The 71,523-nt window shown below is 43.0% G+C and overlaps 4 protein-coding genes across 5 annotated transcripts; 2 read left to right on the top strand and 2 right to left on the bottom strand.

Moving 5' to 3' along the window:
• Positions 1 to 2,260: 2,260 nt before the first annotated feature.
• Positions 2,261 to 5,744, bottom strand: LOC106589653 (TATA-box-binding protein). Of its 2 annotated transcripts, none has more exons than XM_014179892.2 (8): positions 5,455 to 5,744; positions 4,730 to 4,835; positions 4,296 to 4,621; positions 4,050 to 4,137; positions 3,768 to 3,859; positions 3,515 to 3,682; positions 3,240 to 3,334; positions 2,261 to 3,149 (listed from the first exon to the last, which is right to left on the bottom strand). In XM_014179892.2, exons 2-8 carry the CDS (start codon positions 4,778 to 4,780, stop codon positions 3,070 to 3,072), a joined length of 900 nt encoding a protein of 299 aa, XP_014035367.1. In that variant the 5' UTR covers positions 4,781 to 4,835; positions 5,455 to 5,744; the 3' UTR covers positions 2,261 to 3,069. The 2 variants fall into 2 exon arrangements, with proteins under 2 accessions (XP_014035367.1, XP_014035368.1); XM_014179893.2 differs by having other exon boundaries at positions 4,730 to 4,854; positions 5,455 to 5,687.
• Positions 5,745 to 8,135: 2,391 nt separating this feature from the next.
• Positions 8,136 to 10,588, bottom strand: LOC106589654 (proteasome subunit beta type-1-B). The gene is made up of 6 exons (XM_014179894.2): positions 10,328 to 10,588; positions 9,835 to 9,942; positions 9,306 to 9,387; positions 9,029 to 9,158; positions 8,769 to 8,875; positions 8,136 to 8,480 (listed from the first exon to the last, which is right to left on the bottom strand). The coding sequence occupies exons 1-6, from the start codon at positions 10,426 to 10,428 to the stop codon at positions 8,295 to 8,297; spliced, it is 714 nt and encodes a 237-aa protein (XP_014035369.1). The 5' UTR covers positions 10,429 to 10,588; the 3' UTR covers positions 8,136 to 8,294.
• Positions 10,589 to 17,849: 7,261 nt separating this feature from the next.
• LOC106589651 (uncharacterized) lies at positions 17,850 to 24,548 on the top strand. The gene is made up of 6 exons (XM_014179890.2): positions 17,850 to 17,978; positions 18,298 to 18,466; positions 18,625 to 19,191; positions 22,765 to 22,958; positions 23,300 to 23,459; positions 23,596 to 24,548. The coding sequence occupies exons 1-6, from the start codon at positions 17,976 to 17,978 to the stop codon at positions 23,736 to 23,738; spliced, it is 1,236 nt and encodes a 411-aa protein (XP_014035365.1). The 5' UTR covers positions 17,850 to 17,975; the 3' UTR covers positions 23,739 to 24,548.
• A 9,013-nt stretch (positions 24,549 to 33,561) lies between these two features.
• phf10 (PHD finger protein 10) lies at positions 33,562 to 51,048 on the top strand. Its single transcript, XM_014179889.2, has 12 exons — positions 33,562 to 33,760; positions 43,993 to 44,099; positions 44,435 to 44,565; positions 44,946 to 45,029; positions 45,192 to 45,316; positions 45,530 to 45,679; positions 45,867 to 45,976; positions 46,077 to 46,221; positions 46,395 to 46,538; positions 49,702 to 49,810; positions 50,020 to 50,208; positions 50,764 to 51,048. Exons 1-12 carry the CDS (start codon positions 33,692 to 33,694, stop codon positions 50,859 to 50,861), a joined length of 1,461 nt encoding a protein of 486 aa, XP_014035364.1. The 5' UTR covers positions 33,562 to 33,691; the 3' UTR covers positions 50,862 to 51,048.
• Positions 51,049 to 71,523: the final 20,475 nt, after the last annotated feature.

Here is a 71,523-nt window from a genome sequence, read left to right as displayed (position 1 = left end):
TCATAAGGTGAATCCACCAATTTGTAAATCGCTCTGGATAAGAGCGTCTGCTAAATGACGTAAATGTAAATGTAGTTAACCCTTGTGTGGTGTTCGGGTCTGTGGGACCCATTTTCAATGTTTACTCAAATAAAATTATGCAATTAATTGGCCATGTAAAATAACACATTTTCATTGAGTCCACACTGTACCCCTCTACACATTTATATTACATATGAGGTGTTCAGGTCCACCATGTGTGTGGGTGAAAATAAGTCAAATTTAAACAAAAAGGGTTGCTGTGTACCTTCACTCTGTCTTCCTCCTCCCTGGGCCTGCTGTTTCAACATAGCACCAAGAACCTGCCTGGCTCCCCCTTTTCTCGCACTCTTAGTCTTTGTAGTGTGTGAAACTACACAATGTCTTGCAGGAACCGCACAATGTTATTACAATACATTATTTTGATATATTTTAAAAAATTAAATAAAAACTAGGAAAAATAATATTTTAAATCATTCTGGACTGCACTAATTTGGTGGGAAGGAGATGGATCAAACTAATTTACATGCATACTTTGGGGTTCTTCTCCTTGCTGGTGTTTTCAGATCCAATGGGGAATCCACAGAATCCATGTGGGATGCAGAAACTGACAGAGAACTTTTCCGTTCCACATTATTTCCAGGAATAGCCGCTTCAATAACCGAGACACCAGACCAGCTCCGCGGCAGAGACAAGCTAGCTACAATCAGGTCATTGTGGGACAAGTGGCTGGACTGCCTTCCCCTGTTTTACAACCCTGGGCCCAACGTTACTGTTGTAGAGCAGCTTATGCCATTTAGGGGCCGCTGCCCCTTCAGGCAGTACATAGTCTAAACCAGCAAAATATGGAATCAAGATCTGGGCTGCCTGTGATGCTGCTTGTGAACTTGCAAGTGTATACGGAGAAGGCAAGTGTATGAACCCCGCCCTGTGCAACTGGGTCCTGGACTTCCTGACGGGCCACCCCAAGGTGGTGAAGATAGGAAACAACACCTCCACTTCGCTGGTCCTCAACACTGGAGCTCCACAAGGATGTGTGCTCAGCCCCCTCCTGTACTCCCTGTTCATGCACGCCTCCAACTCAATCAACAAGTTTGCAGACGGCACAACAGTAGTAGACCTGATTACCAACAATGACGAGACAGCATCACAGGGAGGTGAGGGCCCTGGGTATGTGGTGCAATAAAAATAACCTCTCAACGTCAACAAAACAAAGGAGCCTATCGTGGACTTCCGGAAACAGCAGAGGGAACACGCCCCTATCCACTGACAGGATTGCAGTGGAAAACTTCCAGTTCCTCGGTGTACACGTCACTGACAAACTGAAATGGTCCACCCACACAGTGTGGTGACGAAGGCGCAACAGCGCCTCTTCAACCTCAGGAGGCTGAAGAAATTCGGCTTGGCACCTAAAACCCTCAAACTTTTACAGATCCAAGTCAGTTATGAACAAATTCTTATTTACAATGACAGCCTACCAAGGCCAAACCCTAACCCGGATGACGCTAGGCCAATTGTGTGCCGCCCGATGGGACTCCCAATCACGATACAGCCTGGAATCTAACCCGGGTCTGTAGTGACACCTCTAGCACTGAGATGCAGTGCCTTAGACTGCTGCGCTACTCGTATCACCGCCCGCAACCACAAGGCTCTCCAGAGGGTGGTGCAGTCTGCCCAGCGCATCCCCGGGGGCACACTACCTGTCCTCCAGGACACCTACAACACTCGATGTCACAGGAAGGCCAAAAAGAGCAAGGACAACAACCACCCGAGCCACTGCCTGTTCACCCAGAAGGCAAGGTCAGTACAGGTTCATCAAAACTGGGACAGAGAAACTGAAAAACAGCATCTATCTCAAGGCCATCAGCCTGTTAAATAGCTATCACATTTAAGGCTGCTGCCCTTTATGCATAGACTTGAAATCACTGGCCACTTTAATAATGGAACACTAGTTACTAATAATGTTTACATACCCATCTCATGTATATACTGTATTCTATTGTACTGCATCTTAGTCTAGGCCACGCTGACATTGCTTGTCCAAATATTTATATATTCTTAATTCCATTCCTCCACTTAGATGTGTGTATTGTTAGATATTACTGCACTGTTGGAGCTAGAAACAAGCATTTCGCTAAACACGCATGTCCAATAACATTTGATTAATCCAGTGAAATTATGACTAGTTCAAAATCTTGCCATACCCTGAAAAAAGCTTTTTAACTAACGAGGGAGATCACAATTGGTAAGTGAATATTTAATTGTGCACAATGGAGCAAAATAACATTTAAAACAAGGACATAATGACTGACTGCTTTCGTGTGCTTAGTTCGTAGACCAAATATACAGTACGTATCAACTATTGAAACAAAAATCCATGGTGAATTAGTTTGTCTATTTTAGCATTAAAACATGACTGTTCTTAAAATAGCACTTAAAATGACCAAAAACAGAATGAGAAAAATAACACATCTGAGGTACATAGTTACTAATAACACTCAGATGCACAAGGTTGCATGATGAATGTTCCACCATTTTCTTGACTTCAGCAGCAAAGAGTTATCAAATGGAATATGTACAAAAAATATTGTTGCAATAAAGACAAATTGGTAAGCCTTGCAACACAATCCTAAGTAACATTCAATCTGGAGATTAGTCATATAACAGTTAAATTGACTGTAAAAAACATTTAAAGAATAAGGTTAGGAATCTTGAATGTCTGCTTGTAGGGTGTGTGGACAAACATGCACTGAGAAACGGAAGGATAACATCTTAAAACCTACTTTTGAAAAATTAAATGCTTCAATGAAAAGAAATTGTCAGCCAGACTGCCTCATTTAATATCAAGCAAGAGTCATTTAAAAACAAATAAAACTGCTAAAATACAGCATTTCCCCTAGTATCCAATCACCATTAAGGTGATTAGGAGGGGTCCACGACTTGCTGATTAAAATGTACAGGTCCAATCAGAGTCCCAATGTAACTGGTCACAACAGAGCAAGTTCCCCTGTGACTATTAAATTTTTTAAAAAAGATTGCAGGCATAAATATTTACGTCGTCTTCCTGAATCCTTTCAAGATGGGGTAGATGTTTTCAAATGCTTCATAAATTTCTCCTCTCACCTTTGCACCTTGAAATAAGCAGCAAAAAGGATAGTAAAGTTACATTTGACAACAAATGCCCTTACTCTATGTTATTAGGAAAAGGAGAAAAACCTCACCTGTTAATACAACTTTGCCTGAAACGAATATCAGTAGGACAATTCTGGGTTTGATCATTCTGTAGATTAGCCCAGGGAACAACTCAGGTTCATAACTGGAAAAATAAGAAAAAAATGTAGGCCTACTTCTAATCTTTGCTCCCAGTACTAAATCACTTTAGAATACCAATCTTAGTATTATAAACAATGTACAAAATATGTCAGAATTACACGTATAAGAATGCATCCCATCAGATATTACAGGCTTTAATTTTGCAGTAGTGAATATGACAAACCTGCTGAACTGTTGGTGAGTTAGTACAAGTCCCTCTAACCGAATGGGGAATTTGACGTCACAGCTGCCCACCATGTTCTGAATCTTGAAATCAAGAAATTTGGCTGGGAAGCCCAACTTCTGCACGACTCTGGCGTATTTCCTGGCTGCCAGGCGGGACTGCTCTTCACTAAAGGGGTAGGAGGGAGCATGATGAGGTCTTTAAACAGATGTTGTTTTGACATGCTTTGTGTCTTTAAAAAAAAGATATTAACCTTTTGGCTCCCGTGCAAACCATTTTTCCAGAACTGAAGATAAGTGCAGTTGTTCTTGGCTCTCGTATTCTCATGATTACAGCAGCAAATCGCTGTAAGACAAGAACAGTTGAGAAAGTTGTACATTTTGTCAATAGAACAGTGTCTTGGTGGGACATTCTCAGACCCGAAGCAACATGCCTTGTGGGCCCATTCTAGTTACATTTTAGCCTGGTACTATTTCACCTTTCCCTGGGCCCTGACAATGATTTGTGCAAATGAAGAATAACAATTTATGCTTACCTTGGGGTTGTACTCAGCATTTCTAGCTCGCAGTGCTATTGTTTTCAAGTCAAGTTTGCAGCCCAAGTTCACAGTGGATACGATGTTCCTAAAAAAGGGAAGGAAATAAACCATGCCATCAGGATGGGAGATTCTCGCTGTTGATATGGTCACATCACTATTCACCTTCATCTATTAGCGTCTTGTGTTTCAGCTTTATAGGAGTATATAGGGGTTGAGACTAATGAACTGTTCAGGAACACTTACTGTAACTGAGGGACAATCCCAGAACTCTCAGAGGCAGGAGTGGCAGGTGTGATGGGTGTCATGGGGGTTAGCGGTGTAGCGGTGTAGAGGGGGGTGTTTCCTGGCAGTGTGGTGGTGGTGACCGTTTGGGAGTGATAAAGCTGTGGTGTCTGTCCCAAACCCCCTGGCACCCCAGCCTGCTGGGCCGAAGCCTGCTGCTGTTGTTGTTGCCGCTGCTGCTCTTCCAGGAGAGACAGGCTGTTGGTGTTCGTGACAGGTTGGGGAGTCAGACCACTGCCATAGGGCATCATGGGGCTGAAAATGGGCATACCAGGAGTCATTGCCCCCTTTGACAGATGGAAGAACAATCCCCCAATTAGGCTAGTTGAAACTAAAACATTTGAGCAATGTTGTTCCTGTGTTGACAACAATAACGTCTCACTCAAATTAGTTACCTGAGGGGAGGCAAGACCCTGGAAAGGAGGCAAACTGTTGTTCTGCTCCATGTCCTCAAATTATGAAGCGTTCACTTGACTGGCCGTCTCAAAGGCCTGAAATTCTCTGAGGAGTAGGAGCAATTCTGGGTTTGATAATTTCGACAACAGTCATAAATCGTAATAGCAGAGCGTGGCAGCGAACCCCTTAGATCGCTTCTTTTGACCAGAAAGAATAGACAAATCACATACAGAAAGTTGGCTAAGCATTGAGACTGGGGAAATCGGTGCCAAACACTGTTGTCAATGGAAACTTGACCTATCACTCAACTAGACCACACAATGCAGCAGTACCTAACTTACAACTATAGACAGCTAATTATCTAATGTGTTAACCTTGCAGCCAGTCAGCTAACAAACGTTAACTAAGTTAGCTACCGCTACAGTGGCGCGCGAACTTTTAACATAGCTACCTAGCACTTTAACACCACGCACTGAAATTCAATCCAACTTTGCAATGTATGCTTTTGTTTATAGAAACCATGCAACTTCGTGTGAGCTTAAAAAAAAACAGTTTGGCGCAAATTTCGCATCTGACTTGCAGTTGGCCAGGTTAGCGTAGTAGTTACGTTAGCCAACGCAAGCTAGCTACTACAATTGCAACACTCGTGTGGTCGTTAGTGTTTTGCTCACTAAGTGATGCTGGTGTGTTGAGAAGGGACTCCGTAAATATGTCAAATACTCACCCCCGTCTCTATAACATTCAAAGGAGCTTTGGCTAGCTGATGGTTCCACTGATTCATGCACTTGCTCTAAACAGCGACATCAGTGACCACTTCCGGTGTCAAAGTTCCTAAGCCTTTTCCGATGAGGTTTAACCGCGGTTGGCATCCATCAAAGTTCCTATTACATTCTTGATTATTTTCTCTGACAATGTACAGGGGCAACAGTTCCCCCAAATCAAAAACAGAAAGTGCTGTTCAAGAAAAAAATAAAAGGGGTTGGCATTATATATTTTCTTGACCTGAGCGTGTGTAGTCTTCTTCGATTAACTTTATCTGCGGTTGGCATCCAATACCGTTTGCATTAGCGCCACCAACTAGACTGGCGTATAACTCCACTCTAGAAGGAGTTACGTTCCATCCCTGCAGTACAGTTGATAACCATTGCTATAAATTCGCTTAAAAAATAACTAAAAATAAATACCCTACCGTCTAACACTACACTCACATTTGTTTTATTTTTTATAAAAATACTTCACTATTTCTATCTATTTAGCCCTACTTGAGGCCAACAGCATGAAAGAATGGGACACCACCACTTAAAACATCATGTAAATCTTCTGATGTCAAGTCTCGCACACCCACATACCTCTTTGCAGCTGCCACCACAACCTATTTTCTGCGACTTACGTTCCATCCCTGCAGGTCAGTTGATAACCATTGCTATAAATGCAAAAAATCCAATCTTACTGAAACATATCACTTGTTGGTTTATCCCTCTGTACTGGTACAGATCTAATACTCACACCACTCCTCCCCCTCGACCCTTGATCTTCCTCTACTTTCTTCACTGCCTCAGCATACGACAACTTCTGCACTATTCTAACCCGGGAAACCTCAACCTGCCTCTCGCACGGGACATTTCTGATCCCCAGCCCCGTGGGCACCCCTACAATTAACCATCACCACTACTTTCCCCAATGCTATACATTCCTTTGTCTCATGCCCTTCTGCACACCTAGGTACCTCCCTCCTTAACACTGCTGCCACATGCCCATAAGCTTGACACCTGTAACAGCATAATGTATTTGGTACAAACGCTCGTACAGGATAACTTATATTTCTCATAACAAAACTTTTGTCAGGCAAAGACTCAACATCAAAACTCAAAAGAACAGACAATGACTCTTTCTCCACTCACATCACCCGGTCTGCGTCACACCAAACGACAAGCATCACAAACACCGGGAATCTTCCCATTCGGTTGGTCAGCTTTCACATTTACCGCTACCCCAGTAATCACTCCTTTTAATGGCACCCTTTTCTTGAGAGCAAAACTATTCACGTCTCTTGCCCCCATTCGTTTAACACAGAGCACCTGCTCCCTCTGACCAGCAGAAACACAATCATCACAAGACCACTTCTGGTTCCCCTCACCGATTCCACAGCAGCCAACTGTTTTCACCCACCCTGAAACCACAAATGGGTCAGCCAAACAGCAAGGTTACACTTTTTCAAAAAACTTCACTCCTGTCAGACTCATCTTTATCCTGACCCATGTGTAGTCTTCCTGGCCTGAGCATGCTTAGATAGGATTTCTGCTTTTATGGCATAGGTTGTGGTGCACATGCCTTGATCCACAGGGTCACTGGTTCAACCCCTACTTCTGCAGTTGCCCCTCAATAATTACATTGGTGGCAGCAGAAGGATAATCCCTGGTTTCTGTTCTTTGTCAGAAGCATTCCCCTGGCTGCATAGGGGTTTTAGTGTGAAGTACACCTCTTTGAGAGGACTTACATATGAAAGAATACTGCCTTATTACCACAAATAGGTCTGGACAGTTATGGCACAGTGGGGTTGTGGATCCAGTTCTGAATGGCCAAACTCCATCTCTACAGTTGTAAACACCCCTATTTGGCAAAAAGTATTATTGTGAGCCTTAACCAACTCTCTAAGGAGACACTTCCAATCATTGGACCGATGGCATATACACTGTGTACAAAACATTAGGAACACCTGCTCTTTCCATGACAGACTGACCAAGTGAAAGCTATGATGTCAACTGTTATATCCACTTCAGTGTAGATCAGGGCTGCCCAACCCTCTTCCTGGAAATCTACTGTCCTGTAGGTTCAGTCCAACCCTAATTTAGCATATCTGATTCAGCCAGTTAAGGTCTTGTTGAGCAGCTAATTAGTAGAATCAGGTGTGTTAAATTAGGGTTGGGTTGAAAACCCACAGGACAGCAGATCTCCATGAAGAGTGTTGGGCAGCCCTGGTGTAGATGAGGGGAGACAGGTTAATGAAGGATTTTTAAGCTTTGAGACATGGATTGTGCCCCATTCAAAATATTAAGTGCCTTTGAACTGGGGTATTGTAGTAGGTGCCATGTGCACTGGTTTGAGTGTTTCAAGAACTACAGCGCTGCAGGGTTTCCACACAACAGTTTCCTATCCATATCAAGAATGGTCCCCCACCCAAAGGACTTTCCAGCCAACTTGACACAACTCTGGGAAGCATTGAGTCAACATGGGCCAGCATCCCTGTGGAACGCTTTCAACACCTTGTAGAGTGCATGCCTCAACAAATTGAGCCTGTTCTGAGGGCAAAACAGGGTGCAACTCAATATTAGGAAGGTGACCCTAATGTTTTATACACTGTGTTTGTTGGTTTTTCTTAACAGTTCATACTCCATTGTAATCAAATACATTTTCAACATTTAATGTTTAATAAAAATGGACACTGACAAAATGAACTACAGGGAACATCGTTCTTCAGCAAGAATGTAAAAAGCAGGAGATAGGTCCAAAATATGAAAAATACAGACAAAAGTGGGAGGTTGACAGCGGCAGGGAAAAGGTTGTTCAGTCCTTCCTGAGAGGGAATGTCTCTTCTTTGATGCCATCCTTGGTGACTATGCAGATCCTGAGGGCGTCCCCGGTGTACACATCTCTCTCAGCAGCAGAGATGAAGACATCTTTGACCAGCTGCACAGCCTTCTCCTGGCTCAGGGGCAGGTGCTGCACACCCTCCATGTTCTTGAATCCAATCTGATTGTAAATTAAGAATAAAGACAAAGACGATAAGGGGCTATACAGAAACCAAGAACTGGTTTGTTCCGAACCAATACACTATCGATTAGGCCACTAGAATGTCTAGAGTTGCCTTGAAACCGCCAAATAATACATTATTTTTTTTTTTTAAATTTAAAACATAGAAACATTCAAGTCATATTGTGCTGTCGGATTGCAGTACAATCCATTGGACAGAGGCGCTTCAGGGGGAACAAAGCCCTTAAAAGGTAGTGATGCTGAACTTATGCCCCTTTGTTTCTTTACCTGGTTGTCAAGCAGAGGTTGCAGCATAGCACTCGCTGAGCCTCCAGCTTTGTATGTGTCTCTCTGATAGGATCCCACTGGGTCAAAACTATAAACAGCTCCTTTACCTGAAAAGCAAAAACAATCCAAATCAGTTAGGAGAGTAATACATATTGGACTAGAAGTGGATAAAATAAAAATAAACATGCAGTGAATAACTTACACAAAAAGAACCAAGCATTATGATTATAGTAATAACAGAAATAGAGTAGGAGACATACCCTCCTCATCCAAGCCACCGATGATGTTGTAAACGTAGTAGGGGAAGAATCTTCTACCGTACAGGATTGTTGACAGCATGGCCGCGATTGCTCCACTTGTCATGCATTTGTTGTTGGAGTGCTTGTACATCTACAAATATTTGTTTGAAGATGAAACATTTACAAATGCTAACTTAGTGTACAGAAGTATTCCATAACTTTCAACTTAGAAAAATATTTTTAAAGTAACATTTATGAATGTAAGTGAAACTGAGTCTCAAGCCCAAGATGATCTCACCTTTAATCTTGCATCAATGATTTTAGTAAGGGTCAAGCAATCTCCATGGAATCCACTGCATCCTATGACAGTTGTATCTGTCCTGTGATAAATGAAACAAACTGTATTAGTAACAGCATTTAGTGATTGAATATTGATTTACATCCAATGTATTATGATGCTCACAAGCAGAATCCATTTCCACCATTTCAAATTATTTAGTTTTACCAAGACTGCATTTAGATATTCTCATCTGTGTCAATACATAACACATTGATGAGTCACTTAGGCTGTGTTTAGACAGGCAGCCCAATTAATTATATTTTCCCCTCTAATTGCTATTTTGACCAATCACATCCGATATTTTCACAGCAAGCTCTTTCAGAACTGATCTGATAGGTCAAAAGACCAATTTGTGAAAAGATTTGAGGCGAATTTGACTGCCTGTTTAAACGTAGAAATAGTGAGCCAGTTAGTGGAGTTAAACCACACCATCTGACAATGTGCCTTCGCTCATCCTTGGAAATACAGTAGTGTGTACTTGACTTACAACTTGTAGCATTTTGGAGAGTCACGGCTGTGGATTGAATAGCCTTCACTCAGACGGGTGTCTGAGGCCACAACGGCAAAGTCTTCACCGGCAACAGCAAGCACAGTCCTGGAAGCACAATAAAAACTGTTAAGACTTTGAGGCTCCCTTACAAACAAGTTCGTCTTGGCAAAACATTAATCAGCTCCGTGGCATAAGTAGCTAGCTATAAAGAAACTAGTCTAACTACTGTTAGCGTCAGATAATAGTTAACGTATGCTAATTAGCTAACTGAAATCGAAACCAAACATGTAGCTAGCGAAGTCTGTTGTTCACGTAACTAGCTAAAAGTGATCTCGATTAGTTAAGTGTTAGTTTTTTGCTTCATGGACACATTTAGTCAGACACTTAACTTATATTCAGTCACTGTCCGTTCTAACTGCACAACAGCATTAGCTAGGTAACGTTAACTTGCTAACATTTGCTAGCTAGCTAGTTGGATATTGATGCTTACCCTCCGTTAAATGAATATGGAGAGAATCGGTGCTCTACTGGTCCAGTATAGTGATATTCCTTCATTTTCCCATTATCTCCATAAACTTGTGTCGCAAACATTGTGTTAACAAGGAAACGCAAAGTCTTCAGCTTCCCAAAGACAAGTGGGAAATATCGCTGTATCACTGCAATATGGCGAACGGATATGCTTCTTCTTCAACAACCTGCAAAACAAAAATGTGTCTTTCCTACCACCTTCTGGCTGGAGTCATGGGTAAATGCAACTCAACTAGCTACCAGAACATGGGTGTCAACTCAACATTCTTCTTCTTCTGTATATTGTCGTTCACACAATTTAGTGTGCGGCATAGAAACAAAATTCACAAAAAACTTAAACAAAAAAAACTACTCAACTACTACCCCAAAAAATCTAATCAAACAACTTTTCGGTTAAAAATAAAACAGAGCTGATCCCTACACAGGCTCAAGGGGAGCCTGGGACTGCAGGCCGTCTTCCAGTGCCAGTACCCCTTGCAAGTCTTCAGATGTAAAATCCTTCCAAAAACTTTAATGCCACAGACAAAATAATGTCCAGTTTCTTTTACTTTTTTTTACTTCACAGACAAGCTAAACACCTTCTTTGCCCGCCAGGATAACACTGTGCCACCGATGCGGCCCGCTCCCAAGGACTGTGGGCTCTCGTTCTCTGTGGCCGACATGAGTAAGACATTTAAGCGTGTTAACCCTCACAAAGCCCCGACCGCATCCCTAGCCACGTCCTCAGAGCATGCGCAGACCAGCTGGCTGGAGTATTAACAGACCTGTTCAATCTCTCCCTATCCCAGTCTGCTGTCTCCACTTGCTGCAAGATGTCCACCATTGTTCCTGTACCAAAGAAAGCAAACGTAACTGAACTAAATTACTATCGCCCTGTAGCACTCACTTCTGTCATCATGAAGTGCTTGAGAGGCTAGTTAAAGATCATATTACCTCTACCTTACCTGACACCTGAGACCAACTTCAATTTGCTTACCACTCCAATAGATCCACAGACAATGCAATCGCCATCGCACTGCACACTGCCCTATTCCATCGGGACAAGAGGAATACCAACGTCAGAATGCTGTTCATTGATTATAGCTCAGTCTTCAACACCATAGTACCCTCCAAGCTCATCATTAAGCTCGGGGACCTGGGTCTGAACGCCACCCTGTGCAACTGGGTGCTGGACTTCCTGATGGGCAGCCCCCAGTGGTGAAGGTAGGAAACAACACCTCCACTTCGTTGATCCTCAACACTGGGGCCCCATAACGGTGCGTGCTCAGCCCCCTCCTGTACTCCCTGTTTACCCATGACTGCGTGGCCATGCACACCTCCAACTCAATCATCAAGTTTGCAGACGACACAACAGTAGTAGGTCTGATTACCAACAATGACGAAACAGCCTACAGGGAGGAAGTGAAGGCCCTGGCGGAGTGGTGCCAGGAAAATAACCTCTCCCTCAACGACAACAAAATGAAGGAGCTGATCGTGGACTTCAGGAAACAGCAGAGGGAGCACGCCACAATCCACATCGACGGGACCGAAGTGGAGAAGGTGGAAAGCTTCAAGTTCCTCGGCGTACACATCACTGACAATCTGAAATGGTCCACCCACACAGACAGTGTGGTGAAGAAGGCGCAACAGCGGCTGAAGAAATTCGGCTTGGCCCCGAAGACCCTCAGAAACTTTTACAGATGCACAATTGAGAGCATCCTGTCGGGCTGTATCACCGCCTGGTACGGCAACTGCACCACCTGCAACCACAGGGCTCTCCAGAGGGTGGTACGGTCTGCCCAACGCATCACCGGGGTACACTGCCTGCCCTCCAGAACACCAACAGCACCCGATGTCACAGAAAGGCCAAAAAGATTATCAAGGACATCAACCACCCGAGCCCCGGCCTGTTCACCCCGCTATCATCCAGAAGGCGAGGTCAGTATAGGGGCATCAAAGCTGGGACCGAGAGGCTGAAAAACAGCTTCTATCTCAAGACCATCAGACTGTTAAATACCCATCACAAGCCGGCTACCACCCAGCTACTCAACCCTGCACCTTAGCGGCTGCTGCCCCATATACAAAGACATGGAATCACTGGCCATTTTAATAATGGAACACTAGTCACTTTAATAATGTTTACATACTGCTTTACTCATCTCATATGTATATAATGTATTGTATTCTACTGTATTAAGTCAATGCCACTCTGACATTGCTCGTCCTAATATTTATATATTTCTTAATTCCATTCTTTTACTTTTAGATTTTTGTATTGTTGTGAATTGTTAGATACTACTGCACTGTTGGAGCTAGGAACACAAGCATTTTGCGACACCCGCAATAACATCTGCTAAATATGTGTATGTGACCAATAACAATTTATTTTATTTTGAATGCCAGCAAACATTTCTTCAGGCTGTGGTCCATCCATTACCATATTTTCACGAGTGTCACTTGTTTAAATCGCCTCCGCATAGGAGATTCGATTGACCGCTCTAACTTTAGCCATCTCAATGTCCTTCACCCTTACAGGGCACTCCAGGAACTCATGATTCCCATCACAATTGAAACACCGTTGTCTTGCTGTACATTGTTCTTCAGTATACTCCGTCCGTCTGCACACACTTGAAACATGGACAAATCCTTGACAATTTTTACACTGCAGTGGTTTGGGGGACGAAAGCTCTTACAGCGTATCTTACATAACCAAGCTTCACATTCGTAGGTAAGTGCTCTTTATCAAAAAACAACAGGATGACAGACTTTCTTATTTTTCTCCATTCACCCAGCAGGTGGCCCATTCCTCCTTACAGAGCTGGTGTAACTGAGTCAGGTTTGTAGGCTTCCTTGCTCGCCCACACTTTTTCAGTTCTGCCCACACATTTTCTATGGAATTGAGGTCAGGGCTTTGTGATGGCTACTTCAATACCTTGACTTTGTTGTCCTTAAGCCATTTTGCCACAACTTTGGAAGTATGCTTGGCGTCATTGTCAATTTGGAAGACCCATTTGCGACCAAGCTTTAACTTCCTGACTGTCTTGAGATGTTGCTTCAATATATCCACATAATTTTCCTGCCTCATGATGCCATCTATTTTGTGAAGTGCACCAGTCCCTCCTGCAGCAAAGCACCCCCACAACATGATGCCACATGATTAACAGTAATTTGAGCAGCTCGGTCATGTTGTCAACAAGGCTCTTTTCGGGCCTCCCGGGTGGCGCAGTGGTCTAAGGCACTGCATCGCAGTCCTAGCTGTGCCACCAGAGATTCTGGGTTTGAGTCCAGGCTCTGTCGCAGCCGGCCGCGACTGGGAGGCCCATGGGGCGGCGCACAAATGGCCCAGCGTCGTCCGGGTTAGGGAGGGTTTGGACGGCAGGGGTATCCTTGTCTCATCGCGCACTAGTGACTCCTGTGGCGGGCCGGGTGCAGTGCACGCTGACCAGGTTGCCAGGTGTACGGTGTTTCCTCCGACACATTGGTGCGGCTGGCTTCCGGGTTGGATGGGCATTGTGTCAAGAAGCAGTGTGGCTTGGTTGGGTTGTGTTTCCGAGGACGCATGGCTCTCGACCTTCGCCTCTCCCGAGTCTGTACAGGAGTTGCAGCGATGAGACAAGACTGTAACTACTACCAATTGGATACCATGAAATTGGGGACAAAAAAGGGGTAAAAATAAATAAAAACAAGGCTCTTTTCCATAAAATAAATGTGTACATTTTCAAACTAGTTTTAATTGGAAAGGCAGATAAAGCATGTTTATCAAAAGCAATCACTTGCTTGGGAAAACACAGAATCCTACTAATTACTAAATCAAATCAAATGTTATTTGTCACATGCGCCAAATCCAACAACCTTACTGTGAAATGCTTACTTACAAGGCCTTAGACAACAATGCAGTTCAAGAAATAGAGTTAAGAAAATATTTAGTAAATAAACTAAAGTAAAAATGTTTAATAAAATCAAAAAGTAACATAAGAAAATTATAAAACAATAGTGAGGCTATATAGAGGGGGTACCGGTACCGAGTCAATGTGCGGGGGTACAGGTTAGTTGAGGTAATTTGTAAAGTGACTATGCCTATATAATAAACAGCGAGTAGCAGCATGATAAAAAAACAAAGGGTGGGGGTGTCATTGTAAATAATCGAGGTGGCCATGACAATTTTTTGGGACTTCATCATTTGGGACTTCATCTGACAATGCCTAGCATATAGGTCATGGATGTCAGGAAACTAGGCCCCAGTGATGTACTGGGGCATATGCACTACCCTCTGTAGTGCCTTACGGTCAGATGCCGAGCAGTTGCCATACCAGGTGGTGATGCAACCGATCAGGATGCTCTCGATGGTGTACCTGTAGAACCTCATGAGGATCTGGGGACCCATGCCAAATCTTTTCAGTCTCCTGAGGGGGAAAATGTGTTGTCGTGCCCTCTTCACAACTGTTTTGGTGTGTTTGGACAACGATAGTTTGTTAGTGTTGTGGACACCATGGAGCGTGAAACTCTCGACCCGCTCCACTTCAGCCCCGTCGATGTTAATGGGGTCCTGTTCAGCGCTTCTTTTCCTGTAGCCCACGATCAGCTCTTTGTCTTGTTCACATTGAGGGAGAGGTTGTAGTCCTGGCACCACACTTCCAGGTCTCTGACCTCCTCCCTATAGACTGTCTCATTGTTGTCAGTGATCAGGCCTACCACTGTTGTGTCGTCAGCAAACTTAATGATGGTGTTGGAGTCGTGCTTGGCCACGCATTCGTAGGTGAACAGTGAGTACAGGAGGGGACTAAGCACGCACCCCTGAGGGGCCCCAGTATTGATGATCAGCGTGGCAGATGTGTTGTTGCCTACCCTTACAACCTGGGGGCGGCCCGTCAGGAAGTCCAGGATCCAGTTGCAGAGGGATGTGTTTAGTCCCAGGGTTCTTAGCTTAGTGATGAGGTTTGTGGGTACTATGGTGTTGAACGCTGAGCTGTAGTCAATGAACAGCATTCTCACATAGGTGTTCCTTTTGTCCAGGTGGGAAAGGGCAGTGTGGAGTGCAATTGAGATTGCATCATCTGTGGATCTGTTGGGGCACTATGCGAATTGGAGTAGGTCTAGGGTTTCCAGCATGATGGTGTTGATGTTAGCCATGACCAGCCTTTCCAAAGTACTTCATGACTTCCGACGAGTGCTACGGGTCGGTAATCATTTAGTCAGGTTACCTTTGCTTTCTTGGGCACAGGGACTATGGTGGTCTTTTTGAAACATGTAGGTATTACAGACTCGGTCAGGGAGAGGTTGAAAATGTCAGTGAAGACACTTGCCAGTTTGTCCGCGCATGCTTTGAGTACATGTCCTGGTAATCGGTCTGGCCTCGCGGCTTTGTGAATGTTGACCTGGAGAGCGTGATCACACAGTCATCTGGAACAGCTGATGCACTCATGCCTGCTTCAGTGTTGCTTGCCTCGAAGTGAATACTGAAGGCATTTAGCTCATCTGGTAGGCTCGCTTCACTGGGCAGCTCGCAGCTGGGTTTCCCTTTGTATTCCGTAATAGTTTTCAAGCCTTGCCACATCAAATGAGCGTCAGAGTGTAAGAATTATGCCACTTTTGTTTTCAACACCCTCATTTGCCGTCATTGATCAACACAAGTGGATGTATGGAAAGCGAACAGCTAATTGGGAAGATTTGTTGCCACATTTGTTGACACTCAAGACCGTTTTGCATGGCTGCTTGGGCTGCTGTGTCGTTAGCCGTGTTTGAGATCATCAAGACCATGATGTATCTTGGGTTAATTGTGACTGACTGACTGATCTACAAATAATATTGAGTAGTTATTTATGATGCAAGGTGATTTGCAGATGAGTCAGTCTTGCCTTGCCTTTAAAGTCGTCTGTAACATAGAATGTGCCCTTTCTGTTTCTGGGCTCGTTTGAATGGTAAGGCAAAAGCAACCAACTGTAGATGAAAGTCGAAGAGTGAAGTCGGGGAGGTGTATTTACGACAGCCGAAAGTTGGACACTGATGTGGTTTTCCAACAGCAAGGCTCAGTGCAACATGGTAGTGTTGCCATTGTTTATAATAGTTGTTCTTTATAATGTCAAAATAAACATGTCTCCAACCCCCATATCATACACTCACAAACTGAAAATATAGGTGTGTATATTGTACAAACAATTGGTGAGAGAGCCTCACATCACATTAATTTGTACATATCCACTGTATACATGTATTGAGGCAAAGTTGTTTCTTGTTTCAGTTACCTCTTTGGTCACGTTTGTGTGAGTCAAACAAAAACACCCTAATGATTTGTTGACAATTGAACCTCCCACAATGCAGGTGATGGCTGCAGGATGAAGTTGGTGAAGAGCAACTGGAGAAACTTGCAGTTGACTTGAAGGCGCAAGTCGGAAATGTTTTATCCCCATAATGCAACACAATTTGAAAGGCAGTACTCAGATGCAGAGTAGCCCACGTTTTGTGAGGATGGAGAGGCCAGAGATAGCCAGACTAGTAATTTGGGCTAAGGAACAGAAGTTGGGTATTGGAGAAAGGCCACCAGTGCGTGTTCTGCAAACAATACAGTGGATGAAGGTGTGGTATGAGCGTGGTTAATGGATAGACGTGGTTATAGACAGTGAGGAAGAAGGAGAGGTGCTGAGGGCAGAGGGAAGATGTGTGTTGCTTTGCTCTCTGGAGCAGGGCGCCTTGGAAAGGAGGGATTACTGGGGTGGTGTTAAGTGTTGAGGTGGAGCAACTGAAATGGAAGATTCCCTGTGTCTGTGACACCTGCTGTTGGGTGCGACGCAGACCCGGTGGTGAGTGTGGTGAAACTGAGAAGACACTGTCTGCCTTTTGAGTTTTAAAGCGGAGTCTTTACCTGACAAAGTCATGTTAGGATATGTCAGTTATGCTGTGAGAGCTTTTGTGCCGAACCCACTAAGGTGTTTCAGATACCAAGCTCATGGTCATTTTGTAGCAGTGTGCAGGAGGGAGATTCTGAGTAGAACAGAAGGTGTTGTATGCTGAGGCAGCAAAGAGAGTAGAGGATGATGAGTCAAGGGTGAGTAGTAGACCTTCGGGTCTAGGCCAATACAGAGTGATACAATTTGTGCTTCAGTAAGGTTGGCTTCTTAGCATTCATTGCCATGGTTATCAACTGTACCGCAGAAAAGGAACGTAAATCACAGAAATAGATGTTGTGGTGTCAGGAATTACAACGTATGTTGAACGAAAGAGTCATTTCCTCCCAGCCCATCGGCCTGGTGTACATTTTTTAAATATTTTTTTGTCATTTAGCAGACGCTCTTATCCAGAGCAAGTTACAGTAGTGAATGCACACATTACATACTTTATATTTCGTACTGGTCCCCCGTGGGAATCAAACCCACAACCCTGGCGTTGCAAACACCAACTGAGCCGCACGGGACCAGGTTCAGTTAGGGTCAAAGTAGTGGAATGCAGTGGTGTTATTTGTTAAATTTTTATGACATAGGCACAAAAACTAACGTGATTTACCACACACTCCCGCACAGTAGGTGGCGGCAATTACAAACAAAATGTGCGAACAGACGATACCAATGAAGAAGATGAAGAAGACAGATTTGACAGACGTGATCCGCTAGAACGCGCCTTCGTCGCGGTTAGGTATAATGGTAAGGCATTTCAATTAACGTTAGGGTTGCATTTTTCGTTTCACTTTGAGTTACGCCTTTGGTGTAGCTTCCGGTATCTAAGTTTTTCTTAGCTAGATATATGTATACTATCTATCATGTTATTGCTGTCTAACATTAACGTGGCTATTTACCGAGCTAGCTAGCTAACATAGCACTTTGGTAGCATTTTAGCTTAACTAGGTACTATACTGTTATCATCACCGAAAAGTCAGTTTGCCGTGACCGACTGTTCGCTGTCAACGCACATAACGTTCGCTGACTTGCTAAACTATTTGTAATTTATGTTTGTGTTTGACAGCATATCACAGTGCGAAAAGCAGCAGATGGCCGTTTGGTTTTATCCCAGTGCCAGAAGGACCACTTGTATCATTGCCCCTTCTGCCAGCCCTCAATTTTCAAGCCCCGAGACTATGCCAGTGTGTTGACACACATTGAGTCGCACAGATTGAAGGCTGTGCTGCATAGAGGTTAGCACATGTACAGTGATGTTACACATAGCTACGCATACTAGCCGCATAATGGCTTTCATTAATTAGACTAGTTCAGTACCGGTCAACATCACATGATTATATAAACCAGGTAGTTTGGGTCCTGGATGTTGATTTGCTTGTTTTATTCATTTCAGAGTTCACAATATTCATATGCCATCTGGAGTGCAGAGAAGCAAAGCATTTCCACTGCCCATATTGCCCCAAGACCTATGTAAATAGGAGTGATTTTACCAAACACATTCCACAATGTGAGTCAGTATGTTATCGAGCCCCAGGTTCAATAGCGAGATCCCCAGATGTAACCAGTGCAACGGCGAGAGCCCCAGATGTAACCAGTGCATCGGCGAGAGCCCCAGATGTAACCAGTGCATCGGCGAGAGCCCCAGATGTAACCAGTGCATCGGCGAGAGCCCCAGATGTAACCAGTGCATCGGCGAGAGCCCCAGATGTAACCAGTGCATCGGCGAGAGGTCCAGGTTCAGCGTGTCCAGCTGTGAGACCTGCAGTCAAGCGGAAAATCAAATGTTGCAACTGCAGTTTGTGGCTTAACAAAAAAAACCTGAGGAAACATCAACTTAGAAAGCATACATCTGCTGAGAAGGGCATTACAGCTCACTCCAATCTCAAGAGTCACTGCCTTGACCAGGACAATTGGGTGTTTGCCGAGGATAAACACATCTACCCTGTCTCTCCTCCTTCTGGTGAGCAGCAATAAGTAATATATACAGTACCAGTCAAAAGATTGGCCACACCTACTCATTCAAGGGTTTTTCTTTATTTTTACTATTTTATACATTGTAGAATAATAGTGAAGACAACGGCACGTTCTTAATGTTTTGTATGCTCAGTGTATATTATCATATACAGTACCAGTCAAAAGTTGACACAGCTACTCATTCCAGGGTTTTTCTTTATTTTTACTTTATAGAATAATAGTGAAGACATCAAAACTATGAAATGACACATAAGGAATCATGTAGTAACCAAAAAAGTGTTAAACAAATCAAAATATATTGCTCAAAAAAATAAAGGGAACACTAAAATAACACATCCTAGATCTGAATGAATGAAATAATCTTATTAAATACTTTTTTCTTTACAAAGTTGTATGTGCTGACAAAATCACACAAATAATCAATGGAAATCCAATTTATCAACCCATGGAGGTCTGGATTTGGAGTCACACTCAAAATTAAAGTGGAAAACCACACTACAGGCTGATCCAACTTTGATGTAATGTCCTTAAAACAAGTCAAAATGAGGCTCAGTAGTGTTTGTGGCATCCACGTGCCTGTATGACCTCCCTACAACGCCTGGGCATGCTCCTGATGAGGTGGCGGATGGTCTCCTGAGAGATCTCCTCCCAGACCTGGACTAAAGCATCCGCCAACTCCTGGACAGTCTGTGGTGCAACGTGGCGTTGGTGGATGGAGCGAGACATGATGTCCCAGATGTGCTCAATTGGATTCAGGTCTGGGGAACGGGCGGGCCAGTCCATAGCATCAATGCCTTCCTCTTGCAGGAACTGCTGACACACTCCAGCCACATGAGGTCTAGCATTGTCTTGCATTACGAGGAATCCAGGGCCAACCGCACCAGCATATGGTCTCACAAGGGGTCTGAGGATCTCATCTCGGTACCTAATGGCAGTCAGGCTACCTCTGGCGAGCACATGGAGGGCTATGCGGCCCCCCCAAAGAAATGCCACCCCACACCATGACTGACCCACCGCCAAACCGGTCATGCTGGAGGATGTTGCAGGCAGCAGAACGTTCTCCACGGCGTCTCCAGACTCTGTCACGTGCTCAGTGTGAACCTGCTTTCATCTGTGAAGAGCACAGGGCGCCAGTGGCGAATTTGCCAATCTTGGTGTTCTCTGGCAAATGCCAAACGTCCTGCACGGTGTTGGGCTGTAAGCACAACCCCCACCTGTGGACGTCGGGCCCTCATACCACCCTCATGGAGTCTGTTTTTGACCGTTTGAGCAGACACATGCACATTTGTGGCCTGCTGGAGGTCATTTTGTAGGGCTCTGGCAGTGCTCCTCCTTGCACAAAGGCAGAGGTAGCGGTCCTGCTGCTGGGTTGTTGCCCTCCTACGGCCTCCTCCACGTCTCCTGATGTACTGGCCTGTCTCCTGGTAGCGCCTCCATGCTCTGGACACTACGCTGACAGACACAGCAAACCTTCTTGCCACAGCTCGCATTGATGTGCCATCCTGGATGAGCTGCACTACCTGAGCCACTTGTGTGGGTTGTAGACTCCGTCTCATGCTACCACTAGAGTGAAAGCACCGCCAGCATTCAAAAGTGACCAAAACATCAGCCAGGAAGCTTAGGAACTGAGAAGTGGTCTGTGTTCCCCACCTGCAGAACCACTCCTTTATTGGGGGTGTCTTGCTAATTGCCTATAATTTCCACCTGTTGTCTATTCCATTTGCACAACAGCATGTGAAATGTATTGTCAATCAGTGTTGCTTCCTAAGTGGACAGTTTGATTCACAGAAGTGTGATTGACTTGGAGTTACATTGTGTTGTTTAAGTGTTCCATTTATTTTTTTGAGCAGTGTATATGTGTTTCTTAAAAGTAGCCACCAATTGCCTTGTTGACAGCTTTGCACACTCTTGGCATTCTCTCAACCAGCTTCACCTGGAATGCTTTTCCAACAATCTTGAGTTCCCACATATGCTGAGCACTTGTTGGCTGCTTTTCCTTCCCTCTGCGGTCCAACTCATCCCAAACCATCTCAATTGGGTTGAGGTTGGGTGATTGGAGGCCAGGTCATCTGATGCAGCACTTCACTCTCGTTTTTGGTCAAATAGCCCTTACACAGCCTGGCAGTGTGTTTGGTCATTGTCCTGTTGAAAAACAAATGATTGTCCCACTAAGCGCAAACCAGATGGGATGGCGTATCGCTGCAGAATGCTGTGGTAGCCATGCTGGTTAAGTGTGCCTTGAATTCTAAATAAATCACACAGTGTCATCAGCAAAGCACCATCACATCTCTTCCTCCATGCTTCACGGTGGGAAATACACTGGCGGAGATCCGTTCACCTACTCTGCCTCTCACAAAGACATGGCGGTTGGAACCAAAAATGTCAAATTTGGACCCAGACCAAAGGAGAGATTTCCACCGGTCTAATGTCCATTGCTTGTGTTTCTTGACCCAAGCAAGACTTTTATTCTTATTGGTGTCCTTTAGTAATGGTTTCTTTGCAGCAATCGACCATGAAGGCCTGATTCATGCAGTCTCCTCTGAACAGTTGATGTTAAGATGTCTGTTACTTGAACGCTGTGAAGCATTTATTTGGGCTGCAATTTGAGGCTGGTAACTAATGAACTTATCTTCTGCAGCTGAGGTAACTCTGGATCTTCCTTTCCTAAGGCGGTCCTCATGAGAGCCAGTTTCATCATAGCGCTTGATAGTTTTTGCAATTGCACTTGAAGATTCTTTCAAAGTTCTTGAAACATTTGTTAATTGAAATGCGTTCTGGGTGACTACATCATGAAGCTGATTGAGAGAATGCCAAGAGTGTGCAAAGCTGTCATCAAGGAAAAAGGTGGCTACTTTGAAGAATCTCAAATATACAATATATTTTGATTTGTTTAACACTTTTTTTTGGTTACTACATGATTCCTTATGTGTATTTCATAGTTTTGATGTCTTCACTATTCTATAATGTAAAAATAAAGAAAAACCCTGGAATGAGTAGCTGTGTCAACTTTTGACTGGTACTGTATATGATAATATACACTGAGTATACAAAACATTAAGAACGTGCTGTTTCCATGACAGACTGACCAGGTGAAAGCTATGATCCCTTATTGATGTCACTTGTTAAATCCACTTCAATCAGTGTAGATGAAGGTAAAAAAAAAAAAAAAAAAAGCAGCATTGAGACATTTTGAGACGTGTTGTGTATTTGTGCCTTTCAAAGTTTGAATGGTCAAGACAAAATGCAAGTGCCTTTGAACGGGGTATGGTGGTAGCTGCCAGGCGCACCGGTTTGTGTCAAGAACTGCAACGCTGCTGGGTTCATCACAGTTGACAGTTCCGTTTATATGAAGAATGGTCCACCACCCAATGGACATCCAGCCAACTTGACGTAACTGTGATAACCATTGGAGTCAACAAGAGCCACCATCCATGTGGAACACATTCGACAACTTGTAGAGTTCATGCCCCGATGAACTGAGTCTGTTCTGAGGGCAAAAGGGCACTCTTGTCCACCTCATTGTGTTATAGTGAAATGCCCCTTTTAAAATGTCTTTCAGTGCTAATTCGGGAAATGCTTACCAAGCAAGAGATGATACTGGAACAACAGACCCTCATCCTACGACTCTTACAAACAGCACAGCAGAATGGAGCAGAATATGCGATCGAAGGAGGCCTTCTGCCATTGAAGGATCAACAAAGTCTCCAGAGCCTGGAAACCGATCTTCAGGGGGCTGACTTCAAACTTAAACTGGTGAGTTTCATTCCACTTTATCTAATGCTCTTTTAGAGTGATTCAGTGGGAGTTCATGGGATTCAAATAATTTTTCAGATATGCAAGAAGAAAAAAAAAGTACGATTTATGTCCACAAACTTTTTATGAAATGGAAAATGGGTGTCTCTCACTCCCTAGTAAACTTTTCAACTTTATGTAGGATAAAAGCATGACGTTTCAACCTCCAAAGACCTTAATCAGAATGAGCATACAAGTTTCTTAACCATATATGCTTCCCTCGCCTGGGGAAAAGCGGCAGTCACTTGTGGCTTAAAGTTTGTCAATTGATACATTATTCAAATGTTTTTTTTTTCCTTTAGATTAACCACTTGAGCCTCGTTGGGGGATGCGACGTGAAGGATGTCGTGTGGCGTTTAATGAGGCACACAATTTCCAATGCGCTGGCAAAAAACATGAATTGGAGAGGGGTGAATAGGAAAATTTCTCTTGGAGGTCTTCGACTGAGAGACGTTTTGATTGGTAAGGATTTCTTATGTGTCTCATGACACAAATGGCTTCCTGCAATGCAAATACCATGACATTTGAAAGTATTCAATTCACCCTGTTGCAATTAAATTTTCACATCTTTGCGACTACTTGTGTTCTTGTTCATTAGCTGTTGTCCGGAAGAATCCGTTAACATCTAAAGCATCCGAAAGCGATGTGGAGTCTGTCATGAAAAAGTGGTTGCAGCTGGCAGCATATCGGGAAGGAGGGAGAAGGAGACGAGACAGGAGTGTGGTGGCACCTGTGCCATGATGGACTTGGGGAGAGGTGTATTTAAGTGATAATGCCCAAAAAGCCGTGGTTTGGAGGACATATTGGCATTCGTCTCGGGCAAGCAAACCGTGCCAATATATCATCCAAACCCTGGCTTTGAGGGCATTATCGCTTTAATACAATGGTTACCAACCTATGGAAATATGTAAATCATTATTTTAATTCAATGTTATTTTGATGAATTTATTCATATAATTTCCATCTATTCTCGAGATATAGTCCCAAACACAAATCTAGGGTCGCTTGTTGTTCATTCTATTGGCATCGTTGCCAGCCAAACCGGTCGTTAGCTTGGCATTGAACGTATAGAACTATCTAAGCTAAATGGCTATACTAGACAAAATGAAAGATGAGACCACTTTCATTTGAACTGATATGAAACAATACATTCACTTTGTCGTCCTCGCAGCTTAGCTAGCTAGCTAGCTAGTTAGTTGTATGTTACTATGAAAACCAGACCTACTTGCTGTCTGTCTCGTTTGGACAGTTTCTATGATTTGGTGGAGATCGCAATTCAAAATTGAATCAAATCATGCGCCAGAGACAACCTTACAGTGAAATGCTTACTTACAAGCCTTTTAACCAACAATGCCGTTTTAAGAAAAATAAGTGTAAAAAAGAAAAGTAACAAGTGATTAAAGAGCAGCAGTAAAATAATAGCGAAGCTATATACACAGGGGGTACTGGTACAGAGTCAATGTGCGTGGGCACCGGTTAGTCAAGGTAAGAGGTAATGTGTACATGTAGGTAAAGTTAGTGATTATGCATAGATAATGAAACAGAGTAGCAGCAGTGTAAAAGGGGAGGGGGGGGGCAGTGCAGTGCAGATAGTCTGGGTAGCCATTTGATTAGCTCTTCAGGAATCTTATGGCTTAAGGATCAGCCCCTTTTTTTTCAATGTTTGCCTAAAATGTCATACTCAAATCTAACTGCATGTAGCAAGGATATGCATTTTATTGGTACCATTTTGAAAGGAAACACTTTGAAGTTTGTGGAAATGTGAAAGGAATGTAGGAGAATGTAACACATTAGATCTGGTAAAAGATAATACAAAGAAAAAACTACTTATTTTTTTTTGTGCCATCTTTGAAATGCAAGAGAAAGGCCATAATGTATTATTCCAGCCCAGGTGCCGTTTACATTTTGGCCACTAGATGGCAGCAGTGGATTTTGGTGAAAATGTTTCAGGACTGCCCAAATGTGCCTAATTGGTTTATTAATAACTTCATGTTCAAAACTGTGCACTCTCTCCTCAAACAATAGCATGGTATTCTTTCACTGTAATAGCTACTGTAAATTGAACAGTGCAGTTTGGTTAACAAGAATTTAAGCCTTTTGCTTATCATATATGTCTATGTCCTGGGAAATTTTCCTGTTACTTACAACCTCATACTAATCGCATTAGCCTACGTTAGCTCAACAGTCCCGCAGGGGACCCACAGATCCTGAAGAAGTTGTTTTAAGCCTTTTGGATACTTAGACTTGGTGCTCCGGTACCTCTTGCTGTGCTTGAGCAGAGAGAACAGTCTATGACTAGGGTGGCTGGAGTCTTTGACAATTTTTAGGGCCTTCTGACACTGCCTGGTATAGAGGTCCTGGATGGCAGGAAGCTCAGGGAGTACAGGAGGGGACTGAGCAAGCACCCCTATGGGGCCCCCGTGTTGAGGATCAGCATGGCGGATGTTACCCACCCTTACCACCTGGGGGCGGCCCATCAGGAAGTCCAGGATCCAGTTGCAGAGGGAGGCGTTTAGTCGCAGGGTCCTTAGCTTAGTGATGAGCTTTCAGGGCACTATGTTGTTGAACGCTGAGCTGTAGTCAATGAATAGCATTCTCACATAGGTGTTCCTTTTGTCCTGGTGGGAAAGGGATCTTTTGGGGCAGTATGCAAATTGGAGTTGGTCTAGAGTTTCTGGGATAATGGTGTTAATGTGAGCCATGACCAGCCTTTCAAAGCACTTCATGGCGACAGAAGTGAGTGCTACGGGTCGGATGTCATTTAGGCAGGTTACCTTGGTGTTCTTGGGCACAGGGACTATGGTGGTCTGCTTGAAACATGTTGGTATTAGACTTAGTCAGGGACAGGTTGAAAATGTCAGTGAAGACACTTGATCACACAATTGTCCGGAACAGCTGATGCTCTCATGCATGTTTTAGTGTTACTTGCCTCGAAGCGAGCATAGAAGTAATATAACTTGTCTGGTAGGCTCGTGTCACTGGGCAGCTCGCGGCTGTGCTTCCCTTTGTAGTCTGTAATAGTTTGCAAGCCCTTCGATGAGCGTCGGAGCCGGTGTAGTAGGATTCAATCTTAGTCCTGTATTGACCCTTGGCCTGTTTCATGGTTTGTCGGAGGGCATAGCGCGATATCTTATAAGCTTCCGGGTTAGAGTCCCGCTCCTTGAAAAAGGGAAACCAAGCCGTGAGATGCCCAATGATGCTCAACTCCCAAACGAGCCAAATGCCTTTTATGCTGACTTCGAGGAATACAACATTGAGTCTTGCGTGAAAGCCCATTGTTCCAATCTCAAAGCATGCATAGACCGGCTGACAAGTGTTTTCACTGACATTTTCAATCTCTTCATGTCCCAGTCTGTAATCCCAACATGTTTCAAACTGACCACCATTGTCCCTGTTCACAATAACTCCCAAGGTAACCTGCATAAATGACTATTGCCCTGTAGAACACATCTGTAATTATGAAGTGCTTTTAAAAAATGGTCATGACACACAATCATCCCAGATACTCTGGACCCACGCGAATTCGTATTCCGCCCTAACAGATCCACAGATGACACAATCTAAATTGCACTTCACACTGCTCAGCGTTAAAAACACTATAGTCCCCTCTGCAACTGGATACTGGTCTTCACCTGGGGCCGGCCCGTCAGGGTGAGGGAAGGCAACAACACCTATGCCACACTGACCCTCAACTTGGGGCCCCACGGGTGTGTGATTAAGCCCCCTCCTGTACTCCCTGCTCACCCACGACTGTGTGGCTACGCACGACTCCAACACTATCATGTTTGCTGACGACGACACAACAGTGGTAGGCCTGATCACGGATGGTGACGAGACAGCCTACAAGGAGGTCAGAGAATTAGCAGTGTGGTGCCAGGACAACAACCTCTACATCAGTAAGATCAAGGAGCTGATCATGGACTACAGGAGAAAGAGGGGAGAGCACGCCCCCATCCGCATTGACAGGGCTGTAGTGGAGCAGGTTGAGAGATCCAAGTTCCTTGGCATCCACATCATTAAGGACTTAACAAGGTCCACACTCACCTGCACAGTCGTGAATAGGGCATAACAGCGCCTCTTCCCCCTCAGGATACTGCAAAGATTTAGCATCCTCAAAAAATTATACAGCTACACCATCGAGAGCATCTTGACTGGCTGCATCACTGCTTGGTATGGCAAATGCACCGCCCTCGATGGCAAAGCGCTACAGAGGGTGGTGCGGACAGCCCAGTACATCACTGAGGCCAAACTCCCCACCATCCAGGACCTCTATATCAGGTGGTGTCAGAGGAAGGCCTGAAAAATTGCCCAAGACTACTGCCACCCAAGCCATAGAGTGTTCACTCTGTTACTGTCCGGTAAACAGTACTGGAGCATCGGCTCTTGGACCAACATACTCCGAGACAGCTTCCACCCCCAAGCCATAAGACGGCTAAAAAGCCGTAAGCCTAGAGGGGCGGCAGGTTGCCTAGCATTTAATAGAGTTGTACCAGTAACCGAAAGGTCAATGGTTTGAATGCCCAAGCCGGCAAGGTGGAAAAATCTGCTGTTCTGCCCTTGAGCAAAGGTAGTTAACCCCCAACAACAACTGCTCCCCGGGAGCCAATGATGTGGACGTCGATTAAGCAAGCCCCCAGCACCACTCTGATTCAGAGGTGGTTTAATGCATTGTTGTGCAGCTGACTAGGTATCCCCTTTCCCTTTCCTTTCTCTAAGACTGCTAAATAGTCCGGGTAACCATTTAATTAACTATCTGCATTGACTCTATCCTGCATGACTCGCAAAACTACAGTATATACTGTAAACACACTACTCTCACACAAAATCCACACACATTCGCATACACTACATACGTACACAAAGCATACCGACACAACACATATATGCTGCTGCAACTGTTCATTATTTTACTTTTATTATAATTTATCCTGATGCCTAGCCAATTTATCCTGGCTTCATGTACATGTCCACCTTAATTACCTCGTACCCCTGCACATTGATCTTATACTGGTAGTCCCTGTAGAACTCCATTCTTGTGTATTTTATTCCATTTGTTACTAATTTATTTGTATTATTATCTGCATCATTGGGAAAAGCTCGTAAGTGATTATAACTGTGAGTCTTTAAAGAGCTTTCCACACCAGGATTGTGCAAAATTTGCCCATTTATTATTTTCAAATTTCATCAAGCCCTGTCAAATTGGTTGTTGTTAAATTCTAGACAACCATTTTAAGGTCTTGCCATAGATTTCCAAGTAGATTTAAGTCAAAACTGTAACTTGACCACTCAACAACATTCACTGTCTTCTTGGTTATCAACTCCAGTGTAGATTTGGCCTTCTTTTTTAGGTTATTGTCCTGCTGAAAGGTGAATTAATCTTCCAGTGTCTGGTGGAAAGCAGACTGAATCAGGTTTCCTCTGATTTTGCCTGTGCTTAGCACCATTAGTTTCTTCTTCTTTTTTATCCTGAAAAACTCCCCAGTCCTAAATGATTACAAGCATGACCATAACATGATGCAGCCATCACTATGCTTGAGAATATGAGGAGTGGTACTCAGTAATGTTTGGGGCAAATCCAACACAACACATAACACTTTGTATTCAGGACAAAAAGTGAATTGATATGCCAAATTTCTTGCAGTATTACTTTAGCCTTGTTGCAAATAGGATGCATGTTTTGGAATATTTGTATTCTGTACAAGCTTTCTTCTTTTCACTCTGTCAGTTAGTTAAGTATTGTGGAGAAACTACAATGTTGTTGATCCATCCTCAGTTTTATCCTATCACAGCTATTAAAATAACTGTTTAAAAGTTACCATTGGCCTCATGGTGAAATCCTTGAGCGGTTTCTTTCCTCTCCGGCTACTGAGTTGGGCAGGACACCTGTATCTTTGTAATGACTGGCTGTATTGCTACAACATCCAAAGTGTAATTAATAACTTCACCATGCTCAAAGGGATATTCAATGTCTGCTTTTTAAAAATATTTGTTTTATACCCATCTACCAATAGGTGCCCTTCTTTGCAAGGCATTGCAAAACCTCCCTGGTTGTTGAAATTCACTGCTCGACTGAGGGACCGTAAACATAATTGTAAGTGTGGGGTACAGAGATGAGGTAGTCGTTCTCTATAAAGTCCCACAGTTGACTGTGCATGTCAGAGCAAAAACCAAGCCATGAGGTCAAAGGAATTGTCCGTAGAGCTCTGAGACAGGATTGTGTCGAGGCACAGATCTGTGCAAGGGTACCAAAACATTTCTGCAGCATTGAAGGTCCCCAAGAACACAGTGGCCTCCATCCTTAAATGGAAGAAGTTTGAGACAGATAGGATCTGGCTAAAAATACTTGAATCAGTTATAGAACCCATTGCCCTTTATGATTGTGAGATCTGGGGTCTGGCTCACCAACCAAGAATTCACAAAATGGAGACTACACAAAGGATATTTTTGCAGAATTCTGCATACAATGTAAAACACCAAATAATACATGCAGAGCAGAATTAAGCCGATACCCACTAATTATCAAAATCCAGAAAAGAGCCATTCAATTCTACAACCACCTAAAAGGAAGAAATTCCCAAACCTTCTGTAACAAAAGTCATCACCTACAGAGAGATGAACCTGGAGAAGAGTCCCCCAAAAATTAAGGAATGCTCTGACTATGTACAGACTCAGTGAGCATAGAGGCCGCCGTAGGCAGACCTGGCTCTCGAGAAGACAGGCTATGTGCACACTGCCCCAAAAAACGAGGTGGAAACTGAGCTGCACTTCGAAACCTCCTGCCAAATGTAAGACCATATTAGAAACCCACATTTTCCTCAGATTACACAGACCCACAAAGAATTTGAAAACAAATCAAATTTTGATAAACTCTTGTCTATTGGGTGAAATACCAGTATGCCATCACAGCAGCAAGATTTGTGACCTGTTGCCACAAGAAAAGGGCAACCAGTGAAGAACAAACACCATTGTAAATATGTTTATTTATTTTCCCTTTTGTACTGTAACTATTTGCACATTGTTACAACATGGTGTATAGCTATAATATGGCATTTGAAATGTTCCTTTGGAATTTTTGTGAGTGTAATGTTTACTGTTTTTCACTTTTTGTTTATCTATTTCACTTGCTTTGGCGATGTAAACATTTGTTTCCCATGCCAACAAAGCCCTTTGAAATGAATTGAGAGGGTGGGAGAGAGAGGAGGGAGATAAGCAGAGGTGGGATAATGTAAATCCCTTACAAAAAATGTACCATGCTAGTACAATGAAAAAATGCCATGGTACTATCATGTTTTTTTTGGAAACTACCATGGCATGAAATTATGCCATGGTGGTGACATGCTACAAAAATGAACCATGGTAGTACAATGTAAAAAATAAAAAACTAGCAGCATGTAGAGAAAGCGTGGCATTTGTTTACAATGTATTATGATGGTCTGTGTCCCACTGTTTTTCGGGTAAAGAGACCAAAAATGTAATTTATGGTACTCGCATGATGCAACATTGACTACTTGCTCTGCAACAGTACCCTCTTAAACCCTTTTAGCTCATAGTGAAAAACCACAACACACATGGTCTAGTAGTGTAGTCTACTCTCTTCAATCTTGGGAACTGGATCGGGTATGGTGAGAGAAATGAAGAAACTTTGAAAATGAAAAAAGTTTATCTGGTGCATCTCTCTTCAATACAGTTTTCAGTTGTCTCTCAATCAACTGACTTGGCTACTCATAATTCTAAATGGCCAACATACTAAAACATTTGTAAAAATGTATTATTAATTATATCTCAAATAAAAGTTTTAAAAGACTATGAAAGGCTAGCTTGACTGGAGCTAACTTTAGCCGACGTTCGCTTCTCTGCTAACAGACTTTTATCAATAAAAAATCGAAACATAACGAAAATTATAAAATATCATTACACTGCGTAACTTGGTGTTTCATATCCTATGCTTAATAACTCGCTCACCGTGATTATAACGTTGAAAATAGTTTGTTTATCTAGCACTTCTCTCTTCAGTTTTCTGTTGGCTTGGCTCGCATTCCCTGACTACTAGGCAGGCTAGTGAAGCTGTAGAGTGCGAGCAGCTCCCACTGCGTGCTGAAATGAGCACAACACCCCTTGACTATAAATACTGTAAATGATTAGGATACCCCATATACTCTCATATTTCAGGTTGGCAACACAGGGAACCAAAACATGAGTAAAAAAACGGTACTATAAATACTGAAAGTTTTACCCCTTTTTCACAGCAACTATTTCCTTTTTCTTTGATGTTACAAACTAGGACCAACAATCGTAGCCTGCCTCTGACTTTATCAAGAAATATAGCCATACTGGTATATAAATTAATCAATATAATACCAACCTCTTCTGACCTTGGGGGGTTTATTTATTTAATGCATTATACTACCATTGTACTATGGTAATGAACAATTAATAAAGATGGTACCATATATCATAATTGTGCGTTACCATGGTAGATTATAAACTCAGCAAAAAAAGAAACGCCCCTTTTTCAGGACCCTGTCTTTCAAAGATAATTTGTAAAAATCCAAAACTTCACAGATCTTCATTGTAAAGGGCTTAAACACTGGTTACCATGCTTGTTCAATGAACCATAAACAATTAATGAACATGCACCTGTGGAACGGTCGTTAAGACACTAACAGCTTACAGACGGTAGGCAATTAAGGTCACAGTTATAAAAACTTAGGACAATAAAAAAGGCCTTTCTACTGACTGAAAAACACCAAAAGAAAGATGCCCAGGGTCCCTGCGTGAACGTGCCTTAGGCATGCTACAAGGAGGCATGAGGACTGCAGATGTGGCCAGGGCAATAAATTGCCATGTCCGTACTGTGAGACGCCTAAGACAGCGCTACAGGGAGACAGGATGGACAGCTGATCGTCCTCACAGTGGCAGACCACGTGTAACAGCACCTGCACAGGATCGGTACATCCAAACATCACACCTGTGGGACAGGTACAGGATGGCAACAACAACTGCCCGAGTTACACCAGGAACTCACAATCCCTCCATCAGTGCTCAGACTGTCCGCAATAGTCTGAGAGAGGCTGGACTGAGGGCTTGTAGGGCCTGTTTTAAGGCAGGTCCTGACCAGACATCACCGGCAACAACGTTACCAATGGACACAGACCCACAGTCACTGGACCAGACAGGACTGGCAAAAACTGCTCTTCACTGACGAGTCGCGGTTTTGTCTCACCAGGGGTGATGGTCGGATTCGCGTTCAACGTCGAAGGAATGAGCGTTACACCGAGGCCTGTACTTTGGAGCGGGATCGATTTGGAGGTGGAGGGTCCGTCATGGTCTGGGGCGGTGTGTCACAGCATCATCGGACTGAGCTTGTTGTCATTGCAGGCAATCTCAACACTGTGCGTTACAGAGAAGACATCCTCCTCCCTCATGTGGTACCCTTCCTGCAGGCTCATCCTGACATGACCCTCCAGCATCACAATGCCACCAGCCATACTGCTCATTCTGTGCGTGATTTCCTGCAAGACAGGAATGTCAGTGTTCTTCCATGGCCAGCGAAGAGCCCGGATCTCAATCCCATTGAGCACGTCTGGGACCTGTTGGATCGGAGGCTGAGGGCCAAGGCCATTCCCCACAGAAATGTCCGGGAACTTGCAGGTGCCTTTGTGGAAGAGTGGGGTAACATCTCACAGCAAGAACTGGCAAATCTGGTGCAGTCCATGAGGAGGAGATGCACTGCAGTACTTAATGCAGCTGGTGGCCACACCAGATACTGACTTTTGATTTTGATCCCCCTTTTTTCAGGGACACATTATTCCATTTCTGTTAGTCACATGTCTGTGGAACTTGTTCAGTTTGTCTCAGTTGTTGAATCTGATGTTCATACAAATATTTACACAAGTAAAGTTTGAAAATAAACACAGTTGACAGTGAGAGGATGTTTCTTTTTTGGTGAGTCTATAATGCTACTGGTAGCTCGCGATTGACCTTTTGGAGACCCAAGGTCTGGGGTGATAGAGGTGTGTGCCATAACCAGCCTTTCAAAGCACTTGATCATTACAGATGCTAGAAACAAGCATTTCGCTGCACCTGCTTTAACATCAACGTATCTATTTAAGAGATCAAAACATTTATTTTGGATTTGATTGGTTTGGTATCAAAAATTTATTTACAAATGTATCCCCATCCATGTAGATGTGTTAGCTTCAATGGGGAAGAAATCTGTGAGTTGTAATTCTGGATGGCCAAACAGCTACCAACAATGACAAGGACTTCCATGTGGGGAATTTTAAGTGACTCGTTTCAGCCAGTTTAATCTTGTTCTTGCATCATGTCTTGTTGAGGTGTTATAACTGATTTCGTGTGAATGCAAAAATGCACTAGCTAGCTAACCACTGTGACGATATATTTGAGAGACAAGTGCTAATTGTGCAAATATGTATGTTTTTAGTAAACTTTGAAGACGAAATACAGTTAACATGTTGTCAACAATGTAAACCAATCACGTCTGCTTCGCCCCATAGTTGCGCACGCTTCGGTTTTGTTGCTAAACAACCAACCCGTTGCATTATCAGTGGTTAGAGTTGGACGTTACCTGGGAACATTTGTTTGTGGAACATGTGTTCCGTGTCTGTTTCCAGTCGGTAACATTATTCTCCTAGTGTGCATCTCTGAAACTAGCTAGCTAGTAGTCGCTAAACATGGCTACAGTTCTCCCGCCCAGACCTTGCGATAGCAACCCTGCAACCCCGGGAGCGCAGTCTATAAAGGTAAACTTGGCAAATGTATCGTAACAGAATATACACATTACTGGCCATACATGCTAATAATGGGTTTAAGACATGCTAAGCCGGTGCGCTCTAACGACAACACATCAACCTCCAACTCCTTTGTTGTCATCAAACCTACCGCGGTTTCGCTAGTTAGCTAACGTGAGAAATATTTACAAATTACTATTTAATAGTGGTAGGCCACGTTAGCTACTAGTTTTATTCAGCGTTGTTGAACGCAGGCCACTTGTAATGTAGATAGTTGTTAGCTATGTTACTGTGGGAGGGTCGATGTGTTGTAACTTGTCGTTGTTAGCAAACGACTAACATTACTAGTTAGCTATCCATACCGTTAGCTAACTAACTTGCTTAGCTAGCATGGTGTCTTGCTAGGTAACTAGCTAGCTGTTTAGTGTGCCAGTATATCATTGTTTTTGTTTACATCGTGTGTGTCATTAGACTTCAGTCCAAGTCCAATGCTCGTTGTCATTAAAATATTTTAATCTTTATTTAACTAGGCAAGTCAGTTAAGAACAAATGATTATTTACAATGACGGACTACACCGGCCAAACCCGGACGACACTGGGCCAATTATACGCCGAGATGCACTGCCTTATGCCGAGATGCACTGCCTTATACCGCTGCGCCACTCGGATCTGACTGTGATACCAATTATTGGTATGACCTTACTGTCTGAAACAAAGCACTGCAAAAACTAATAATCCAGAGTGTTGAATACAATTACATTTGATCTTACTCGACCAGTTGTCTGTGCGGTTGGTCCTTCAGATGGTCGAAATTGGAGACAAAATATTCATAGGAGGGCCTCCCGAGTGGCGCAGTAGTCTAAGGCACTGCATCGCAGTGCTTGAGGCGTCACTACAGCCCTGGGTTCGATCCCAGGCTGTGTCAAAGCCGGCCATGACTGGGAGACCAATGAGGTGGCGCACAATTGGCCCAGCTTTGTCCGGGTTAGGGGAGGGTTTGGCCAGTGGGGATTTCCGTGTCCCATCGCGCTCTAGCGACTCCTTGTGTCAGGCCCGGCGCCTGCAAGATGACGTCAGTCTCCAGTTGGACGGTTTTTCTTCCGACACATTGGTGTGGATGGCTTCCAGGTTAAGCGAGCAGCGTGTCAAGAAGCAGTGCGGCTTGGCAGGGTCGTGTTTCGGAGGACGCTTGACTCTTGACCTTTGCCTCTCCCTAGTCCGTAGGGGAGTTGCAGCGATGGGACAAGACTGACTACCAATTGGCTGTCACGAACATTGGGGTAAAAGTAAAAATATATATCATATCCACAGGAAAGTATTATTTATCCAACTTTTTAAGAGTGCTGGTACTGCCATTAAAGTTTATCACCTGGCACATGTGCAAAACCATGTAAACACCTGCAAGACTTGGGATAGTATGAATGCATACTTCCGTCTTGTGCACTTTCTCTGGGTCATGACCAAACAAATTCTTGATTGCCACACAGAGACCTGCGTTTTGAAGTCGGTTTAATAATTATTTCCTGTCGTTATTTTGTTCTAAATTTCAACCAGTTGAAGGACCAACCCCAAGGACAATCGTCAGAGTAAGTTCCATTTTTATTCAACATTCGTGACATACAAGGGATGTTCTATGTAAACGTGCGTGGCTATGCTGCACAGGCAATGGAGGGCATCATCACAATTGGGACTAGGCCTACCTCAAGGACCTTATGTGTTCTGCTTCGAGGCGATTTGGCTTTGTCAGCCAATGGATAAATACCATCTAAACCTGAATGTATTCTCAATTGCGGTACTGTTCTAAAAACATGAAGCCCTTTACTTTCATATCACATCAAAATAATTTCACAAATGCTAAAAATACACTTACTGTTAACTTGTTTTAACACAGTTGCACCCAACAGTATTTTTCAGTGACAACAGGTTTGTGGCATTAGTCTTCCGATTACACAAACAGATGTTCAGAGATGCAGATGGCTAATTAGAACATGTAGTGCTATCAGTCTTCGGTCTGTGGCTGCGGTCCAAAAAATGTAGAAGACACCCCCTCATCCACTTACCCTTGCCTTATGCCTTTGGGGGAATCCCCTTCGCCATCTTGGAGGGCAGACCAAATGATTAGCCAAGCAAGGGAAGTTTGCAACGGTAGCCCCTCAGTCCTCAAATTTTTAGTTGGCTTTGCGAGTGTACAATTATGTTTACTCCGGGCCTGAAACTCCCCATAATTAAATTTGTGACGATTGTACATCCGCTAAGAAAAGTCCCCGAAAACGGGAGTTCGAAATTGTGCTACTAATGCACATGACGGCACAAACGTCTCGTATGTTTTTATTTGGTTATCTTTTGGAAATTGTAGAAATAAAATATTTTCCTTCTTCAGAAGTTCAAGCTAGGCAGGCTAACGTTAGTTAGCTAATTAATATGCTAGCTATCATACAGTAGGCATATTAATAATTATATAAGTAGACATGCACTCATTATTGACTGTAGTGCATATAAAGCACCCAAATGCTACCGGTGGCTGAAAACACAACCATCACGGCATGAAAGAGAGACACATTTCCGGCCAAGGGTGGTCCATTTAAAAATCATTCCTTCCTCCCTTGCCCTGCAAGTGTATGCTCGTCAGACGTCATGATACGTCATCAGAAGTGTCCATTTAAGGCGGGAGACCAAGATGACGGCTTGAACAGACACTTTTTTATAGAGCTCCGCAACAAACTTCAGAAAGATTGTGGGGGGGAAAAAACAAGTTTAATTTGTTCAAGATATAAAAACTTTCCTGGGACTGGAATAATAATTGGATCATTTATTTCGGCATGTCCATGCGAAGTCGTGACAAAAAAAGAAAGAAGCTAGCCGTTCTTTTGCTAATCAACAAGAGAGGAACGTGCTTATAAACAACTGCCATAACTACGCTTGCCCTATGGATAATCTCATGCTTTCGAATGCTGTTGAAGATGACGAATTCCCTTCTTCACCGGTTACTCTGCGCAAACATCCACCCTCCAAAAAACCCAACATGAACTCTGACATCGTGGCTACCCTCTCCTTACTCATCAACTCCAGGTCTGATGCCATTGAGAAAATGGTAGGCGCGAACACCATGGTTATCCAAGGCTTGAAAAAGACTGGAGTTTGCATGATGTGAAAATGAATGTCAAAAGATGAAAAAAGTGTGGAAAAGAATAACAATGTCTACCATAGATGTCTCACTGATCTGGAACAATACACAAGAAGATGGAACCTGAGACTTTACGGCGTGCCAAAGGTGGAGAATGAGGATGTGCGACGAGAAGCTATCCGCATCTGCCAAGAAGTTATGCCTGCAGAGAAGAACAAAGTTGGTGATACCATCGACGTGCATCGCCTCGGCAAGAAGCAACAGCAAAACGATTCAAGACCAAGGGGTATAATCATCCTCTTCACTGCCAGATTCTACAGGGATGCTGTCTGGAAAGCTGCTAGGAAGAACGCCTTCCTTCAGAGCCACGGTCTGCGTTTCGCTGAGCATCTCAGCCCGGAGGACATTGAAAGAAGGAACAAGTTGTGGCCAACGATCAAGAAAGCACGAAATGAGGGAAAGGCTGCTTACTTCGTCGGAAGACGAGGCTTCATCAACGGTTCGGAAATCCATATTCCTCCCTAGAATCTCACCAGAAGGACAGATTGATGGTTTCAGCCAAGGTATTCTCATTTTCCTTGTACTGATTTAATGTTACCTAACAAGCATCATGTGACCTATTTTTCGGGAATACTCAGGTACCTCAATTTATTAGTTTGTTCTTGTATGACCAGATCAGAAGGCCTATTTTGTTTACAAACTTATGAAGAAGATTGAAAGTTGTATTTATTTTTTAATGCATACAGTAACTAAGATACTGTTTTAAGGGGGCATACAGGTCTGCTCTGGCTTTACACTGTTATTGTTCTATTTAGTTAGTAATACTTATTTCCAAGTGAAAAAGGTCTTAGGAACGTGTATATGTAAAACATTTTTTATTATCAGTTTTCATATGCACTTAAAATAGTAGGTACTCTTTTATTTAAAATATTTTGTATTTTATTTCTCAGAATAGTTCCTGATTACACTAAGAGCGTTTTTAGTCTCTCTTACTACAGAGAACCCTTGGTTTGGTCTTGAACGTCATTTTCTTTTGAGTTGAATTTCAAAAGCCGGATAACAACTAGCTCAGAGTTTATGGTATAAGGTATTTTCACTTTAAGTTGACTTAAATGGTGCAGATCTCGGTTCCTTATCGCTTACCTTCACTGCTCCTACGTTTTTGACTCATCCTACAGTTTACTTTTATATAATGTTTGTTGTTTTGTCTTTGTCTATAGCTTCTCTTAATGCTAGGGGGTTACAAAACAATGTGAAGCACAAGGCCTTATTTTTATTTGCTTAACAATTTCAAACAGATTTTTGCTTTTTTCAAGAGTCTCAGTCAATTTCTGCCGATGCCAACTTCTGGAGGTCACAGTGGGGTAATGATATTTGGCTTTCCCACGGATCTGAACGCTCCGCTGGTGTCACTACAATGAAAAATACCTTTGGTAATATTCTACACTCGGAATATGACCCCTTTTGGTCACTTTATTTGTCTTATGATCAGTTACAATGACATTAACTCATTACTGTAAACTTCTATGGGTACAACACCAAACATGAGAATGATGAGTTGCTTGAATCTATAGAGAAATATATACTTCATTGGTTATCTAAATTTCCCAATTCCTTATTATTGATAGGAGGGGACTTTAACATTTACTATAGATAATTCAACTGATAGATGGCCCCCAGGTAGGACAACCAGTCAGAATTTGGGTTTAATACTTTATGGAAAAGTTGGATCTTACTGATATATGGAGAGCGAGGATTCCTGCCAAAGGATCGTTCACTTGGAGTTACAAAACAGGTTCCAGACAGTCCAGAATAGATTTTTGGCTTATATCCAAATGTATTGATAGTGAGTGTGTTACTACAAATATTTGTACTACTCCACTCACAGACCATAGGGCCATTTACATTGATATCAAATTATTTACCCCTGATACTAACCTTGGTAGAGCATCCTACTGGAAGCTAAATAGCTCGTTATTAAATAATGATATTTTGAGGTAAAAGATCTGCTCTCACACTTTTGGGAAAGGGCTTGTGAAGAAAAATCTTATTGCAAGAACTGGGAGCTCTTTAAATTTGAGGTGTCCAAATACCTTACAAAATATGGTAGTAATCTTGCTAAGACCTGAAGAGCTGAGGAGGAAAAGGTGATCATCATTAAGATAACTTCCGTTTCTCAGAGGTCCCCAGCCAGCCCCTCGGGGGAGAAAATGGAACTGATTTGAGTTACAAAATAAACTGATAATATATATAGAGATTAAACGCAGAAGGAGCCTTTATTAGATCTAGGAACAAATGGATTGAGGAGGGAGAACAGAATTCATCCTATTTCTTTAGACTTGAGAAATTTCACTCTACAAATAACACTATCCATAAGTTAAACATTGGTGTTATTACAGATGGCCAAAAATTAATCGCTAAATACTGTAGCAATTTTTACAGGAAATTGTATAGCTCTACGTACTGTCAGGAATCCAGATGTTTTTTGACTCACTGAATAATGTTCACTCTATCAGTGATATAGAATGTAAACAGTGTGATGAACCCATCAAGTTGAAGAGATTAGAGTCTATCAAACATCTAAGAGCAATAAATCACCAGGTGTTGATGGAATTACTTCAGAATTTTACATATTATTTTCTGAACAAGTAGCTCCCTTCCTATTTGAAGTCTGTTTAGAGAGTATTAAAAACAATGTTCTCCCTCCTACAATAAGTCAGGGGTTAATAACACTGACACCTAAGCCTAAAAAAGAAGTGCTGCTCATTGATAACTGCCGTCCAATTTGTCTTCTTGTTAGCCTTACTACTTGCAAAAATAATTAAAGAAGTCCTGGATGCAATCATTGATGAAACACAGTGGCTTTATGAGGAACATACATATTTCTAACAATATCAAGTATTAGACATACTTGACTACTCAGACCTAATAAATAATATGAAGCTATGCTCAGTTAAAGATTTTTATAAAGCATTTGACACAGTAGAGCATCAGTTCCTCTTCCACTCCCTTGAGAAATTTGGCTTTGGGGATTTTTTCTGTAAGGTTATTAAGACTCTATACAAATGGTAACAGCACTATCAAATTGAAATATGTCACCTTACTTAGATTTGAGTTAAAGAGAGGAATTAGGCAAGGCTGTCCTATCTCTGTATCTGTTTTTATTAATCACCCAACTTCTTACACATTTTTTAAATAATAGTCCTGTACAAGGTATTTCCAGAGCTGGTAAAGAAACTATTATAATCCAGCTGGCTGATGATACTACACTTTTTATGAAAGACGGTAACCAAATTCCCATATCGATCAATGTGATACAATCCTTTTCTAAAGCGTCTGGTCTATATCTTAACATTAATAAATGTGAACTCATGGCTGTCAAAGATTGTGTGACACCTTCATATTATGGTATTCCAGTGAAAGAAGAACTTAGATATTTAGGCATAACCATTACTACAGATCAGAAGTCTAGAGGCTTACTAAATTCTAACCCTCATTAAAAAAAAACTCAGAAGAAGCTAAATCAATGGCTACAGAGGGACTTATCTTTAAAAGGAAGAGTCCTAATAACCAAAGCTGAAGGTATCTCTACAGATATCTTTATGTCTTTATATCTTGACGGTAAAATAAGCAAGGAGATAGACCAGATGCTTTAAACTGTTGTAATGAACACTTATGAGTATGATGGGCTGAATTTTCTGGACTTTACTACCTTAAAAGTATTATTTAAAGATCAATTGGATAAAACTATTCCTAAGAAGACCCACTTCTATGTGGAATTTTATTCCTCATGTCTTCTCTACTTTTGGTGGCCTTAACTTAATGTTGGTTTGCAATTATAATATTGACGAAGTTCCAGTGAAACTTTCTGCTTTTCATCGGCAGGTTTTCTTGTCATGGACCTTTAATTTATAAGCATAATTTTTCTCCACACAGATATTATATATGGAATAATCAGGATATATTGTATAAAAATACTTTTGTTTTTAGAGTATTGGTTCTGAAATAATATCCTATTGGTGAGCCAACTTGTAAATGCGGAGGGTTTTTTACTTAGTTATGAGGGATTCTTATCACTTTACAAGGTCCCTGTAACACCAAAAGATTTTGCAATTCCCTCAGGTGTTGCTTTATTATTCAGGGACGTGTCAAGACCTGACCCTCAGAGCCTACCTTCCATTAACTCATCAGTAGGAAAGATTTGTTTCTCTTTTGGTCCATTAAACAACAGAGCGATACAACATCCTGCTGAAACAAGGTTTGTATCTATACCTTATGTCATGCCTTATGGGAATTGTTTGATAATATCTGTTGGGGAAAAGTTTGGATGTTGCCACACAAATACAGTTGAAGTCGGAAGTTTACATACACTTAGGTTGGGGTCATTGAAACTCGTTTTTCAACCACTCCACAAATTTCTTGTTAACGAACTATAGTTTTGGCAAGTCGGTTCGGACATCTACTTTGTGCATGACACAAGCAATTTTTTCAACAATTGTTTACAGACAGATTATTTCACTGTAATTCACTGTATCACAATTCCAGTGGGTCAGACGTTTACATACACTAAGTTGACTGTGCCTTTAAACAGCTTGGAAAATTCCAGAGAATTATGCCATGGCTTTAGAAGCTTCTGATAGGCTAATTGACATCACTTGAGTCAATTGGAGGTGTACCTGTGGATGTATTTCAAGGCCTACCTTCAAACTCAGTGCCTTTTTGCTTGACATCATGGGAAAATCAAAAGAAATCAGCCAAGACCTCAGAAAAAAATTGTAGACCTCCACAAGTCTGGTTCATCCTTGGGAGCAATTTCCAAACGCCTGAAGGTACCACGTTCATCTGTACAAACAATAGTACGCAACTATAAACATCATGGGACCACGCAGCTAGCAATGGGTTGGGTCTCACGGTGCGTTCCTTTTCAGATGGTATGGCATTGCACCTGTACTACCAATACTGTACCTCAATTCCACATTTCCTTCTCATCGTGTTACCATACAGGACATTGCTGCTATCCCTCGCCTTTCTCTCTAATTTTTCCAACTGTTAACGACAATGACGTAGTCGTGGAGAGTCGACTCCAAAGTAATTGATTCCTCCTTGCACATGAACTGAAGATTAGATTCCGTATGTAATCAACTCTTAAGATTCAGTAGGTTTGGAACGGATGAGTCTGATTTAGTTGCCAAGACTGAACACACGGGTGTAATCATTAGTTGAAACAGTTGCAATTTGCAACAAAAAGGAGAGTTTTTATTGGGCAAATGCAGGTAGGTATCTCCCTCGCCGTTTCCTTTAGTTTGCTTTCGTTTAAGAAACATTTTGCAACAGAATCAGTGTAATGAATATGCCCCAGGCAAGGGAGAGCGAGGAGTGGGCAAGCAGAAAAAAACGGAGTGCATATGTCTTGGTAATCTATCTTGCATGCCTCGCAAATTCAACAACGTAGCCTAAAATTCTATTTAAATTACAGAACTTTCCCCGGCATTTATAGCCTATTGTCTAGTTAGGCTATAACACAGAAAATATTGTTTTGTGGTGACTGCACTGCCATAAGGGTTTGGGAAAGGTTTGGGATTTTTCTTTAATGTTAAGGATTCCAATTTTGTTTAAATGTTTTGACATCTTGGTGTGTAGTATTTTAACCGTTTTCAAAATATATTTTATTTCTCGCTGATAAGAAAGATCTGTTCCTTCTGTTTACAAAACTGTACCGCGAAAGATGTGTGTTAACGTTTAGAACAAGCGTCAGGGCTCTTGACAAAACACCTTCGGCCTGAACATACTATCGTCAATCGATGCTAAAGGTACAGTGCTTTCAGAAGGTATTCATACAGCCTGAATTCAAAATGTTCTTAAATATTTATTTTTCTCTCTCACCTATCTATACAGAATACCCCATAATGACAAAGAGAAAACATGTTTTGAGCTTTTTATTCTTCAAATTGATTGAAAATGAAATACAGAAATATATCTAATTTACATAAGCATTCACATGTCTGAGTCAATACATGTTAAAGTCACCTTTGGTAGCGATTACAGCAGTGAGTCTTTCTGGGTAAGTCTAAGAGCTTTCCGGTTTGCACATCTGGATTGTACCAGCCTTGCCATAGATTTTCAAGCGGATTTCAGTCAAAACTAACTAGGCCACTCAGGAACATTCAATGTCGTCTTGGTAAGCAACTCCAGTATATTTGGCCTTGTGTTTTAGGTTATTTTCCTGCTGAAATGTTAATTTGTCTCCAAGTGTATGTTGGAAAACAGACTAAAGCAGGTTTTCCTCTAGAATATTGCCTGTGCTTAGCTCTATTATGTTTATTTTTATACAAAACTCCTCAGTCCTTGCTGATGACAAGCATACAGATAACATGATGCAGCCACCACCATGCTTGAAAATATGAAGAGTGGTGCTCAGTAATGTGTTGTGTTGGATTTGCCCCAAACAACACTTTGTATTCAGGACATGAAGTTCATTTGTTTGCCACATTTTGTCGTTTTACTTTAGTGCCTTATTGCAAGCACGATTAATGTCCTTCCTTCTTTTCACTCTGTCATTTAGGTTAGTATTGTGGAGAAACTACAATGTTGATCCATCCTCAGTTTTCTCCTATCACAGCCATTAAACTCTAACTGTTTTAAAGTCACCATTGGCCTCATGGTGAAATCCCTGAGCGATTTCCTTCCTCTCCGGCAACTGAGTTAGGACGCCTGTATCTTTGTAGTGACTAGGTGTATTGATACACCATCCAAAGTGTAATTAATAACTTCACCATATTCAATGTCTGCTTTTTTTTTTTTTTTTTTTTTAATGTACCCATCTACCAATAGGTGCCCTTCTTTGTGAGGCATTATCTTGGGAAAGAAGAAATGCTCACTAACAGGGATGTAAGCAAGTTTGTGCCCAACATTTGAGAGAAATAAGATTTTTCTGCGTATTGAACATTTCTGCGATCTTATATTTCAGCTCATGGAACATGGGACCAACACTTTACATGTTGCGTTTGCATTTTTGTTCAGTGGCCAACAAACTTTCATTCTGGAGAGAACTATTAACTTTAACAAGTAATAGTTCAGGTGTTTTGTGTATCCTAACTGTGTATCCTAACTGTGTTTTTAGGATGACATTGAGGAAGTTTCCAATGATGGCAGTCAAGCTCCAAAAAGGCGACGCATGGGTTCAGGCGACAGTTCCAGAAGTTGCGACACCTCCAGTCAGGAACTTGGGTATGTGGTAAAGTCGTATCTGAATGCGTAGATAGGAAGTAGTGATGCAAATATGTCTAATTGATCACACCTAATCCCGTTAACAAACAGTTAGGCTGTTTTTACACAGGCAGCCCAATTCTGATTTTTTTTCTTCTCACTAATTGGGATTTTGATCAATCACATCAGATCTTTTTACATCACTCTTGTTCAGAACTGATCTGATTGGTCAAAAGACCAATTAGTGAAAGAAATATCAGAATTGGACTGGTCTAATCGCAGCCTGTATGTCTAATAACATAGGCTTAAGACTTTACCCTGCTCTTAACCTTTCAGTCATACGTGTGTTTCCCCAGGCCCACATACTTCTCAGCAGAAAATCTGACTGAGTACAGGTGGCCCTCAGATGGCAGTGGGGAGTACTATATGTTGCAAGAACAAGTCAGTGAATATCTGGGAGTGACTTCATTCAAGCGAAAATATCCAGGTGATGTGGCTGAATGTTTGGCATATATGGTATAGGATCATTGTGTGTAAATTTGGTGATTGGGCTATAACAAGACTATCTGTAGACTATACTGATGTTAAACTGGTCACTCTGGCTAATCATGTCTTATCTTAATAATAAATGCCATTAGCAGACGCTTTTATCCAAAGCAACTTAGTCATGCGTGTATACATTAATACACCCACTACCCTGGTGTTACAAGCGCATGTTCAACCAACTGAGCTACAAAGGACCATCAATGGAAATAAGCCTTCAGGCTTTGTTTATATCGTCTTTTTTTTATGTATGTAATGTTGTCTCCGGCTGGAGTAGCCTACTATTTTTAATTATCCAATAAATTCAATAAATTCTTCTTTTAGATTTGGAAAGGAGAGACCTCTCCCACAAGGAAAAGCTATATCTGAGGGAGCAAAATGTCATCACCGAGACACAGTGCACCTTGGGTGAGAACTTAGAAACATGTAATTGTTGCGTAACCAGGAAGAGCTTGGAGTGTGACATAGACCAATCAGGGCCAAAGCCATCCCAATAGTTGTTTTGGGGAATTAGGCCACTCCTTACCTTGAAACTGTATACATTAAGTAATTGTGAATCTCTTTTTCCAGGTTTGACTGCTTTACGAAGTGATGAAGTCATTGATTTAATGATCAAGGAGTACCCGGGCAAACATGCTGAGTATTCTGTCATTCTCCAAGAGAGGGAGCGTCAGAGGATAGCAAAAGAGTACTCTGTAAGTACTCTCATTTCAGAGAGTATTACTAATGTTAGTATGCTCCGCAACATTGACAAAACATTTTTTTATAGCTTTGGTGTGGATGAAAAAACGGAGTTACAACAGCCTTTGACTTAAATTACCAGATTATATTTTCACTCACAGTACATTAACTGTTGACATGGTTATTCAATATGTTGTATGGTAACATTGAATTTTTATATCTCCTAGAAAATGCAGCAACAAAACCCTCAGAAGGTTGAAGCCAGTAAAGTGCCAGAGTACATAAAGAAAGCTGCCAAGAAAGCTGCAGAGTTCAACAGTAACTTCAACAGGGAAAGGATGGAAGAGAGAAGGGCATATTTTGACCTTCAGACACATGTACGTTAATACCTTGAATAAACACATAGGCTTAGTAGTCATACATATTTTGTATGTGTTCATAAGAACTCCCACTTGTTCATGTTTGAGTAGATACAGTATATCAGTACATTGGTAAACTGTAAGACTCAGTTGTGTGAATTTGAACGTGTAATTGAAGTGTGTTTCAAATGCAACTTTCGAACAGATTATCCAAGTACCCCAAGGGAGGTATAAAGTTCTTCCTCCAGAGAGAACCAAGACTGGACCCTATCCAGTGGCCCTCATCCCTGGGCAGTTCCAGGACTATTACAAAAGGTACGGGTCACTAACCAAAAAACTAGTCTTCATGAATGAGGTCCTGACCTCTAAAGATGTTTGAATAGATGATAAACTGATGTTCCTGTGTGTGATACAGGTACTCTCCCAACGAACTGCGCTACTTGCCCCTGAACACAGCCCTGTTCGAGCCCCCCCTTGACCCGGAGCTGCCTGCCCTGGACAGCGATGGGGACTCAGATGATGCAGATGAAAACAAGGGAGAAGAGGGCAAGAAAAATTCTGTAAGAAACTGGGTTCTGGAACTATTTTTACACGCTTCACTTGATTTCAGAGCTTGAGATGCAATGACATGTTTTATTGTATTACCAGTAAATGCCTAGAGATGCTTTGTAAGTTGACTATGTAAACTCCTTGGCAGCTTGCTTGAATATTAAGAACTGAATTTTGTTTACAGGACAGCTCATCTGGAAACACCTCAGATGGGGACAGTCAGGACAGTGGAGTGCAGTCAAAGGGCAAGGCCAAGGACAGGACTGCCACCCCGGCTAAAGATGCCACCCCACGCCTCAACCAACACAAATCTGTCCCTGGGTACAAGGTAGAAGAAAAAAGCCCCTGACTTTCTCCAACAGCACTTCTTTTCCCTTTCCCCTACTCCGCCACCTCTTCCAGCTTCTTCAGCACTTTCAGTAGAGAGACCCTCCTTTGTCCCCACCCCGATTTCTGGTCCTGTCACTCCTAACACACACACTCCACCAGGTGGCAATAGTTCTCTCTTGGGGCAACACTCTGCCTTCCCTCTTCCACTTGGTCCAGTTTGGTTGTGAACCGACCATATGGTTAAAGAGACGTTCCGGATCTTTGGCGACTACTTAAGTATTTTTTTTAAACCTCCCGCTTTGGGCTGGATGTGGCAATGTGTAGTTCATACATGCATAGTCTATGAGTAGAATTATTGTCTTACCTCAATTAGCCACAAAATCCCTAGTTTGAAAACGACTGTTTTCTGGAAGCTGTGTTTTGAGCAATGCAAGCTTGGCCCATGTGGGCAAGCCCCATAGCAATTAGAGTTCCAGCCAATCTGCTTCAGCCCCTTGCCATTTCAGTGACAGCTAGCAAGATGCACATTGACGAGTTGCACAGTGAGAGAAGAAGGCTGGCCCAGGCCTGCCCAGCGTTATCCAATGAGGTTGCAGGGCGGGCCCAATGACTCAGTGACACAGCGAGCAATGACGTACTGCATGTAAGCAATTCTAGGGGACCCGTTCTGGCTCTTCAGCGTTACTTTCAGAACTACTGGCTAAAAAGTATGCAAATCTTCCGGAAAGTCTCTTTAAAACAGTGATGGTTCTATACCAACCGTATGGTAATACACTGATGGTTCCATATCAGACTTTATGAGCAATAACATTTGAGTAGTTCTGTCACATCTAGGACTTGTTCTTCACTGCACTTTTGATTGGTCTTAAAGACTTGTACATTTTTTACCCTATTTGAATGTCTTAATATACCTCTCTTCTGTGTACTTGGCAACACACTAATTAAGACAAGAGACCAGTTACAGTATATTTGGCTGCTAGATTCATTGTTTTTAAACAACATATTTCTTATGATACATACTTTATAAGATGCATACATTTTATTTAGTAGTAGCACTAAAATTACGTTAATACTTGAGTGTTTAAAAGTTTTATAATTCAAGTTATGTCTGTGTATATTAGTATGCTTTTAAACCAGTATTCTTGTGCCGTTATTCTATAACGGTTGTTTGATATAACCTTAGACTGTTCTTTGTTTATTATGAGACTGGAGAACACAATGTCAGTGTGTCAGAGGCCTGTTAATACACTTTCTATATGTTGGCTTTTTTTACTTTCGGTTGCCTCTGAAAGTTATTGTTGTGTTAAGTTTAAATTATTTGATAAGAGAATGGCATTTCTGGGATCAACATGATCTACCTTCCGGGCAATTTACTGTCATCTGTTTTACTGCAAGGGCAACATGGCAGAATTGATCAAATTTAGTTTGCCAAAACCGACAGCAAGTGCAGTAAGCACAAATATACATAGCTTGTCATGGCATGACTAGTATTACGTATTACTACACCACAAATACCATATCATACATCAGGATTTGGTCACTGATTGTAGAGTGGAGAGCTCATAACTTTCCACAGGGATGGATTTGTCTGTTATGTTTCCAATCAGCATGTTTCCAAAGGGAATTAGAATTATTTGTTTTGAGTGAACACCACAGTTTTAAACCAAACTTTGTAAAACTTTTGTCTACTTACCCTCTCTTTATTGTTAGTATGTAATGCGTCATAGATGTGTTCGGAATTTAACAATAACTTTCCAATATCGGCGCTCATTGAATTAAGACTGAAGCCAATACAGATACAATACTGGCAGAAAAATGTACTCAACCTATTAATGTCGCCATAGAGAACATGGCATTAAAGTTTACTTTATTATAATTTTAATGCAAGGTAGAGTTCAGGGACTGTACAAGAAATGATTATTTTCATAATCGTAGTGGTATAAATTGCTTGTGTTGGCACTACACTGCAGGGGTAGCCATCTGAAGCCTAACAGAAAATATGTAACCTTTTCTTTCCTTATGTTTTGCACCAGTCAAATGAAACATTTCAGGATGGCAACACCAAACGGGTTGACATTTTGAAAATAGGAGATATTTCCATGAACACACAGCCTACTTCATACTCATGGGCTGTATCCTCCCAATTGTTTGCACACATTCCCAATATTTGTGCAAACTGCGCACCTAAGTAGGTACAGTTTGTTGATCCTTCAAAGCTCAATTTGTATACTTCTCACACTCAGAATTGAATGTGTCTTACATGTTTGATTTGAGTGCAATGGCATAAAGGTGTCCCTTTTGATTGTCATACCTTTTTTGGATACATTTGTGTTCTCCTGGTTTAGCTGGCACTCCTCTTTCTGTGAAGACCTCTTGTGTTCAATTAGTTATGTCCTTTATTAACTTAACTGTGTGTCTCTAATCTCCGATTTGCCCTACCACATGTCTCGTTGTTTGTTTCTTAGAAAGGCTTTAACTGCTCTTATCTAATCCAATACTTTTTATGTAGGAAAACGTTTGATATGTCAGTATTTAGACACAGTTAACCATTGAAATAAAGATTTCAAACAAATAGACTGTACAGATATGTTTTGATTGTGTTAGCAGCAGAGACAGGTCCTGTAAAGAAATATATCTGCAGTGAAAGATGAGTTTTCCTCCTGTCAGAAATGTCTTTGGCTAACTGCCTTTTTATAAATGTGGGTTAACAATGGGTGGAAACACCTTGGTCTCCTCAGGAGGGACATTCAAGTGTTTAACCTGCTATGAGCGGCGATGTGGGACAGCATGGCACATCCAACTTAATCTTAAATCAACTTGACCTCTTGGTTTTTGCCTTTGGAGCTCTTGAGATCCAAGTATCGTAGTCTCCCAGTCCCCACGACTATATATAAGTGATGACAACAAGCAAATAGTTGATGTGGGAGGTTCTCAAAATTAGACAATAGGCAATTTCTAGTCATTCTTATTTGAGGGGGTGAAATAAGAAGCACCTAACAAGATTGGATCAATTGCGAGTGAAATAAATGTGTGTATATATACATCCTATCAGGCCTTTTAGGCTTTTACACATTGTACAGTATAATGTGTGTTGCTCAGAAGCCCTTTGTCACATGGTGCACTAGGCCTTGTTGCTAAAAATTATAGCATTGTTCTTGCAGCCTAAGGTCATACCCAATGCTATTTGTGGCATTTGCCAGAAGGGTAAGGAGTCCAACAAGAAAGGAAAGCCAGAAGCTCTCATTCACTGCTCACAGTGCAAGAACAGTGGTAAGTGGAACTTCTGTTTTGTTTTTAAATTAAAACTGACAAATCACAACATAGCATTGTTCATAATGAACATAAAGCTTCTAAAATATGAGCAAAATAACTTAGTTCAATTAGCCTAGTCGTGATCACAAGTTGGGATTATGCAGTGTGTTTTGGAGTAGTGCTGTGGTGCGAGCAATGCCGTGTGTGTGTGTGTGTGTGTGTCCCAGGTCACCCATCGTGCCTGGATATGAGTGAGGAGCTGGTTGGCCTGATTAAGACCTACCCGTGGCAGTGTATGGAGTGTAAGACGTGCACGGTGTGTGAGCAGCCCCACCACGAGGAGGAGATGATGTTCTGTGACAAGTGTGACCGGGGCTTCCACACCTTCTGCGTGGGCCTGGACTCCATCCCTCTAGGTGAGCTCTCTCTCTGGGTCTTTTCAAATACTTTAAGGATGCATCATTACTTCTTTCCTTGGTGAAATCTTTGTGATGGAATCGTTGCTTACTCCTACCAATGTGTGTGTTAGATAAGTGATTATTTCATGGAAGGAAGGGACTCTGTCACGCGCTCTCTCACTTTCTCTTATGTAGTCTCATATGGAGTTTTGTGGTGATTTGCATTTAGCTGGTTTTATGTGAAACAGCATTATTAATTTGCTTAGGCAACTGAACTACTTTTCGGCTTGGGGTGAAGACTGCCAATTATTATTTATTTTTTTGTGCAGTCAAGAAGGGTTGTTTGTTACCTCAATTTGCTATAGTTAGTGTAGCTGCACATTAAACATCAGAAAGTTCACGTTTGGAATGTGGTCAAAGTGCTTTATAAGTGTTGAAATCAAATGTTAGAAATAGCTGTTTTTTGTCAGATGCCTTTTAGTCTGAAGGATCCCATGATGCAGTCTATTTTTTAGCCTTTGGTTTGATGTGGCTCTACTCTAATATGTAACTTTGTGGTTTTTTTCTCCTCAGGTTGCTGGGTTTGTGAGTGTTGCATCAAGGAGTTCTCAACGCCCAAGAAAAAAGGAGGAATAAAAACACCCAAAAAGTCCAAATCTGCACACAAATAGAATGCGATTACGGACAATGATCAACTCAACAAGCTAATCCTCAATTTTAAAGATACTTTTTGTACTTTTGATTGTTAAGATTAAGTTTGATAATCCTGTATATATGGATTTACTTTGTCACAATTGGATTTGAAATGTCATTGCCACTGAAGTAAACATTTTTGCCAGTAAAAGCTTTTTTTAATAACCCATGACTGCCCTGATGTTTCATTAAAGCACAGATTGTCTCTAATAAGGGAAAGGGAAAGAGTGATCAATAAGTGCTTATCAAAGTCCTGACGCAAAGATTCTTTATTTAGAGCCTATTCCTCTCAGGTGACAGTTACAATAGAATGCTAAATCAACCACAACATGTTATGTGAAGTTTCTAAGGCCATAGTCAATAGAACCAGACATACAGCAGGCACCACAATAGCTTCTCATGCATATTTGACAAGGACTGGCTTAAAAGCGACCAATTAGTCACCTGGAGAGCATGGCCCTGTGTAGCATCTGTCCAGGTGAGTGTCAAAGGGGATCAGTTTGCCTCTTACTGTCCCTTTGGGCCCAGGTGATACTGTGAAGTCATATAGCAGCTGCCACGTGGCGACCAGGTAGACTACACTAAGTGACACGCATGCATGTCCCTGTCATCTGATAGGTGAAGGTGTGGAGTACAATGGGCAGTTGGGTACAGCAGCAAGCCACACTGTAACAATATGCGTGTGAACGCTTGCCGCTTGGCATTAAAAGGCCAGTGTTCCACTCAACAGCCGGTGTTTATTTTGAGGAGCCCAGTCAGTAAAAACATTACAGCGTTCAACAACTGAAGCCTGGCTTGGCCTGTTGAACAATGAGAATGTGTAAATTGCCCTCTTATTTGCAATGTATATCAGCCATTAGTTTAAAAAAAGAATATATATATATATATATATATATATATATATATATATATATATAAAAATTGGTGCTAGAAGAGGAATACTGGAAATGTGCAGTATGCTGTTTTATGCATGCTGGTCTTAAGAGTGCAGTAAAAAGTTGCTGTGCTTTATCTGAAATTACCACTAGATGGAAGCCAAGAGTTATCGTTGAGACACCTTTGCTTTCCTTCAATATCCCTAGTTGGAATGAATATGCTGTGGCTGTGTCTGACCCTCGCTTGTTCTGGGAACCTCCACTCTGCTCGTTCCTGTGTCCTCTGCTCCAGTAGCGGTACATGGGTACAGTCACTGGGGAAGCCAAGCCAGGGAAAAAATGGCATATTACAACCTATGTGTTGTGATAATATCGTTGTTTGCTCTATAACCTGTTAGTTCCTATGCCTTGTGACCGTCATATACTGTATATAGGCTGAAGGCAGAGACAATAAGAAGACACGGTGGCAGAATATTTTCAACCACACCTTTGTTTCATCACAAAACTGGAGAGCAACATCTGTCCGGTAGAGTCCACAAAGGATATTGCATGTAACAAACAGTTACATGACCTACAGCATGGTCAATCAAGTTAATGTTTCTGACATTTTCAGACTACTAAACAACTATTGTTTTAGAACACTAGAGAGTTACAGCAAGTCGCAAAAAAACTATTTATTCCAATCAAGGTAAGCTAAATATCATGTAGCTGTCCATGGTACTGATTCATTTCTCTCTGTGTGTGTCCATAATTAGAAAAAACATGTTGACTCACCCTACTTGTAGAGAAACGCCAATGCCATCCTCTCTTTCATGTTGCTGAAACACTCTATGACTATCATACAGTACACACTTTTAGTTTTTGTTGTCTTAGGCTACCTGACTAGCTAGCCTAACTTCCTTTCATGGGCAACGATGAGCCAGCTAGTTAACATTAGCCTACTACATAGCTACATATTGAACTTCCATCCTCTCAGGCCAGTGGCACAATTTATTAATTTATGGTTGGATCAGAATTGCCGTTATAATCATTGTCTAGTACGGAGAATTAAGTAAATCCACAAGTCCAAATCCCATCCATGGCTAATTTAGGAAAGGGCCAATTTTAGCTAGCTAGCCACCGGAGGACAATACAATGAGATGCAACATCTCAAAAAAACGAATTGGTGCGCCAGGACCATTCACAGTTGAGCTCACTCAGTTTAGCTCAATGCTAATTGGCTATTAATTGGAAAAGTATGAAGCACAGAGAGTCTAAAGATACATAATTGTTCATTTTTTCTTGGTCAATTATTTTGGGAAACCTGTCTTCCCTTGGCATCCATGAATACACACCACTGCTAGGCTCCCATACATCCCTCATCTGGCTTGCTTCTGTCCCTTGGGTCAAAACTAGTGTTGCAAAATTCCAGGAACTTTCCCAGGATTTCCAGAAATCCTGGTTGGAAGATTCTGTATTTCCTGCTTATACCCTCCTCATTCCAGGTATCCTCCAACCGGGATTTGGGAAAACCAGGAAATGTATAGAATTTTGCAACCCTAGTCAAAACAAACGCTGGATCACTTGTTATTATGTATCAATTATTAATCAGGCATGCCAATGGAAAATACAAACTCATTAGGGCTTTTAAATTAAAAGGCCCCTCTGCTGTTTTGACTTGGAGTGGGTATAGGCTCAGGATGTAATGATCCTCTCTTGTTGCCAGGCTGTTAAACCAGGCTGAGCGCAGACAGCAGCATGGTTATGGGACCTTCCTCATGCATATTTGACTAGAGAGGGCTTTAAGCCGGGGCACCTGCCTCACACCTGTTGCCCATCCACAAGGAGAGTGTCCTCGCTCCGGTGGACAAGCTGCTTAAGTGGAGACTGGCCATGCAGTAGGCACCTTTCACCGCCGTTCCGTCTCACCAGGCTGGAATGGAGCAGTTAATGGAGGGGTGTCATTTGAGGGAAGTAAAGAAGGGAGTGTATGAATGGAGGGCATTTGCTGGTTTTGTTCCAGTGAGGTATGTTTAACCAGTTATATCGTACTACCAGAATAAGGTCTAAACTGATGATAAACCACAGAGTTAATAATTGAGGTGTTTGAAGCGTTGGTGGATCTACCTTTGATGTCTTTGGTGTTGACTGGGATGTGTCTGTGTGGGTGTAGGCTACTAATTTCCATCTCTCTCTGCTGTGTTAAATGTTTTGTTTGTCACAGGGCCGGAACTAGCCTTTTGGGGCCCCTAAGTGAGATTTGGTTGAGGGCCCCCCTCTTGATGGTGGAGAGAGAATTCAAGTTTCAAAGTTAATTTCCTGCAATACTACACATTTTTCCATGGTGTAGAGAAAATGTTGCAGTTTTAAAGCTAGTTTTCTGCAGTTCTACACATTTTGTCATGGGGCGGAGAGAACATTTAGCAATTTTATGTTGCTTATGCCTGGAGCCGGCCCTGGTGTGGCAGTGCCACACCTGACCTGAGTCTGTCTGGTTCAATCATGATCTATCAAGCCAGCTCAATGTTGTGCGAATGTAGATACACTTATCAATATTATTTTCACGCTTCACCTGGTGAAAAGCCCTCCTTCCTGGGTACAGTGCACTCTGGTTGATGAACAGGATCTTTAGGACATTAATCTGCATTGACAACCTTCTGATCTCTGTAATCTAGTCTGAGTAGCAGTCAGCTAACTAGTGTGATTGTGTATGTTATTGTCAGGGCCACATAGGACCTAGACAGGGGTTCTCCAGTTTTCACCACTCACTGCTTCAGACCAACAGCTGGCTGCAGCTGCTCTCCAGTTGCACCACATGCTTGAGTGAGTTAAGTGACCGGCTGCACAGCCAACACTCACTACGAAGCTTCCCACATGGCCCCCCTCAGCACAGAAGACTGCAGATGTTTTGTTCAGCACTGGTGGCAACTTCACCCCTTCAGTCCTGCAGCCTGTATTAGATCATGTGTAATTAATTCATGTATCAGTTTTAGACCTTATGGCCTGAATGCCGGGTTTCAGCGGTAACCTCATGTAACTGAATACCACATATACTGTAATGTACTCAGCTGTATGATGAAATACATTTTTAGTACACACAATATCCCTCCGGGTGTTAAGAATGCGTATTAATATTGGGGCAACTGTAGCTGAGCATTCAACACCATAGTGCCCACAAAGCTCATCGCTTAGGGGACCCTGGGACTAAACACCTCCCTCTGCAACTGGATCCTGGACTTCCTGATGGACCGCCCCCAGGTGGTAAGGGTAGGCAGCAACACATCTGCCACGCTGATCCTCAACACTGGGGCCCCTCAGGGGTGCGTGCTTTGTCCCCTCCTGTACTCCCTGTTCACCCACGACTGTGTAGCCAAGCATGACTTCAACACCATCATTAAGTTTTCTGATGACACAACAGTGGTAGGCCTGATCACCGACAACGATGAGACAGTCTATAGGGAGGAGGTCAGAGACCTGGCAATGTGTGATGCCAGAACAAAACCACTCCCTCAATGTGAACAAGACAAAGGAGCTGATCGTGGACTATAGGAAAAGGCGGGCCGAACAGGCCTCCATTAACATCGACGGGGCTGTAGTGGAGCGGGTAAATACTTTCAAGTTCCATGGTGTCCACATCACCAACGAACTATCATGGTCCAAACACACCAAGACAGTCGTGAAGAGGCCACGACAACACCTTTTCCCCCTCAGCAGATTGAAAAGATTTGGCATGAGTCCCCAGATCCTCAAAAAGTTATACAGCAGCACCATTGAGAGCATCCTGACCAGTTGCATCACGGCCTGGTATGGCAACTGCACGGCATCTGACCGTAAGGCGCTATAGAGGGTAGTGCGTATGGCCCAGAACATCACTGGGGCGAAGCTTCCTGCTATCCAGGACCTATTTACTAGGTGGTGTCAGAGGAAGGCCCCAGAAAATGTTTAAGACTCCAGTCACCCAAGTCATAGACTGTTCTCTCTGCTAACGCATAGCAAGCGGTACCGGAGCGCCAAGTCTAGGACCAAAATGCTCCTTAACAGCTTCTACCCCCAAGCCGTAAGACTGCTGAACAATTAAACAAATGGCCACTCGGACTATTTACATTGACCCTGCCCCCCCCACCTCCCTTTGTTTTTACACTGCTGCTTATTACCAATGCATAGTCACTTTACCCCTACCTACATGTACAAATGTACCTCGACTAACCTGTACCACCGCACATTGACTCGGTACAGGTACCCCCTGTATTGTTATTGTTATTTAATTGTGTTATTTTTTATTTTTTTAACTTTAGTTTATTTAGTAAATAAATATTTTCTTAACTCTATTTCTTGAACTGCATTGTTGGTAATGGGGCTTGTAAGTAAGAATTTCACGGTAAGGTCTACACCTGTTCTTTCGGCGCATGTGACATAACATTTTATTTGAAATGGGAATTGTTTTTAGTGTCGGTATAAGCATTACACAACACCTAGATGTGCTGTCCTGCCTGTGATATACATACCAGCCGTGAGGTGAGTCAGTGACCATCTCCCATTTTCAACACCTGTTTCTCCACAACATTCTGTAATAAGCTAGACTTTGATGTAAACCCTGTTCTCTCCCCTGAGTGTCTGTGCTGCTGCATTGGGGGTGGGTGGGCAGTCTTCATTTTACAGCTCATTACAGTTTCTCCGGCCTCTGGGATAGTTTCACAGTCCTGTTTCAAACAGTGGTCCCGCCTTGTCACTGAGCTGCTGAAGCACTGTTGGGATCCCTGTGAGTGAAGACAACATATGGACATTGCCCTCCCTTCCTGTTTCAAGGGAATGTTGTTCTGGCTGGGTGGACTCCTGGGAAAAAGAGTGCTACCTTTGACCTATGGGATCACTCATTTACTCTGGGCCCAGGGAGAAGATGATGGAATCTGCAGGAAGGGATGCAGCCAACCAGCTGTCACTATGAACTCCCTTCCAGTGTTTCCTTGGCCATTCTCAGGGAGGAAGGCAGGCCCTTTTGAGGGCAGAACAACAGTGCCAAAGCATTTGCCTGACGATCTGTGTTAGCCATCTCTATAGCTGTCTTCTGTTGTAGGCTTTTGGTACAAACTGTGAAGCCATGATGGGGTAGAAATAACGACAAGATGTATGGGTGTGCTGTTTATTGGTGTACATATAGTGTGTTTCTCAAGTTTGTTTCTTGCCTGTATTAATGCAATAATTTATGTGGCAGCGAGTTGAGGTTTGTGTTTTCCAAAACAACCTGACTTTTGTTTGGGGTGCATTATTCTTCTCGCTCTCTGTCTGCCCTCTCTCACTTAACAATCCCTGTTACAGTCCCCTGAACGGGCAGCTGTAGGTTTGACGTCACATCCCAGACCTGTATCTGTCTGTGCAGTAATTCAAGTAGCCAGTATTTACAGACATCAACCAACGTCCTACCGCTTCTGATGTGTCTGTCTGTCATTGGGCAGGGTGTGGGCAGAAACCTGAGTCGTTTACAATACTAAGTCCTGGAGAGACACAGTCCTCCAAACCATCCCCTGACAGGGAATAGGGTATTATCATCCCTGACACTGATCTGTTTGCTATGAGTTTTCTGTTTATCTGTTGCTGAGGTATAATATACAGAAAAGGTATTACAGGTTCAATTAAAACACTTTTTAAATTGTTTCAATATTCAGTTTAACATTGTAGAGACACAGGAGATGAGTGCTTCTTTGGTTATAGGTGTATACCATGGGGTGAGCTTTGATCATGGGATGAAATGGAGCAAACAGAAGTGTTAAAACTTCCAGAAGGCACTTTCATGTAGTGGAACATTTTCCACTGAGCATATTGGAATGAATTACATGTTTCCCCTATTTGAATGTATCTATAAGGCCCCTAAACCCCTGACTATTTTATTTCTCACAGGTTTGGCTACTTAAACTTTTGTGAGAGGTGATGAGTGATAGGCCTGTAGATGGACAGGATCGAGTGGTTTACCATAAATCTCTGGTTTGACACATGCTAGTTGATCTGCACAAATGATCACGTGTCTGAGGCTACTGCAGGATGTTTTCCAACAAAATAAACAGTTTAAACTACAGTAGGCTACCAGTAGAACTGGTCAGGGGCGGACTTAGTGATTTTGGGGCCCCAGGCAGAGGCCACTTGGAAACTACAACTCCCTACTACATCGCACAGTTTGGGCATGATCTGATTTATCTCTTCCAAATCATAGAAACTGCAGCACAATGTGCACATTGAGATCAAATGTAAAAAATTACATTGGGCAATTTTTTGTTTCAAAAACAAAAAACTAAAGAATAACTAACATTTTGGTTAATCGCTCAGCGCTACTGTAAACATGTATTACCTTTTAATGTGCCATAAATAACTTCAAAAAGTAGGTTACCTTCACACGTTCATCCAAAATAATTCCAGCATCCGAACAGTGCACTGTGCACTCACCAACTATCTCACCGGAGAAAGCATCCGAGTGAGCAAAACAGCGCCCCTCTGTCTAACTATATGTAGCCCATGTATCTGATGCCGTATGGCCAAAAAGAGTATGACATGCCTTAATCTTTTTGGCCAGACAGCATCAGATACATGGGCTACACATACTGTACAACCTCTGCCTCAAAGACGATTGCAGTGTTATCAGCAGTACCTGTCTTTTTACTAAGAAATGCATATTGTATTCCCTAGAGCCTAAGGGCCCGGGGCTGGGTTTTTACTAAACTAGCATATGGAATTGTTTTAAGATGGTCATACCAAGGATCATTTAGCTATTTGATTTGGAATTTTAGGACCACGGTAGGTATAAAATATCATTACAAATTAAATATTTGATAACATTGAATTTGGCCTTACTGCTATTAGCCCATAGAAACTCATTGAATAACAGATTCATATATGGAAAAACAGATTGCCAAAAATGTAATCAAAAGGAAGTATGTTTGGAAATGCCCTATTCACTATCATACATTTTTTGGCTCAGTATCTGGTTACATTCAGACGAGTTCCGTGACACTTGTGGAGGTTGTTGAGCAAAACGGAGAAGACCATCGGGTTCATGAGAGTCTCATCTTAGTGGGATCATATTAGTGTGTAGCCCAAACTGCTCGACGCTACAGACGTTTTCATGAGAAGACCGATTTTCTGGATGTCTCCTGGTCTGACAAACACAGCTGTAGCTCGGCCACCTTCCATCGCAGATACAAGGCCCACATTGGTGGATGCGGTGGATGGAGACTCAACCCATGCCAAGAAAACAGATGCAGTATCTCTAGTTTAAACAGATTTTAATGGGAATTTGTTTTTTGTTCATTATGCCTCGACTGGAGCATGAAAGGGCCTCAAGCGGAGAAAGAAATATGTTCAATTTTTGTATTACATTTTTAAAATCCCATCTCATGAGGCCCCTTGATGATGTGAGGCCTGAGGCAATTGCTTCTTCTGCCTATTGGTTAGTCCGCCAGTGGGGCTAGTATGTGGAATGATTCATCCAGAAGTAAGGCACATACCATTATCTTTCATGTGGATGGTAAAACAGGCTTCTGTGTGTCAGTGACATGATTAGGCTACTTAGGGAATAACGAAGTGTATTTTTCCAGGCTGTGTCTATTATGCCATGCGAGGTATTAGAAAAACATGTAGCTCAGCAGGGACAAAAACACTTGGCTGGAAAGTAGAGTAAACAAGCAAACGAAAACACACAAACATACAGTGCATTCGAAAAGTATTCAGACCCCTTGACCCCTCCACATGTTACGTTACAGCCTTATTCTAAAATGTATTAAATTATTTTTGCCCTCATCAATCTTAACACAATACCCCATAATGACAAAGCAAAAACAGGTTTTTAGAAATGTTTGCTAATTTATTCAGAATAAAAAATGTAAATATCACATTTACATAAGCATTCAGACAATTTACTCAGTACTTTGTTGAAGCACCTTTGGCAGTGATTACAGCCTTGAGTCTTCTTGGGTATGACGCTACAAGCTTGGCACACCTATATTTGCAGAGTTTCTCCCGTTCTTCTCTGCAGATCCTCTCAAGCTCTGTCAGGTTGGCTGGGGAGCTTTATTGCAGAGCTATTTTCAGGTCTCTCCAGAGATGTTCGATCGGGTTCAAGTCCGGGCTCTGGCTGGGTCACTCAAGGACATTCAGAGACTTGTCCCGAAGCCACTCATGCATTGTCTTGGCTGTGTGCTTAGGGCCACTGTCCTGTTGGAAGGTGAACCTTCGGCCCAGTCGGAGGTCCTGAGCGCTCTGGAGCAGGTTTTCATCAAGGATCACTCTGTACTTTGCTTTGTTCATCTTTGTCTCGATCCTGACTACTCTCCCAGTCTCTGCCACTGAAAAACATCCCCACAGCATGATGCTGCCGCCACCATGCTTCATGGTGCCAGGTTTCCTCCAGACGTGATGCTTGGCATTCAGGCCAAAAAGTTTAATCTTGGTTGCAAGCTCCAAGCAGGCTGTCATGTGCCTTTTTCCGTCTAGCCACTCTACCATAAAGGCCTGATTGGTGGAGTGCTGCAGAGATGGTTGTCCTTCTGGAAGATTCTCCACAGAGGAACTCTGGAGCTCTGTCAGAGTGACCGTCGGGTTCTTGGTCACCTCCCTGACCAAGGCCCTTCTCCCCCGATTGCTCAGTTTGACCGGGCGGCCAGCTCTAGGAAGAGTCTTGGTGGTTCCAAACTTCATCCATTTAAGAATGATGGAGGCCACTATATTCTAGGGGCCCTCAATGCTGCAGACATGTTTTGGCAATCTTCCCCAGATCTGTGCCTCAACACAATCCTGTCTCGGAGCTCTACGGACAATTCCTTTGACCTCATGGCTTGGTTTTTGCTCTGACATGCACTGTCAACTGTGGGGCCTTATATAGACAGGTGTGTGCCTTTCCAAATCATGTCCAATCAATTGAATTTACCACAGGTGGACTCCAATCAAGTTGTAGAAACATCTCAAGGATGATCAATGGAAACAGGATGCACCTGAGCTCAAATTCGAGTCTCATAGCAAAGGGTCTGAATACTTATCTACAGTTGAAGTCGGAAGTTTACATACACCTTAGCCAAATACATTTAAACTCAGTTTTTCACAATTCCTGACATTTAGTCCTAGTAAAAATTCCCTGTCTTAGGTCAGTTAGGATCACCACTTTATTTTAAGAATGTGAAATGTTAGAATAACAGTAGAGAGAATGATTTATTTCAGCTTTTATTTCTTTCATCACATTCCCCGTTGGTTAAAAGTTTACATACACTCAATTAGTATTTGGTAGCATTGCCTTTAAATTATTTAACTTGGGTCAAACGTTTCGGGTAGCCTTCCACAAGCTTCCCATAATAAGTTGGGTGAATTTTGGCCCATTCCTCCGAACAGAGCTGGTGTAACTGAGTCAGGTTTGTAGGCCTCCTTGCTCGCACACGCTTTTTCAGTTCTTCCCACAAATGTTCTATGGGATTGAGGTCAGGGCTTTCTGATGGCCACTCCAATACCTTGACTTTGTTGTCCTTAAGCCATTTTGCCACAACTTTGGAAGTATGCTTGGGGTCATTGTCCATTTGGAAGACCCATTTGCGACCAAGCTTTAACTTCCTGACTGATGTCTTGAGATGTTTCTTCAATATATCCACATAATTTCTGTTCTTCATGATGCCATCCATTTTGTGAAGTGCACCAGTCCCTCCTGCAACAAAGCACCCCCACAACATGACGCTGCCACCCCCGTGCTTCATGGTTGGGATGGTGTTCTTCGGCTTGCAAGCCTCCCCCTTTTTCCTACAAACATAACAATGGTCATTATGGCCAAACAGTTCTATTTTTGTTTCATCAGACCAGAGGACATTTCTCCAAAAAGTACAATCTTTGTCCCCATGTGCAGTTGCAGACCGTAGTCTGGCTTTTTTTATGGTGGTTTTGGAGCAGTGGCTTCTTCCTTGATGAGCGGCCTTTCAGGTTATGTCGATATAGGACTCGATTTACTGTGGATATAGATACTTTTGTACCTGTTTCCTCCAGCATCTTCACAAGGTCCTTTGCTGTTGTTCTGGGATTGATATGCACCTTTTGCACAAAAGTACATTCAACTCTAGGGGACAGAACGCGTCTCCTTCCTGAGCGGTATTTTGGCTGCGTGGTCCCATGGTGTTTAAACTTGCGTACTATTGTTTATACAGATGAACGTGGTACCTTCAGGCGTTTGGAAATTGCTCCCAAGGATGAACCAGACTTGTGGAGGTCTACACATTTTTTTCTGAGGACTTGGCTGATTTCTTTTGATTTTCCCATGATGTCAGGCAAAGAGGCACTGAGTTTGATGGTAGGCCTTGAAATACATCCACAGGTACACCTCCAATTGACTCAAATTATGTCAATTAGCCTATCAGAAGCTTCTAAAGCCATGGCATAATTTTCTGGAATTTTCCAAGCTGTTTAAAGGCACAGTCAACTTAGTGTATGTACATTTCTGACCCACTGGACTTGTGATACAGTGAATTATAAGTAAAACAATCTGTCTGTAAACAATTGTTGAAACAATTAGTTTTAATTACTCCAACCTAAGTGTATGTAAATTTCCGACTTCAACTGTAAATAAGGTATTTCAGTTTTTTTTTATATACATTTGCAAAAATGTATAAATACCTGTTTTCACTTTCATTATGGGGTATTGTGTTTAGATTGATGAGGAAATAAATGTATTTAATACATTTTAAAATAAGGCTGTAACATAACAAATGGTGGAAAAGGGTTAGAGGTCTGAATACTTTCCGAATGCACTGTATTTCAAGATGTCACAGAAGGGTGGAAATTGGAGAACACATAGTTTATCTCTAAGAGGGACAAGGCCTTATTCAACAATACTGTGTCATGTCTGTTGGAACAATTGAAAAACCAATGAAGCTCTTGTATTTCTTGGATGTTTTTCATTCACATAAAATAAATTAAATGTTTGAAAAGTTAATTAATCGTTGGCCATTTAGTGAGCTTGGATCCAAAAGCAATCTGATTTTCAGTCTCAGGACACCCTTCATCCAGTTTGTCTCAGAGAAAGAAGTGACCAAACAGAAACGATCTGCCGTGGTGTGGCTGAGGCCGGGTGGCCGAAGGGGGCGGTCCCCTCACACAGCCCACTGTGGTGAGAGAGAGGCGCCATAGACAGGGGCTGGAGACCCACTGAGAGGAGAGAAAACATTCAGTGGCCCTGTCTGACACCAGGGGTCAGGGGTTCAGCCCCAGCCACTGTAGGCAGCTTAGAAGGCAGGGCCCTCTCCGTGCTCACTCTGCTCCCCCCAGCGCCATCATTTTGAAGCCGGAGCAGCTGGCAGGTGTCAGGAGTTACAAAGGGCCATCTGTGCAGGGAGAACTGTCCCAACCATCCCCTCGCTCGCTACTTCATTAAACTTTCCACTTCATAAACCCAACCGGGCCAGCTCGCTGTCGCTGGCCAGCATGTGGGCCACGCTCCCAAACTTTTTTTTCCCAGCACTCACTCGGTCAGTCCACATTGCCAACCATACACAAGTGACAAGCCCCCTTTTATTTTTTTTCATCCTCAACTCTTTTCTCTATTTGGCCAGTGGGAAGAAAAAATTAAACAAAACATATTTTATTGGCAAGCTTGAGAGATGGAATTTCAAGATAAAAATGTAAATAAATAATTTACCACAGTTTTTGATATTATGAAGAACACATGATGGAAAATGGAATGTACTGAAGTGATGTAAAGTATAAAAAAAATATGTTATTATACCATTGCGAATATAATAAAATATGCATAAAAACCCCACCAGAGGTTTTTTTTCCATCAAAACTGACTTGTTGCGGATAGAAGGATGTGCGTGATGATGTATTGCACATAAAACACACTTTTGTGCTGAAGTTCTCATGTACCGAATAAAAAACATTTCATGTGTTTCCATTGTATTTTCCGCTCTATTGATTCATCTTGTGAATGGCGCCGGAGAAGATGGCCGCCGTTTTACAGGCTCCTGACCAATTGGGCTATTTTGTGTGTTTTTTGCGTTTTTTCACTTTTTTTGTACGTAATGTTTCTTATGACTGAAAAAAAAAGCTTGAGCTGGCGCACACCCAGAGAAAATGATTTAGTGTAGAGGTGCTGACTAATGGTGAATAAACTGTAAGCTATAAAAACAGTCGCACACTCCATATGTATAACCTCCCAGTCATTTATTAGTTAAAAACCACCAACGTTTCGGCATCACTGTGCCTTCTTCAGAGTAATGTCATAAATGCTTGAACCAGGTTATGTAGACAAACAGTGCAATTAGTGCAACCAATGACAATAGTGAGGGGTGTGTCGTAATTGCTAGGTTGATCAGAATGAATTGAGCGAAACTGTTGAAAGACAATAGCCTACAGCATATCGAATATATTATGCCATTGTTATCAGTAGCATTAGCATAACATTAGCATCAACATTCATTGTTTCATTTAATTTCCCCTATATATTTAAATATGTCCAATTTCATTAAATGTTTTTGTTACATGTAATCTTTTGGTTGTACGCTGATAAGCTGTAGAAAGAATACATTAGTTTACAAGACCTGTTCACAGAAATGATCATTTGTCACAAGAAGGGCCTGAGATCAGTCAATATTCAGACCACTAGGGGTGAGTGTTTTTAAATAGGTTGTCCAGTAGGCCTCCCCCTGTAGTAGTAGGAGCTCGATGTTACCTCCTCTCCTTGGTAGAGCAACATGCTCAATGCCTGTGTATTTATTTGAGGGAGTAGATGGAATGGTTAGCTTCAACAAAGTGAGCTGCTACTGCATAGTCAGTGTTCTTACGCCTGATTGAGCTGCGGTGTTCAGCTATGCGTTGTTTTAATTGTCTTTTTGTTTGTCCTATGTAGGCTTTCCCTCATGTACAGGTGATGAGATAGATTACTCCCTTGGTCTTGCATGAGATGATACCCCTAACAGGGATTTTTCGACAAGTATCGAAAAGTATCATTTTCAATTGATTGAAAATGAGACATGGCATTCTGCACAAAGGCAAAAAGTGTAACACTTTGGGCTTCGTGGGTGTGGAGTCAGGCGCAGGAAGCAGGAAAATGTTTGGTACAATATGTAATTTAATAAGTACTGAAAACCAAGGAAATATGTCCAAAACACAACAGGGCGAAATATTAACCCCGAAGTCCAAAATACATGTACCACAAAACATACAAAGTGACGACACGTAACAAGCCCGCACACAGAACAGGTGGAGAGGCGGGCTTAAATAATACAACTAATTACTAATGGGAAACAGGTGTAACTCATAAAGACATAACTAACAGAAAAACGAAAAAGGGATCGATGGCAGCTAGTAGGCCGGTGACGACGACCGCCGAGCACCACCCGAACAGGGACAGGAACCGCCCTCGGCAGTAGTCGTGACAGTACCCCCCCGACGCTCGGCTCCCGCAGCGCGCCGACACCGGTCTCGAGGTCGACCCGGAGGACGAGGCGCAGGGCGATCCGGATGGAGGCGATGGGAATCAACTAACAATGATGGATCCAGTATGTCCCCCACCGGGACCCAGCACCTCTCCTCCGGACCGTACCCCTCCCAGTCCACGAGGTACTGCAGGCCCCCCACCCGGCGTCTAGAGTCCAGAATGGAGCGTACTGTATACGCCGGGCCCCCCTCGATGTCCAGAGGGGGCGGAGGGACCTCCGGCACCTCACCGTCTTGTAGGGGACCAGCTACCACCGGCCTGAGGAGAGACACATGAAACGAGGGGTTAATACGATAATAAGAAGGGAGTTTTAATCTATAACACACCTCGTTTATTCTCCTCAGGACTTTGAAGGGCCCTACACACTGCGGACCCAGCTTCTGGCAGGGCAAGCGGAGGGGCAGGTTTCGGGTCGAGAGCCAGAACCTGTCTCCTGGTGCGAATATGGGAGCCTCACTGCGGTGGCGGTCAGCGCTCCTCTTTTGCCTTTCTCCTGCTTGTTTAAGGGATTCCTCCACAGCTCTCCAGGTGTCCTTGGAGCGCTGTACCCAATCCTCCTCCGCAGGAGCCTCGGTCTGACTCTGATGCCATGGTGCCAGGACCGGCTGGTAGCCTAACACACACTGGAAAGGCGACATGTTAGTGGATGAGTGGCGGAGTGAATTTTGCGCCACCTCAGCCCAGGGTAAATACCTCGACCACTCACCTGGCCGGTCCTGGCAGTACGACCGCAGAAACCTACCCACCCCCTGGTTCACTCTCTCCACCTGCCCATTGCTCTCGGGGTGATAACCGGAGGTCAAGCTAACCGAGACCCCCAGACGCTCCATAAACGCCCTCTATACATGGGACGTGAACTGGGGATCCCGATCAGAGACGATGTCCTCCGGCACCCCGTAATGCCGGAAGACATGGGTGAATAGAGCCTCCGCAGTCTGTAGGGCGATAGGGAGACCGGGCAACGGGAGGAGACGGCAGGACTTAGAAAACCGATCCACAACTACCAGAACTGTGGTATTCCCCAGAGACGGGGGAAGATCGGTAAGAAAGTCCACCGACAGGTGAGACCACGGCCGTTGTGGAACGGGGAGGGGTTGTAACTTCCCTCTAGGAAGGTGCCTAGGAGCCTTGCTCTGGGCACATACCGAACAGGAAGAGACATAAAACCTCACGTCCTTAGCCAAGGTGGGCCACCAGTACTTCCCCCTAAGGCCTTGCACTGTCCTCGCCACACCAGGATGACCCGACGAAGGTAGCGTATGAGCCCATCGAATCAATCGATCACGAACACCAAGCAGAACGTATTTACGACCGGTTGGACAATTTGAAGGCGCAGGCTCCATTTGCAACGCCCGCTCAATGTCCGCGTCCACCTCCCATACTACTGGTGCTACCAGCTTAGAGGCTGGAAGGATGGGAGTAGGATCGATGGGCCTATCCTCAGTGTCATAGAGGCGGGACAGCGCGTCAGCCTTAGTGTTCATAGAGCCTGGTCTATATGACATCCTAAACTGAAATCGGGTGAAAAACATGGCCCACCTTGCCTGACGCGGATTCAGTCTCCGGGCTGCCCGGATATACTCCAGGTTCCGGTGGTCAGTCCAGATGAGAAAAGGGTGTCTAGCCCCCTCAAGCCAATGTCTCCACACAGTCAGAGCCTTAACCACAGCTAACAACTCACGGTCCCCCAGATCATAGTTACGCTCCGCCGGACTGAGCTTCTTAGAAAAGAAAGTGCAGGGGCGGAGTTTCGGTGGCGCACCCGAGCACTGTGATAGAACGGCACCCACCCCAGCCTCGGATGCGTCCACTTCCACTATGAACGGCAAAGAGGGTCCGGGTGCGCCAACACAGGCGCATCAGTGAACAGCGCCTTCAACTGGTTGAAGGCTCTGTCCACTTCAGCCGACCACCGCAAACGCACCGGTCCCCCCTTCAAAAGTTAGGTAACGGGAGCCGCAACTTGGCCAAAACCCCGGATAAACCTCCGGTAGTAATTGGCAAAACCCAAAAACCGCTGCACCTCCTTCACCGTGGTGGGAGTCGGCCAATCACGCACAGCATTAACACGATCACACTCCATCATTTACATTTACATTTATATTTAAGTCATTAAGCAGACGCTCTTATCCAGAGCGACTTACAAATTGGTGCATTCACCTTATGATATCCAGTGGAACAACCACTTTACAATAGTGCATCTAAATCTTTTAGGGGGGGGGGTTAGAAGGATTACTTTATCCTATCCTAGGTATTCCTTAAAGAGGTGGGGTTTCAGGTGTCTCCGGAAGGTGGTGATTGACTCCGCTGTCCTGGCGTTGTGAGGGAGCTTGTTCCACCATAGGGGTGCCAGAGCAGCGAACAGTTTTGACGGGGCTGAGCGGGAACTGTGCTTCCTCAGAGGTAGGGGGGCCAGCAGGCCAGAGGTGGATGAGCACAGTGCCCTCGTTTGGGTGTAGGGACTGATCAGAGCCTGAAGGTACGGAGGTGCCGTTCCCCTCACGGCTCCATAGGTAAGCACCATGGTCTTGTAGCGGATGCGAGCTTCAACTGGAAGCCAGTGGAGAGAGCGGAGGAGCAGGGTGACGTGAGAGAACTTGGGAAGGTTGAACACCAGACGGGCTGCGGCGTTCTGGATGAGTTGTAGGGGTTTAATGGCACAGGCAGGGAGCCCAGCCAAGAGCGAGTTGCAGTAATCCAGACGGGAGATGACAAGTGATTGGATTAGGAGCTGCGCCGCTTCCTGTGTGAGGCAGGGTCATACTCTGCGAATGTTGTAGAGCATGAACCTACAGGATCGGGTCACCGCCTTGATGTTAGTGGAGAACGACAGGGTGTTGTCCAGGGTCACGCCAAGGTTCTTAGCACTCTGGGAGGAGGACACAATGGAGTTGTCAACCGTGATGGCGAGATCATGGAACGGGCAGTCCTTCCCCGGGAGGAAAAGCAGCTCCGTCTTGCCGAGGTTCAGCTTGAGGTGGTGATCCGTCATCCACACTGATATGTCTGCCAGACATGCAGAGATGCGATTCGCCACCTGGTTATCAGAAGGGGGAAAGGAGAAGATTAATTGTGTGTCATCTGCATAGCAATGATAGGAGAGACCATGTGAGGATATGACAGAGCCAAGTGACTTGGTGTATAGCGAGAATAGGAGAGGGCCTAGAACAGAGCCCTGGGGGACACCAGTGGTGAGAGCACGTGGTGCGGAGACAGATTCTCGCCACGCCACCTGGTAGGAGCGACCTGTCAGGTAGGACGCAATCCAAGCGTGGGCCGCGCCGGAGATGCCCAACTCGGAGAGGGTGGAGAGGAGGATCTGGTGGTTCACAGTATCAAAGGCAGCAGATAGGTCTAGAAGGATGAGAGCAGAGGAGAGAGAGTTAGCTTTAGCAGTGCGGAGAGCCTCCGTGACACAGAGAAGAGCAGTCTCAGTTGAATGACCAGTCTTGAAACCTGACTGATTTGGATCAAGAAGGTCATTCTGAGAGAGATAGCAAGAGAGCTGGCCAAGGACGGCACGTTCAAGAGTTTTGGAGAGAAAAAAATACTGGTCTGTAGTTGTTGACATCAGAGGGATCGAGTGTAGGTTTTTTCAGAAGGGGTGCAACTCTCGCTCTCTTGAAGACGGAAGGGACGTAGCCAGCGGTCAAGGATGAGTTGATGAGAGATGATACCCCTAACAGGGATTTTTCGACCTGGGTGTCTGAAGAAGGATGTTTTTATAGTGCTATTACACTGTACGCATGAGCCACATTTGTAGTTCCCATTTGGAATGGGCGTGAAGAGTGTCTGAGTGGGCTCAGGGGGCAGGTCAGATCTCACTAAGCTATCCCCGATATTGAGTCCACGCTTTTAGACCACCAGTGGGGGTTGCTTGAAGAGGTGTGCAATTTATTTGTCTGATTGCAGAATATACCCGTGCTTTTTCAAGATTGCTTTCATTTTCTCTGAACACTTGGTGTACTTAGTGCAAAACACTGTTGTGTTTTCTTCTTTGGTTTAGTTTTTTAGCAATTCCTCTGTTGGTCTTTGAGATATTTTCATCATTGCAGCATTAAGAGTTTTGTCCTTGTAGCCTTTCATTTTGAATTTTGAATTTTGAATCTGTCATTTTCTTCTTCTTATTATAATTTTTTTTATATATTTCTTTATTGAATATCCAATACATACAATATACTTGCAGTGAAGCCGCTCAACAACTACTCCACACCAGTCATCCAACAGACTCCCATTCTGAGAAACACACAGAAGCATCCAGGGTCAACGCCCTGCTCAAGGGCACGTCGACAGATCTCCCACAAGGCCAAAGACAGGGACCCGAACCCTCCAAGATTCCCCCACAACTCCCCAAGAACTGTCCCATAACCATCTGAGACCCCTCCCACAGCCCCCCCAAGAAAAAAATACAACAATAGTAAAAATGTAAATAATTCCATTCCCCACCCCCAAGAACCCCTCCAATGCACCAAAAACCAAAAAAATGAACTAAAGAGAAAAAAGAAAACAACAATGCAAAAAAACAAAGGAACTAAAATCATAACAGCAAGGCCAACTGTATATGTTTGAGTGCATGTCTGGCACTATTTACATGTGTGTGTGTCCGTGTATGTGTGCATTTGAATGAGAGTGTGTGTATATGAATGTGTACAAAGACCTGCACGGCATCAGCCTCGGGCAAAGCGGCATTAGCTGTAAAAACACTGCCCCTCAGTGTCATTCAAACATACTTTTTATGATGTTTTATTTTGACTATATTTTTATACTTTTATCTTTGACCATTCTATCCCCCTGCCCAGCAACTCCACTCCCACTTGTCTCCAATTCCACATCCCAACCCTCAGACCATCCCACCTATCTCTGCTGGCCACCCTCTTTGGATTTCTATGCAACATATATCTTTCAACTATGCTGTGATGTTTAACGTGCAGTTTCAATCTATCTAAATAAATAGAATCCACAGATTGCAAGTTGAATATCAATCGTTTTACTAAGAGTATTAGTATATATTAGTAATTGACTGACCTGGTCTCTCCAGATCTCCCATCAGTATTATTTCTAGGGCCAATTTTAGGCTACCTGAGGGCAATACCAAAATAAATTGTCTATTGATTCTGTATCCTCACAACAAAATCTGCAGAGCTTCGATGATTTTATGCCCCAAATATTCAACATTTTGTTGGTGGCAAGAATTCTATATAATCATTTTAGCTGAAAAGCACGAAGTCTTGAATCTTGCGTTGTTTTATATATCAACTCATACACCCTGTACCATGGAACCGGTTCATTAAAAATCTGTAATGATGAGTCCGAAGCAAGTGAAAGGTTTTAGTAAAACAACAAAACCAAGAGCACGACACTAACATAAGGCAGAACGCCAATACACAAGAACAATACCAACTGGTGAGTGAACATGGGAGAGTGACATATAAAGGGGAGGAGATGATGAAGGTAATGGAGTCCAGGTGTGAATCATAATGATTAACAGGTGTGCGTAATGATGAATCCCAGGACCGGTGGTTAGTACTCTGGCGACGTCGTACACCGGTGGGGAGGAGCAGACGTGACAAAATCTCTTCTCAACTATTTTGCAATCTGTATGGCACAGTTGTCAACATCCTGCTCCTCAAATGAAACTGGTATACATTCCTATTTATGCTATTTTTATTCCTCCGCCAGTTTTGATCCTTTATATTGGGCAGACAGACCAGTTCCCTTCCTCCTCCCGCTGCCACCTGCTTCCTCCATTTTTGGGGTAATCCTGTAATCAATTGGTTGTACTCTTGGATTGAGCAGACCTTCCCATACAATTCTGATAACTCCATTAACGACAACTCTACCATTCCAATTTACAATGTCATTTAAGAACAAAATATCCTTTTCAAACATCTTTCCCATAAATACAGGTATTTTATCAACCAGCACATTTGAGTTCAGCCATAATATTTGTTGTATTTTTTGTTTTATCTTTTCAGGGAGATGAAATTGTAGCCAGCTCTGCAATGCTTGTTTGAAAAAGAGAGATACTTTGAAAAAAGTATCATTTTCAATTGATCAAAAATTATACTTTGAAAAAAGTATCATTTTAAATTGATTGAAAATGAGACATGGCATTCTGCACAAAGGCAAAAAGTGTAACACTTTGGGCTTCGTGGGTGTGGAGTCAGGCGCAGGAAGCAGGAAAATGTTTGGTACAATATGTAATTTAATAAGTACTGAAAACCGAGGAAATATGTCCAAAACACAACAGGGCGAAATATTAACCCCGAAGTCCAAAATACATGTACCACAAAACATACAAAGTGACGACACGTAACAAGCCCGCACACAGAACAG

Source organism: Salmo salar, chromosome ssa28 (genome assembly GCF_905237065.1).
Source record: "Salmo salar chromosome ssa28, Ssal_v3.1, whole genome shotgun sequence".
Classification (NCBI taxonomy): domain Eukaryota; kingdom Metazoa; phylum Chordata; class Actinopteri; order Salmoniformes; family Salmonidae; genus Salmo; species Salmo salar.
The sequence above is the reverse complement of the archived record's forward strand: the minus strand, read 5'-3'. Positions and strand labels throughout refer to the sequence as shown.

Coding starts and splice junctions, on each gene's coding strand:
- LOC106589654 (XM_014179894.2), bottom strand. CDS start 10,428: ATGTTTGCGACACAAGTTTATGGAGATAATGGGAAAATGAAGGAATAT. Junction 9,159..9,305: donor TCATTGATGCAAGATTAAAG/GTGAGATCATCT, acceptor AAATATTTGTAG/ATGTACAAGCACTCCAACAA. Junction 8,876..9,028: donor CGGTGGCTTGGATGAGGAGG/GTATGTCTCCTA, acceptor TTTGCTTTTCAG/GTAAAGGAGCTGTTTATAGT.
- LOC106589651 (XM_014179890.2), top strand. Junction 18,467..18,624: donor GAAGGCTGTGCTGCATAGAG/GTTAGCACATGT, acceptor TATTCATTTCAG/AGTTCACAATATTCATATGC. Junction 23,460..23,595: donor ACTGAGAGACGTTTTGATTG/GTAAGGATTTCT, acceptor CTTGTTCATTAG/CTGTTGTCCGGAAGAATCCG.
- LOC106589653 (XM_014179892.2), bottom strand. CDS start 4,780: ATGGAGCAGAACAACAGTTTGCCTCCTTTCCAGGGTCTTGCCTCCCCT. Junction 4,622..4,729: donor AGGGTCTTGCCTCCCCTCAG/GTAACTAATTTG, acceptor CATCTGTCAAAG/GGGGCAATGACTCCTGGTAT. Junction 3,860..4,049: donor ATGCTGAGTACAACCCCAAG/GTAAGCATAAAT, acceptor CTTGTCTTACAG/CGATTTGCTGCTGTAATCAT.
- phf10 (XM_014179889.2), top strand. CDS start 33,692: ATGGCTACAGTTCTCCCGCCCAGACCTTGCGATAGCAACCCTGCAACC. Junction 45,030..45,191: donor CGAGACACAGTGCACCTTGG/GTGAGAACTTAG, acceptor CTCTTTTTCCAG/GTTTGACTGCTTTACGAAGT. Junction 46,539..49,701: donor AATCTGTCCCTGGGTACAAG/GTAGAAGAAAAA, acceptor TTGTTCTTGCAG/CCTAAGGTCATACCCAATGC.